The 72,089-nt window shown below is 38.7% G+C and overlaps 1 protein-coding gene across 1 annotated transcript; it reads right to left on the minus strand.

The window, feature by feature from the left end:
* Positions 1–7,681: 7,681 nt before the first annotated feature.
* LOC150107939 (tolloid-like protein 2) lies at positions 7,682–36,888 on the minus strand. The gene is made up of 2 exons (XM_090415468.1): positions 36,671–36,888; positions 7,682–11,498 (listed from the first exon to the last, which is right to left on the minus strand). The coding sequence occupies exons 1-2, from the start codon at positions 36,768–36,770 to the stop codon at positions 9,079–9,081; spliced, it is 2,520 nt and encodes an 839-aa protein (XP_090271594.1). The 5' UTR covers positions 36,771–36,888; the 3' UTR covers positions 7,682–9,078.
* Between the last annotated feature and the right edge of the window lie 35,201 nt (positions 36,889–72,089).

Genomic DNA, 72,089 nt, shown 5'->3' on the forward strand with positions numbered 1-72,089 from the left:
TCTGAGGAAACGTGTGTCGTATACATCGGCGAAAAAATGCTGAGTTTTGCTGTTCACTAAAAATGTAAACAAGTCCACACTGACGTTTACAGAAGTTCAACCATCTTTTTCTCCCATTCGCCTCTATTTCCCTTTGATGTTCTGTCTCCTTTCTAGTGATTTCAACTCAGTACAACATCTTTTCTCCGCTTTTAAATGAGAAAACCAAAAATGGGATCAAAATATCTACTTATAGCCTTTTTTAAATCTTCCAAAAGTGGTTTTATAATATTTCCAATTATACTACAGCAACAGTCAGATTTTATGCTTCTTTCAATTTAGCAGAAATGTGTGTAAGAATTGAGGAAATAATTCTACCGTAACGAGTCGTATATTCACGCCAATCTTTGTCTCCTGTATAGCAGCCAAATATAGGATGACCTTATATTATTAAATATTAAAAATGTGCGTGGCCATTTGTCTGAATTTTTGTCATGTGAGCTTATACTTTTGGAACCTTAGTGTATTTCACGGCACATTTCATTATCGCAATCTCATTCTATTTAGTTGCATTATCTGATGAAGATCAAAGTAAGCTGTCGAAACGTCTGTGAGAAAAAAAAAAATCAAAATGCCAACAATCTCGATTTTCTGTGCCCCCCCCCCCTTTGCATTTGGGTTTTCTTTTGTTTATTTCGTTACACTTTAAACACCTAAGTTCCATCTAGCGATTTTTTTATTTTATATTCGCAATCATTTCCGATAGCAAAAGGCATTTATCTCTATAAGTACATCTGCCTAATAGCCTTTTATTTTCTTAATCACATCACTCGAAGCCATTAGGAGAGGTTCTGCATTCCAACCACACTTAATGGATCTTCATTTCTTAATGTTTGTCTTTGCTTTGCCGTCATAGATTACATTAACAGTGTAATTCCAGATTTTCAGAAAAGAAAAAAAAATGCGTGTTCGGGTAATTTGTGTTTGGAAGCTCCTCTGCGTGTTTCTGTTGCGCGAGTGCAATGCAGAGATGTTTTGCAGTTTCCAATGAATATTTATTTAATTTTGCTGCAGGAAACTCATCGGATGATGTGCTGTAAGAACGAACTCACTAACAACGATGCAGATGAGCGCCTTCGTCGCCGAGGTTCAAACAGTTAACGAGGAGTTTTAGGACGTCGCGTACATTCGAAATATGCCAGAGGATCATTTCGCTCTCGTGTGCGAACCGATTTTAGTTCGTAAATAAACAGAGCAAAGTAAAAGTCTGCCACCCATGCATTTTAATTTTATATGCATAGAAACACACACACACACACACACACACACACACACACACATACACACACGTAATATTTATCAAGAGAATTCCATCCGTGTAGTTGCAACTGCCACCATGGATGGCGTTGCACTAGCCAATTTTCAAAAATCAGGCGAACTAACAAATTATTTTTTCTAAACAGTGCAGAGGGGTGTTAGGTTATTGATGAATGCCGTAACTTTTTCATCGAGGCAGTAATTTAGGACGAACGCGGTGCATGCAGAGATGATGTTGCAGATAGGTTCATTCGATACCTAGCACAAGCGAATAAATTGTCCATTATATCCTGATGGATGCTCCCTTAAAACTGTGAAAGCAATACGGTTAACGTTATAAATCACTAATTTTGATAAACTGTTGGGTTGGTTGGAATTATGGCTGAGGCAAGCGAGGCTGCCACGCTAGTGTACTATATCAGTTGATTACGTTGTTCAGAAACCAGTTGGTATGTTTTATGAAAGTTTCGAGTTTTCCACCTCCGCATGAGACGGAATAACTCGCCCCTCCTTATAAACTTCCTAATTCTCACACGGGTTCGCCTTCAGCTCTATCCTACAAAAGGACAAATGCCATGATTACGCCTCCTCAAAATCTGTGACGTTGATCGTGATGTACAATAGATGGCGCCACTGATTGTAATATTGATAACAATGATGACAGTGGTCTGGAACATGTTAACAAAACTAGAACAGCGCTGTAAGGTGGCAGACACTGCTTTGGAAGCATAATCAAAACAGTGAGCTACACTTTAAGCACAAGTAAACAAGGTAAAGTGATACGATCGCCTACGAATAGGAAATTATTATTCTTTCTTTTTTTTTCCCCGATATCATCTGTAACTTTAAAAAAATATAGGTTACGAGATAAAGCGTTCTCTAGGATTATGGTCGAAGCTATGAAGGCTAGCGTATTGTCTTGTTATAGTATATGTTATTTTTTCTGTATTTTCGGATGAAAAATCTGAGTTTCCAGGAGGAAAGCCGGGTTACCTCAATTTGACAATAGAAAATTAGCTTTTAGCTCTTAAGAAGGTTCTTTGTGTCTGTCCCGGAATTCGTTATTACGACACAATGGCGTATTCCAGTTTCATAAACGGTAATTTATAACCCTAGTTTAGCTAGCATGCGTGCTTAAACAGATTTTGTTTTTCTAAAATTCATAATATAGTGTGATGTACATTCATTAGCACTAAGTGTATTTACATCCTACCAATAACGTGATCATCAATGCTATGATTGCCCAATATTTCTGCTAGGTGTGGGCTCTTTAACTGGGGAAGTTAACCAGAGAAATTCTATCTTAAATTTGTGGTTCTGTTGAAAGCCATTTGTCAGTCCTATCTGCACTATGGATTCGACGTCTTGCCTGCTTTGTGAATTTTGTTTAATAGTTGTATCCCTATTCAGTAGAAATTCGTAATTTTTAATGATTTTGGAAGTGTTATGAAAACGCGGTCGTCTTGATGTTTGAATCACCTAAATACAAAACGTGCATCAGAGTGATTTGACTGTTGTTTTTCTAAGAGCGGATAAATATTACGTAAATGGGGAAAAATGCTACGATTTCTCTTATTTGAATTTCACACACGAGAGGTTGTAAAACTGATAGCACATGTGTGGTTAAGAAAGATGGAATCTATTGTTATGATTATTACTAACTAATCAATAGCGGTCTGTGGCTCCAAACAGTCGAAACCATCTTCTGCTAACACGAAATGACTAGTCTTATAAACAGATTATAACACGCATGCGCACTCAGTCACAACAACGAGTCATCTCACTGGGCCCCAGTACTGTAAGCAATTGATTCGAGGAATATACAGAGGACGTTACTCACCTTAAATCCTAGCGAATTCGTCGAATCTTAACCAAATCGAAAACCAGCGGAGTGTGGTGAAAAGTACTGTGAAACATATAGACACTGCAACTCCCCCCCTTTTCCGTTCATGGATCTTGAACCTGTACTAGCCATGGATAATGGATCCACGGCTAGTAGTTTTTTTTTATTTGCTCTTGTGTATGTTAACGAAACAATATCCACGATTTATCAGGTATACATATTTAAGAGAAGAATTTTAAATTAAAAGAAGGGCACATCACAGCCAATGATCTACACAATATAACAACGACCATTATGCCTTACAGAATATTATCCACCAATTATACGATAAACGGACATCTGCTTACAGGTAAGTATTCTCTGTCATTACATAACATGCCGAAAGGTTGTGAACCTTTACTCCGATTTTGTTAGAAATTTGGTTTCAGGATTCCATATTTCCAATTTTTTTTTTTTCACTCACCAAATTGCTTCTTCCAAAATATCATCATTCGCATTCCCATCGCTATCCAAACGCCTCATCGACACAATGCAAGCCACGTCCGACACCACACTAATCAATAGATCTTTACGGCTTTGATTTTCGCCAATCTCCGCTTAATAAACGTACAAGTTTCCAAACTAAATTAAGAGATAATAAGCGTGAGTAATGTTAAGAAGCACGAGGGGGGGTCGAGATTCTTTCAGAAAACTAAAACTCACTTATGTAAATGATTGTGAACCTTCGTCTAACCCCGAGTTAGGCCTCGCAGACGCACAATGCTTCAGCCAGCAGTCACTACATATTCATGATAATTTTGCTTCTTGAGGAGTTCATTTATCGGCGGTGTAATTATTTCTCCCTCCTGTTAGTGAGTTCGCTTAAAATCTCGCTTAAAGACCAGCGAGAGAGAGAGAGAATGAGAGAAGTTTCATTAAGTTGATTATTTACTCCAAACAAAGACTCATTGATATGGAGATGTATGGAAGGAATGATATCGGCTTGACCAAGATACGCCAGCTAACATCACCCCACCCTGACACGGCAGGGGTGTGGAAGTAATATGCAAAGATAGGAGAATCACAATTAGCTATGCAGTAAATTTAGCAAAGAGAAAAGTATGCTTACCGAATGTTGTCTGCTTCACTGCACCTAATTTAATATTTCGAGAATCCCCGTGCTCGATTCTTGCCGCCACCCGCTAGTTATGAAAAGGTAACTGTGGAAGACTGAATTATATCCCGTGGTGAGGTAATCCAGGTGGATTTAGCGTGAATAAGTCTGCCCTTTTTAATCCTTAATGTCACCTGGAAGTCTTTATTAATATATTCTGATATTAGAATCTGAAGTTTGGGCAAACTACATTATTAGAAACGGGTTTATAGCTCTACAGACTTGGAGATTCAAATACGCACGAAAGATAGTTTTTCTTGGGGGGAGGGGGGTAGATAAAAAAGGGGTGATAAGAAAGGGATATTAGACTGTCTAGACTGAAGAGGATTAAGGATGTTTTGCTATGATTTAAAATAAAAAATGTTTTAATAGAATTCACTCCTGTTAATGCAACACAAATATGAATGTGAACCTCTGGTTTTCCATGTAATCCCAATGATGCAACATCCACTGGAATTGCAAACAAGATAGAAGGGGTCCCTCTGATCGGAATACGTAAAGCTTTCAAAGCATTCTTTACTGTGTTTCAGAAATTACTTTCCTGTGGGATTTTATTAATTCCTTTATCAAGGTATAAAGGAATATACTAAACGATTCGTGTATCAATAGTCTCGTACCGAATTCACCTCTGTCCAAAAAGAAACCGAACTTTTGGAAAATAGGAGCTAGTGGCGCCACCTGTTGTGTGTTGTTGTTGTTTTTGTTGTCGAAAGCGGCAACTTTCATTAGTGTTGTGTGAACTGTTTATGACATTTGTTTCATTAGAAGCCGATTTATAGTGTCAAGAGTGACAGTGTGTTTTGACGAACGTTCGGTCGTCACGATATTCATGCCGTACGCGACGAATTTTCGCTATCAGTCGCTTCTAAACTTCGAGATAAAACTCGCCACTGACTGTTTGGCCAGGCGGAACGAATTCTTTGTGGATAATGCCCTTGGAATCGTAGAAACAAATCAGCATTGTCTTTACTTTTGACTTCTCCAAGAGACTTTTTTTTTCGGATGCCCCCCCTCTTCTGGTGGTCTCCGCTCAGCACTCTGTTTCGGGTCATACTCAAACCACCACGTTTCGTCACCAGTAACGATCGTTTCAAGGAAGTTTGAGTCCTTACGAGCGGTTTTAACGAGGTCCTTGCAGTGTTCAATTCTCGTCAAAACACACTGTCACTCTTGACACTATAACTCGACTTCTAATGAAACAAATGTTATAAACAGTTGACACAACACTAATGAAGGTTGCCGCTTTCGACAACAAAAACACACAACAGGTGGCGCCACTAGTTTCTTCTATTTTCGAAAAGTTCGGTTTCTTTTTAGACAGAGGGTGTATACTGTATGCGTTATAGTTTATAATAGAATTAAAAACAGAGTAGTGAAAAAGATGTTTGGTTATTCCTAATATTAAATTTAAAATATTAAACAATATTTTAACAATTATCCTTAGTAATATAACAATATTTCTAATATCGATATCATTATATATATATAATGTTATATCAACCGTGGAGAGATTCCATAATAAATCCTTACAGAATGATATAAAATCTGTTTTCAGATTACATAAAAAGCACACAGTAAACTGTGGAAGTATGTCTTAAAAAGAAAACGAAATCCGCTAACGCCTTTCATTCCCCAAAAGGAGGAGTAGGTGAAGCCATTTAGCCCTAACTAATTTATGAAGACTGGTAGGCAAACTCCACCCTTAGCCATCACAGATAACTGACCCGAGACTGTCAGTGATTTCATAGTTAACCGAGAAGGAGAGTACGGCAGACAACTGTCGCCACATCGTCGCCTCTAACGTTCATATAATTGCCTAAAACATGGTGAGTTCTACGATCGGTTTTCTTGAGTTGTGGGATAAAATTCGGAGTTTTCAGAAGACAAAAATCTACCTGCCCGTGCCAAAGCTCTACTAACTCTGAAACCGACTGAAAAAGGATTGACATTATAATAGTTTTTCTTCTCGTATTGAAGCAGTATATAAGTATAAAACCATTCTCACATGGTGACAGAGGCATGAAACTAAATGGCGTTCGCTTATACTTCAAACATACAATATATACTGTATATAAGTATATAAGTAAATATATAATAAGTAAATGGCAGATAGAAATCATCTCGGATACACACAAGTACGTATCAATTATCAATTATACTGAGTATCCATCCTCAGTATAATTATTACCTTTCATAGTACTCAGTGAGGCAACTGTATTTACACATAAATATTCTCACACTTCCCCGCACTGAAGGACAAGAAAGACATTTAAGGTTAATGAATGCAGAATTCACATATTTATCATATACAAATAGGAAAAAGGTGTATAATTTTATTATTAAAATATGCTGGATTAGAGAGATATATAGATATGTTTTTCAGTGGATTATAAAGCAAATTATACTTGACGAGAAATTATATTCATATTTAATATTTTCTCCAAGTGTAAGCAAACACAGTTTGCGCTTGAAATATCTCCACAAGGTTACTTTGTCTTGTGAAGATACTTAGTGTTTTAGTAGAAAAATTCAGAAAACGCAGATTATGTATTTTACATGTTAAGAATGATTGATTATTGCTGATAAAATATCAATTTAAAACGACAGTGAAATGTGATTTTATTGATTCGCAGTACACAAAGTATTCCATGATATAAATAAAATATCCACACTTAGATCAACGTCATACAGACACATAGATAAGAAACAAATAATAATAATAATAAAAAACATCATATGGTACAATAGTTATTAACAAATATCACTAGTTTAGTATATTAAAAAAAAAAACAGAGGACAGTTTGATTTCGTGTGGATTCAAAGCTAAAAGCGTTGGTTGCTGTGGCAAAGCGTCAATGAAGAATACAACACTTAACAATGGCTTGAAGAAGATTTCAAATACATTGTTGGTCATGTTGGTAATGAGGTATGAGAGTTTCAGCTTTACAATGTCCTTCTAAGCGTTTATTTCGTACAAATTTAATATCGTTGGTCCTTCAAATGCACCACGTCCGACAATAAAAAATCATCATAATAATAACTTTATTATCGGACTTCGTATTTTATTCAATTATACTAATAAAAAACTGAAAAGCGTTTATTAAAATGAAGGATATTATAGATCTAGCTATATTTTATAGACAAATATAAAATAATCATTTGAAAAAATGTAAAAAAAAAATTAATATTAATAAAAGGGGATTAATATTAATATTAATATTAATAAATATTAATAATATTTTATATTAATAAAAATATTAATAAAATATTAATACGGGTCCGTTTATGTCTTTTAGCTTATGTTTTAAAAATAGCGCAAATCCTCCATGCTATACACGTCTATACCGCCTGATAGAGGATTATAAGCTTCGATGCTAAGGTCCTCCTAAACTAAAATTTGAGAGATTTTTTATTTTTTTTCAATATTTTGCTATAAAATATAGCCGGATCCATAATATTCTCCATTATATCGTCTTAATTATTACAAAATGAAGCTCTCTGGCTTTATAATTTAGTAATTGAAAAGATTTTTTTTTTAAATCAATACTTCATTGATATAAATATTGACTTAAAATAATTTCGTTACTCTGACAAAAAATAAAAACTGTCCTCATCAAACCCTCCATTCTATACACGTCTATACCGCCTGATAGAGGATTATAAGGCAAACTCATAAACCTGGAAAAGCATTAATAATATTTCCCTCTTATGCACTAAGCCTCTAATTACATTTCCATTGGTTATTTGTATTTACAGATGCTGATTTATACAATAGTTTATACATTTATAATAGATTATTCGGTGGATCTGTTTTGTCTAATGAAATATCTACTCCATTCACCTCTTCGAGTGTATTTGTGATATATAGTTTACAAAACGAGAAAAAAAAACGTAAATAAATAAATATTTTTAATTTGAATAATTCCACTTTGTTTTGGCAAAATTCTAAAAGTAATCCTATATTAAAATATAACAGATTTTATATTTGATAAAAGCTAGGAGTACAATTTGGCAAACTAAAGTGGATTTTTAGATAACTTACTTAGAAAATAAACACCAGTTTTTATTCGGCATATTGCTAAAATTAAAGATTTTTATATTTGGAAAAATGCCAAAACAAAGTAGTTTTCATGTCATTTATCGGCAAAATAAAACTCTTTTTATTGGCATATTGCCAAAACAATTGATTTCCTTTAGCGTTTGCCAAATATTATGTTCATTTTGCAGTACAAACCTGTTTTGATTAAATATGAATTGTAGTCAGATCCTCTTCTTATCAAAAACTACCATTAAAATCTGTTCCATTCGTTAGGCTGGCCTAGTATCATAACAGTATTGCAGTCAATAATATTGTTTGTTACCAAGGTTCTTCGATTGCGTGTGTCTCATTAAATGCAGCGGACATCGAGGATCTCAAGCGAATAGAACTCGAAATAGAAACGTTTTGCAAGGGATTAAAATCACACCGGATACAGTTTCCCTTTATTACTGAGAGACTAGCTTTGTCTATAGTCTTCATAAAGAAAAGCGGTGATATCATTTGTCACCACTACTTTGTCGAGATGTATTCATTAGTCGCAAAAGGGTTTATGGACATTCGGAAAGAAGTCGTGAGTAATACGGAGCTATTGATCCGAATTTCTCTTCTCAGTTTGCATTTTCTCTGTGTGTTTTGTGTGATCCCATTCCTTGAATATAGATGGCGCTCGTGTCTTCCGACTCTTTATAAGTGGGTGCAATTGTACTGGGGCACAGCTGGTAGAACCAACTGATTATCCGTGTGTCGTCAGAAACGCTGGCGTCCCGCGTGACACCTACGGCATAGGGTGAAGGTCAGGCAGAGGGTAATGCAGGCACAGATTCCCAGGCCGAATCCGATGATCCACCAGTAGAGTTTGAAACTGTCCTGCTGAGTCAAGCACAGACTCGGATCTTCGTCGGCCAGTTTGGCCTCGCCGTACTTGTCGCTCTGATTCGGACAGTTTGTGACGCCGTTACACACGAGCTCCTTGGTCAGGCAGGCCATGGAGGTGGTGCACAGAAAATCGCAGTCCTTCCCCAGAGACACCAGCGTGTTGGGAGTGGAATGCGATGGTGGCAGCATCCTCAGTTGAGTCCACCACAGGCTGAAGTTGGTCATCGCGGCGTCCGATGAGCGGAAAGTGACCACGACATCCGAATCGAGGATGTCTTCCTTGTGAAGAATCATCTCGTGCTCCGTGGTGATGGGACACAGCGACACCTGGTTGATGGTGAGGTAGTCTGTTGAGCAGTTGGTCTGACCATGATAGCCATGGAGACGAAAAGCGATGTCCATCCGATGGAACACGGGGATCTTCCACGTGCAGTGCAGAGGGGTGGAGCAGCCGTTGGGACACACGGGACCGATGCCAGTGGGAGGAGGAAAGGCCACCACACCCTGGAGATCCAGTTCCATCCTCTCCTGCCCACAGCGGGATTCAGTGTAGAAGTTGAAGTTCACCTCCAGCAGCTGTTTGTCTTTCTGCACGAGAGGGCCGACCAGTTTCATTTCAGACGGTTGCTCGACGTGCAAGGTCATGTGAAAGGTTGGCCCTAGGGAGGACGAGAAATGAACTCGTTGGCGACCAACCTTACACAGACAGGTCGGAAAGCGAGAGAGAAGTCCCGCACGGAGTTCCATGAAGATGGGTTCGCTCTTGCACTCTTCGCAGTTCTCCGTCTGCTTTTGGAAGAGCGAAAACACGGTCAAATTGGCGCGTCCCTGAGGGAGGGCGCTGGCGTCAAAGGAGTAGTTGCAAGTCTGGGGCTGACTGTTGCTGCTAAAATTAAACTCCTGGAAAGACACTGCGAACGACCCGGCGAGACCTGCATCGGGGGTGAAGTGGCGGCCACAGCTGTGAAGGCTCAGGTGATTTCTGTGCGAGGCTATGTTGACAGGCTTAACCTCGAACCCATAGCTCAGAGAGGATCCATCCAGGAAGCCCATCTTTCCAAGGAACTCAATGAACATCACCGGCCCTGTGGTTTCGTACACAGAACGCGGCTGCTCCGTCCGAGGTTGGTTGATATCGCAGAGCTTTGAGATGATCTTGGCGGGATCGGCGTCGGCGGAATCGTACAGCTTCAGCGACTCCTCACACAAGGTAAAGCGTTCCATCCGGAACCAGACGAATTCCAGTCGGATGATTTCGTCTTCGCCGGCTGTGAAACGATAGAAGCACGTCGTGTTCACCGGATACCAGGAGCGGATGTTGGAGAACATGCTTGGCTGGTTTTCTCGTAGGTGGCGCTCTATGGAGCAGCTACCATTCCTCAGCTGCAACGGCTCGGATTCGGTCGCTCCATAGATGCTGTCGGCTTTGAAGTGAAAGCCATTGTTAAGCAGCGGACCGGCGGGAGAAGACACGAATTCCATCAACATTTCTGGCCCGGACGCGATTATGTTGGACTTGAGGCGACCCTTCCCGCACAGAGTCACGATGATGGGACTTTCCTGAGTGGGACCGTCGTAGACGCGGACATAATCAAAGGGACAGTCCTCGGTCTGCTTGGTGATTGGTCTCGGGAAACACATGAGCAAATTGTCGCAGCGTAAGCCGTCAAGGTCGAAGTTCGTCAGGTCCAAACCCACCAGACCTTGGCTGACCACTAGGTGATACTTACAGTGCAGGTTGCGTGGGTAGATGCCCGGATAGCCCGGAGACTGCACGAAACATCTTCCGGGCGAACAGTCCTGAAAAGTTCTCTCGCAGTAGCTGCCGAACACCGGTGTCCCTCGACGATGAGGGTACAGTTGCGCGTATTGTCCGTAGCGCGCGTGCACTTCCCTCTGTTGCTCCACATTGGCGTCGAACTGTAGGGACGAGTCGTAGTTGTAGCGATCCACGTGCAGGACGATTTTCACGTAAGGAGTTTCTGATATGAACGTCTTGGGAGAGTCGATCTCCCCGCAGTAGAAACCAGGATTGTCCTTGTTGCTATGGTTACTGTCTCTGTAGCCGTCGATGATCTGTACATAACCCCCTACGCACCGAGTCCGATCTTCGTTCGGTTCTCCGACTCGCATGCGGGTGAAACGGACAAACACCACCCAGTCGTCTCTGGCAGGACGAACCCGGATTCTGTAGGTACAGTGGAGAGGTCGGTCTCGGTTCTTGTCGGTGACGGGAGGGCTGGAGATGGCTTGGTAGATATCCACGGTTCTATTGCATCGGTCTCGTTCGCCTGCGGAAAAACAACAACAAAAAAAGGTTTAGTCATTACCACCCACTCGAAACCAATTCCCCTATTTAATAATAATTAAAAAAACTCTTTAATTAACCTCCGGATGTAACGCAGAAAGAAAGGCAGGCGAAATTTAATGCGAGGTTCAAGTGCGCCATTCACTTGGCATGGAGACGTATCTCAGGGCTATAAGAGCAAAAACACGCAGTCGTCTTTCGACTATCGCAGGCTTCCTCTAATAACCCTGTGACCGGGCGAATACTCGAACAATATTAAAAACGAGGGCCCCTAAGGGGCAATACAAAGAACGCTTAACAAATAAAAGTTGGATGAAGATTAGCAGCCCTCTCATTAGCGGTACAAAACTAATTACCAGCCACTCAGTTAATCAACTCAGAGGTCGCCTACACAAGGACACGCAGCTAATTGGTTTCTTATGAGTCTCAAGTGGGCCCTCTAACATTACACAATAGGAGGATTTTTATCACAAGTGTTAGTGGCTGACTTGGATGGATCTATCTTTTCGGCATGGGGACGAAAATTATTCCAAGGGAATTCTCTGCATTCATAGCAATAATATCATTGTTTGACGACAGATGGCGCCACCACCACACACCACCACTACTACTACTACTACGGTAATAAATCCCGAATGAAAAAAAAAAAAAAAAAATTAAATAACTAAAAAAAAAAAAAAAAAAGGAAAAAATACGACATGATGATTCTTACAGTCCAATGAAGAAAGTTAGACTTATTCTTAAATGCAGAGATGCGCTAGCAAAAGAGATATAGAAAGGAGAACCCCAAAAAAATTGAAAGTATGCGGGCAAAAAAAACCTATTTTAGATAAGAAGAGTTCGTCTATGGCAGCCGATGATTGATGGACTCTTTCAGCCCATTCTGTACAGATTAAAAACGGGGTTGGTCCCCCCCAGTACGTAACCATCAGCGATCCTCGTTGCAGCCCGATTTGGAGGAAAAGAAAATGTTGCGTTTCAGGACTTCCAAATGATCTCCGTCCGGTTTAACTCGTAAGAATAGATCGAGTTCGTGTTTGCGCGCGGAAGAAATCCTTGAAAAACCTCCTGTCGGAGAGTTCTAGATCCCCCTTAACCGACAGAGATATTCCCGACTGGATTTCGTACGTTTTATTAGGACGATTCTTGTTATTCTGCAGATGGACTGTACTGTTGGAGCCTACGAGAGATTTTGCTAACTCTTTCTACCAGATACGTTGTCCCAGGCGGCTACCGTATTTTATATTGTTCATATTACAGATTTCCTTGGGGACGTGGCTATTCTTATCCTTTATCTACGGTGCTGATAGTGTGCAAAATGTTTTCATAAGTTTTTTTAAACTCTTTCTTCCTTTTAAGTTTCGGCTAGAGAGTAGTGAATCCTTCGTTCCATTTTACCCCCCTTCCTATGATTACAAAGATTATCGGCAGACTGTGGTGTAGCTTACTTTTCTGAGCTTCAGAAAATGAACGCCTATCGTCAGATTTTGAAGGGTAAAAAAAGGATAGAAAGAGAACGTGTCGGGTAAATGGCCACATGAAGCAGCGTTAAAGAAGACTGCTGTCACAAGCGACGAGAGGATCAACCTAATAAGGGATTACGAAGGCGATGGAGATTAGAAAGATGATTGAATGATGGGTTCGTTTTATTTTTCACGGGGATGCGTCACTATTCAAAGAGGTGCCGAGCATCTTGTGCAACACACATGGCTATAGAAAGAAACAGAAGGAAGAAGAACCAGTGTCGATGGGTAAAGGAGAGAAAGAATAGAAAGAAAAAGATAAAGGGAGGAAAAGAGAGAAATGAAAAAAGAGAGACAAATAAAGAGAGAGAGAGAGAGAGAGAGAGAAGAAACAGAATGGAAAGAAAATACAGGAAAAGAGCGAAAGGGAGAGAGAAGAGAGGGAGAGAAAGATAGTAGAAAGAAAAAAATGATGAATTCTATCTCGTCCAAGAGTTCCCCGTTATAAGATCCGCTGCCATCAGATTTGTTGTTTGCTGCTTACCTGTGGAGACCCTCCGTAGCATAGACGAAGGCCTTTGGTCGGAAAAGGCCTGGGTTCAATTCCCATCCAAGACGTGAGGACCTTTATCTGGTCTCTTTCGACTAAAGGTGAGTTAGCCGGTCTCATACGGTTGTAGGGGGATTTTTTCACCCGAGAACTCGGGTTTTTTTGTTCCCCAGAACAGACAAACCGGCCCTGTGAACACACTGGATTACATGAATACCCCCCCCCCCCAGCCATATGCCGGTCCCCAGCCCGGATAAAACGGGGGGTTGGGGAAAGCAATGGTGAACCGCCCTGTAAAAATCTCACCAGGAACACTTTGTGTGGCAATGCCTACAAAGTCACCTACGGTCGGAAAAGGCTGAAAAGGAAATCCAGGTCCAGTGGCATTTCTGAGATTCGCTCATTTCGGGTCAGCGCAGGTTATACTCACGGAAAACTATCGTCGCACTCAGTTTTATCTCGGTATTCGTAAAGCAGCCAAGCCTGCGGTAATTATGTGCTTGCGTAAACGCTTTTAGTTCGAGTGCACGACGCCTATCAATGGCTTGGACGCCACCTGCCAGTAAAACTCCATTAGGTCCACAACAAACTGATGCACTTTGAAGTGATGCCGACACGCACACGAGCTTAGCTCTGGGGAGTTGCTTTTGCCGAAGCATACCTGGGGAGTGGAGTCATCTGCTAATGAGCCACACATTTAAATGATGCATTTACCTAATCTATCGGAAAATTTTCTCTCATATTCCTTTTGCACTCGCGACTCTCCGATAGCCTGTTGTTTCGTTGTCATGGTTACCAGCACTCGAATAGCGAGATTTCTTTGTTGGAATAAACACGTCAATAGAGAACCCACCTTTGATATGGTGATCTCGATTCTTCTGCACAAAATAAAGTGCTCTATTGTACGGCGAGACAGTTTCGAACACCCATTCCTCAATCGTATTATGTTTCTTTTTAATGAAATTTTAAATCGGCATTAATGTTCGTAACTGACACTAGATGTCGCTTCTTCTGTAGGATCGCTAATGTGTTATGATTAAAAACCGGGCACGAAGAGATTAAGACTTCGCCACGAAAAAAAAAGAAACTATTAATAATGACGCATTGTGGCGCTGATGTCGCAACACCTGCATTTGACGTATCCTATATTTTATAAACCGGCTACAGCTGGGGAAATTACTGAAGGGTTTTGATTTCGTGAGGTTAGGTAAGGGGAAAAAGAAGACAAAGATGGGCCGACAGAGAGAATAATTAATTTCTCTCTATGAAACGAGGTGGAAAGGAGAATTAATCTAATGCGATACACTGTTCATGATCGCTTCTCACATTTCTTTTGAGACGTTATACGTTACGGATATTTATATTTAAAATGAATTGATTCGAGAAAAAAAAACATTAGATAATAAGAATTTAGATGTGTGAAGGATGGAATTATTTTCAAACTGACGGGTTCCTATACAGTGCAAAATTCATTATTTCTAACAAACGATTTTTTTTCTTAAAAAAAATTAAAGTTTTTGTGAAATTAGAAATTTTTTTCTATATCAAATGCAGCCTAGAGAAAAGCGATGATTTTTTATAATTATACAAAATTTTGAAAATTTAAAAGATTCCTAAAATTTTAAAAGAAGGATTGATTTAAAAATACCATAAACATTAAAGCACCTTCTATTCTAAAAATTATAAAGTTTAATATAAATAAATACGCTACAGCCTTTTATTTTCCTAAGGAAGGCCATTAAGCCCTTACTTTTTAAAGACTGCCACCAGCCTACTACCCTTAGCATTAACTTATAGCTGGTCCAAGGCTATTTTCACAGGCATTGAGGATAGAGAGAGTAAGGTAGACAACTGCAGCAATCTCGTGTCCTTAACACTATATATTATTGTCAGAAACAGTGAGTCATACTGCCAATTTCTTGAGTTACGAGATTGCAATCCCAAGTTTTGGAAGTAAAACCTATTTGAGTAACTAAGAAACCAGTCGATAAAAGATCTAGATAAGTCTCTTCAATCGGTGACTAAATCGAACTTACAATCTTTCTTCTAGCGGTCTAGTGCTATGGTTTGCATTCAAATTTTATACAACCGGAAGAAAAATCGCGATAGATTCTATTCACTGAGTAGGGAAACTTATTGGGTGCTTTTCTTCATCGTGTTAGTTGATTTCCAGGATATTCGGATTTTTAATCCCACGACCCAAGAAAATCGACCACAGAACTCACGCTATTTCAAACATAACTTATGCACTTGTTAGGATTTAGGTTCACAAGATGACCGAGCTTGTCGGTCGTAATCTCTCTTTTCATGAAAGCTTTGATTAAACGATATCCTCTACCTGACTACCGGTGATGGATGAATTGGTGTAGATCGGCTTCAAAAATTTAGTCATGGCTGAAGGAGCTCCGTCTATTGCCTTTGGAAATAAGTCTAAAAAATTTTAAGATTTCTAAACATGGCAAACAATTTCGATTGTTAAAACTGTTGTTAAAAATACTCGTTAAAAATGTTATCAGTGATTTCCCCAGAAGAATTATCCAGAAATAGAAAAATTAGATGCGTTAGTTCGTGAGGATTTTTTATGCTATTTTTAAGCTTCCTGAAAGCGAGTTTATCTAATAGACACCTCGATATACTTCAAATTAATGTCACAGTTTAAGTTTTGTTTTTATTTCATCTGTTGACAACACGATAATTTACAATGATTACATATTTACTCGAGTCTGAAAATCATAATACAGTTGGAAAACATACAAGAAAAGGCTCATTAATTGATGAATTCAGCCGTGATTTTTTTGTAAAAATTACAGTTTAAAATTACCTTCAAAATTCGAGAAAAATAGTCGACTTTCTCAATAATTTCCAGGTGGTCGCACATCATCATAATAAACGGTAATATGGCCAGAAAATGATTCCATCAAATCTCAAATTTATTTGAGATAGAAAGAAATGAACAAATCGAGGACCACAAAACTCATTTTAGAATTCAGGACCATAAGATGACGCCACATATCTCCAAGAGTTTGCGTGTGTATGTTCTCGTTTGTTTTAAAAAAACCGATTGTATGAAAACGAATCTCACAATGTTGAAGCTAAAAAAAAAAGTAAATAAACAATCAGAAAAGTATTTGGCCTTTGACAGTTTGTATGTTTGTATCATACACCTGGAATGTGAGACTGTTCATACAAGCGATGTTTGCTAATATGCGTTTATTTGTAGCACCAACAACCCCTTTTATAACAACCCAAGCGATAATACACTTCACACAAACCCACTCTGCTTTCACATGTACTCTACCCAAGAAACATGATTGATCGCCAGAACTAGTTTCCTCCTTTCGTGTCTAATTCTATTTTCTACCTACCACTGAACGAAGAAAATAAAAAAAAATCTGAATAATAATCATACGACACAATAAAACATTCATTGCATTGTATGTCACCGAGGTCTGTTTTTTTTTATTATTTTTTTGTTCACGTTTAGTGGGACAACTCCACCATACACAAATTCCTTAGGGAGTCTTTTTTGTTATTGGTAGCAGAATTAATACACGCGCAGTTGGAGTTTGCGTGTGTGTGTGTGTGTGTCCTCAGACGTGTTCAGGGCATTAAGGCAGGTTGGCTGAAGAAATCGTAGATGACGTATGAGTGAACAGACTGAGAATTAGGTTAAAACAAAAGGTTGTCAAAAACCCTTGCTTTTGGTTGTTGTAACGTATGACCTGTGGAATACCGCATAGAAATAATTTTCCGACACAATTCCCTACAAATAGACTAAGATTTTCCACATTTTTGTTGTCGTAATTCACGTTCGTAGCATTATTACAAATTCTAAAGACTTTTTTCCAAGCATTCTCACGTCTTAAGAAGAACTCTAAAACATCTTATATTTATTCCTTATTTTCCCCCACAATCGCACGTCCATTGAATACAAGATTTCTATTGTTCGCCTCTTTCTCCCAACCACTCGCACATCGGCTTGATGGCTATGAAAAATCACCCTACCATGCATTTCTACACAAACTTCGTAATCATTTTTGCTTTATAAAACCGCCCAGAAAGGGGTGTAATTATTTTTCAGGCGTATTTTAGACTTTAATATTCATGGAAGTAATAAAAAAAATCTTGGAATGTGAAATTTTAATGAAAAAAAAAACTTAAGTAGCTCCGATCCTACTGAATTAGCTAGGGAAGTAGGAGAATGAGACGCGGAGGATGTGAGACCAAATCGGGGCGACGTGGAAGGGGGGGGGGGAGGACTTCATCCTATTAGGATCTGTAGGAATTCTGGACTCTTGTGCAACTTCTATTTAATCTTCTTATAGGGAATAAGACCCCCCCCTTCCCTCTTTCGGTGGCTTAATGAGCGCTTTGGCTGGCGATACCCTCATGTTCCGCGCTGTAGCTAAGAGGAGGGGGAGTTTAATTATGTGCTGCTCTTGGGGGCGGAGTTCTTTATCTGCTTGCTAGGGGTGCTTCGCTTTGTGGAAGTTCTGAGCACTTTGAAGCTATTTCTTAGGAAACTTTTGATATCGCGCGCGAAAGAGAATTAAAGGGAAAGTTGGGAGAATAGCCCCTTCCCACCCTACTAAGAAAGATAGATAGATAGATAGAGGTTTGTATGGCTTCTATACGCTAATATTCAAATATCGCAAGTTCTTTCACTGATATTTTTTCCCTTTAAGTAAATTCTAAGCTAATAACCAGGATTTTTTCTCCTCTCATGTTATTCAATCCCCAAGACTAAATCCGGTTATTATTAAATATACTTTTTATTTTATGTATTGTAATATGTAACGTACAATTTGAGGAAAATCAACGCTTATTTTTACAAAACGAAATATTATGAGAATAGTGACGTGCAGGCTTAACAGCGCCTTCAACAAAAGCTGTCTTCGGGAAGCGATATTATAATTAAAAGCCATTGATGTTAATTAAAGGGATGTCTCCTATTGTGTGTTATTATAAAAGGCCTCAAGTGCTTTGAAAATGCATCACGTTTGATCTCAACGGGGATTTCGGTGGGAACACCATAAAAATGCTAAAACTACTGTGGTTTGTTAGCTTGTGTTAAAATTTGCATCCAAATTTGATTAACATAGTTACAATGCGGATGTTGTAAATAACTACAATCACAAAACAGGTCACAAAATGATTATAACAGTCATATTAATTAAAGAAAAAAGTGTACTGATACTGCCTTTATAATCCTTATTTTCTTTTACTAAATACAGTCTATTTTAAAAATATATTATTCATTAGACAACTTTCGTTTGAATTCTATACAATAAATCTATTTCCCTTTTTTATATATCCATTTTGATAGATATACAGAATCTATCGAAACAATAATATCAACGAAGTTTATGCACATCTTTTATTACTCTTGGGCCTACTCGGTAATCTGGATCAGGAATATGGGAGGTAACTACGAAATAAATTTACATAACCTAATTACTAACGATAGAAAAAAAAATCTACAAACGCACGTTTAATGTTGCATGCGTTTCAACTTACTTCAGACTACGCTTACAATAGAAAACAGATCTACCCACCCAAAATGCTGATAGGATTTCATTTAAACACATACTAGACATTAAATGGAATATTAACATATGACATGAGACGAGGGGAAAACTCGTTTAGTGTACTACTAACAGAGGCAATAAGATCCAGATGGTAATAGATGGGAATGCTGTTGCCCAGTGGTTCTCAAACTATGGGGCGTGACCCCCATGGAGGGGCGAATAGCTTGAAAGGGGGGCGAGACATACTTTCCTACAGATAAAAATTAAAACTGCCCTAAATCAGTTTTAAAAATAACAACAAATAAAAATACAGACAGAAACACTTTTGATGACACCACGTTTCGATAAACTTTGTTCTCAAAAGCAGGCTCATCCATCACAGTAGACTTCGATATTTAAATGTTTTTTATTTTTACAGAGAAAAATTAAATACTTTTACTAATTATATGAAGAGCCAAAGGCTTCAATTCTGCGACATGAACTTATTTAAGTTAAGGGATATTACATCCCATATTGTTTCTTAGCCGAATAAGAAACTCAAAGAGTTTCATGCCAAATATAGAAACTATATAAAGTTCGGCGATTCCAAGCGTAAGCAAATACCTGGATAGTGCAGCACCTGATCCAACTTAAATAAGTTCATGTCGCCGAATTGAAGCCTTTGGCTCTTCATGTAATTAGTAATTTATTAGGACACCTTCTTGGCAATTCTCATAGAAGGGATGTAAGTTTTGTTCGCTACAAACTTGGTATTAACTAGGTCTACCTACTCACCGATGAGATCTCAAAAAAGGTCGAAACCGGTCTGGGTAGTGCTGTAGCCAATGAAGTTTAATTGAGGCTCGGCTATTGCCAATATGAGTTCGCTCTCTTAAGGTTTTTGCCTTGAGGGAGCAATTTGAGTCTCCGGGGAGAGTGTTCTCCGGCACGGCCCGGTGAGGGGCTTTGTCGGTGAATGCTTTTCTTCGGAATATGAGCGGTTCTGCTCGGTGGTGGTGTGTGGGTGGATGGCCATCACTGAGTGGAGCCAACGCTGAGATGGACGGTCTTTCGCCCACAATTGAGTGGCCTAGGGATCGTCCGAATTTTTAGAGACGGCTTTACTTATTCATAAGGTCTGGGTAGTGACCTTCTCTCATAATGTCGAACAATAATACAGCTCCTAGGAGCTAAGTTCGCATTATGGGTAAATATCAAGAATAGTGATCGGAGCTTGCTCCACCCTTTCTATGAGTTGCCTCAGCTTGCACTACCTTAAAGGATCAGGTGCTGCACTATCCAGGTATTTGCTTACGCTTGGAATCGCCGAACTTTATATAGTTTCTACTATATTCGGCATGAAACTCTTTGAGTTTCTTATTCGGCTAAGAAACAATATGGGATGTAATATCCCTTAACTTAATTAAATACGTTTAGTTAAATATTGTTTCATTTCAATACATATTTTGATTAACTGCAAGTGTTAAAACTAATTTTTATTGTAGGCCTAATATTGTGATACTTTAATTATTTTGTGTCAAAAACTGTTAAATAGTGTGTAGAAAACACAAAATAAATGGAATAAAACGTCAAACTTAGTATGACTTCTATTTTAATTAATGAAACCGGCGAGGAAGGCGCTGACAGTGTTTTCTCTTGTCAGGTGGAGCTCAGAGGTAAAAAGTTTGAGAACCACTGCTGTAGCCAATGGAGTTTTAACTGAGGCTCGGCTATTGCTGTTACCCCGTCAAGGCCAGAGCTTATAGCTCAATAACACCTTATCCTTACACTGTCCTCTTCAGACAACGGGGAATATGAAAGGCATTCTTGCTTCATCCATCTAGCCAAAAAAAAAAAGGAATTCAATCAGTCCACAGTTCATGGCATGGATGACGTTTGGTGGCTGCATCTATGAAAGATATTACGTGGGGATGCTGTTGCTAATTTCGAGAAGATATCTTGAAATCGCAACGGAATAGGGAACCAAAAGTCACATGATTCAACGCCATTCTTCTCTCGAAATCCCACCTGAAGGATCACCCATTTCATCCATCGTTTTCTAACGGTATTAGCCCAGCATGAAACCCCACCATCGGAGCAGGAATGAGACTGGGGGGGGGGATTACTCGTTTATGCCCCAATAATCAATTTTTCTCTCTCTGGTTGCCATAAAGATTAATGACAATCGAATGATTATCCAAATGGTTTCTTAATGTTATTTGTGCTCCTTTTGACCACTAATTATCAGACTTCCTACGTTTTTGTGAACACTCACTCAAGGCCCGAGCATCTGTTCTCATCTCTGATCCGCTGCTTAGTCCGCATTCACAACTTATTTTATATATTTAGAAAGAGAAAAAAACTCGGTTTTTTGGCAGAAGAAATTACCACTTCCTCTTTGAGAGCGGTGGGAAGGGTAAAGAGGGGGGGGGGAGCATACCAGGAGATCATATTTGGCCCAGAACAAGAGAGTGCAATATTTGGACGAGCGCCAATTATTGATCGCATAATTTTGTAGCTCGCGTTACTAACCACAAATGTTTTCCTTTTTTTTTTGTTATTTATTTACGGGCACTGCATTTTATAAAGAGCGTTTATATCTTAATCTTCCAAGCTACTTTAAGTTTATTTGCGAATAATTATATCAGTTTTGAATATCGGCATTTCGTGCAAATGATCTTTACTGGCTCTGTCCCGGGAATTTGTACAATAGTGGGAAGAAATTGAGCGACTATTCCTCTCCACCCCTTTCGCGTTAACCAAAGCACCGATACCTGTTTGCTACAAGATCTTTCTTTCTCTTTAAAGCTTCCTTTGAACAGCCGTGGATGGCAGGTCGTACGAATAATCTGTCTCCCTTGGTAATCACCGAGGGGAAGAGATTGCAGGAGGAAGATATGGAACAAACTAATGGAAATAGTTGCCTAAGTTGCTAAGTGGAATGTGAAAACAACACTTAGGTAACCAGGGGTGTCTGCAACAGCTTCCGTATTAGCGCAGAAAGCCAAGAAAATATCTGCGTTTCCATTACACACTTCGATGCAAGTCTGCTCTCTCTGGGGGGGAGTTTGTTAAAGAGATGCAATTGTGGTGCCTTTTAGGGAATAAACAGAAGAAATAAAAGGGACTTTAGATGGAAATGTACACACACGCAATGGGGGGAAAGCTAAAGTCTTGCAAAGGGAGTAAAGTCTTTGGATGAGTGTGGTATGTCTGTTCGTCAAATACGTGTTCTCAGGACGGTTTGTCCGTTTTGTATAAGAATAAATTCTAAGTTTAAGAAGGAAAAGATGCTTTCATGTTTGCTAAGTAGCAGTGGCATTGTATCGGGGGCTTCCTCGCAAGGAGTGCATCTGGATTCTTCACCTCCCACCCTTTACATAAAGACACGTGGCTGAGGAAGAAATTTTATGCTCTTAACTCAATAAAGAAATTTTATTCATATGTAATGACTTACTTGGGATTAAAAATGGATAGTCGTTTAAGCTGGAAACCGCACATTGTCGATGTCGTAAATAAAGTAAGGATTGGGTTAAACAGACTTTACTACCTAAAAAGATTCTTAACTTTAAATAAGCTAAAAATATTATATTCTGCCTGGATTCAAAGCGCACTGCAATATGGTATATTAAGTTGGGGAGGAATCTATCGAACTACGCTGAAACCTTTAGACACGAATCAGAATAAAGTAATTCAAATCTTTACTAGAAACAAATATAAGGATGCTGCAATGTATAATAAATACACCATACTAAACATACTTTCCCTGAGATATTTATACGCCTATAAGGCACTATTAGTCATACAAAACGACAACGAATACGTAAATATCAAACAAGATGCTTGCCTTAGTAGACATAAGGGCCTAAAATATAGTTTCTAAAGCAAATAAAGAAGCAATACACAAACATTATACTTGTTTAGCGTCAAAAATATTCAACACACTTCCTTTAACACTAAGAAATGAAACTAACCCAAACAAATACAAAACTCGAATGAAAGAATATTTATTTTAACACAGAAATGAGGACGCTCTGTTCAATATAATAATATAAATTATTAGTTTTAGAATATTGTATTAAAAAGATCCAGTTTCAGGTGTAAAATGTAAAAAAATTAAGTGCTATTTAGCTACTTTTTTACTACTAAGAGACAACTTACGTTACTCATATGAGTAACGTAAGTTGTTGCTCTTAAGTACTCATATGATTGTTCAACATTTTGTACTAGAATAGGAAGCTTACAATAAAAAATAACTATCTAAAAAAATAATGTAAAAATGTAGAAGTAATATCAATTTGTTATACATACGAGCACAAACATACTTTACTTATACATCACGGAATAAAAATTCTTTGTAGTTGCACAAATGGACAACACCGAAAAATTCAACACAAAATGTGATTTTTTTTTTAAATCCTAAGCCAAAATACGTATTTCAAAGTGAGTTTGTTTAATAATATCCTTAACATCGAATTCCGTAAGTTTACTTGAAGAAGAAACCTTGGAAACGTAGCTCCAATGGATGTTATTATGACAATGTGAGAAATCAGCGACGTCCGTGACTGTAAACATTAGACTCAGTATTTAAAAAATATATAGAATTATGAACCAAATCAATATGACCACTAAGCCTGTTTCCTGCAAACGCGACTGCATGGGTGGCCGGTAACAGGACGATGGCAGCGGCATCCAGGCTTGTCCCGGTTTCGATCCCATCGGACATTGGTGGGATCACGTGGATTGTTTGCATCCGTCGGTCGACGACAGTGCCTCACTCGGTCGCTGACCTCCGGGACGTTAATAGGTCAAGCTGGTCCAGAATACTTCAGGACACCTTCGGTGGTCTAGAGAAGCCCATTCCAAGATGGACGCAAGGAGGGGGGGGGGGGTTATCTCAGCCAAAGGAGGCCCAACACGCTACTGAGTAAGTGGTTATAATAGTTTGGCTGATGAGTGTATAAATGGAAAATAAACGGATTGCACGGCCAGTGTTTCAGGGATGGAGAAGCAGTGCATATTCGGATCGCAATTTTAAATCGATTCGTTGAATTAAATGTAAAAAATTTCAACTGTGAGATTCTGAGATACTAAGTTCCCAAACTTAGCATAAAATGGTGCACCATATGGCTAATGCACTCTCCTATACTTTTGGCAAGTAGTGTACTTTAATTCCGAACGTAATAATCCCAGATGTCCACTTATAAAGGAAAAACACATCTTCCAATCGCACATCTGATTTATATGTCGCTTATGTAGTAACCCTGGTGTAAATCCATTCTGTCTCCTGGCGCACAGCATTTTCTTTTTTCTCACAACATACTTTATGTTTTTCTAAGTTATAAATAAATGAATCCTCTCTGTCTTGCACAGCGTTCGGTAATTTATAAGTTTCGTGTGACAGGGACACGAGTCTCGTACCCACAGTATGTAACCATTTTATGATAGCCCCCCAATCTTATTTTTCCAGTGTGTTTTTGAGCTTGATCGATTGGTCCTTTTGCTTTCTACAAGCAACAGCAATCTACACACTCAGAGAAAAAAAAGAACGAACTAAACAAAAACAGGCTAAGTATGCGCCTTAAAAATAAGGCCAACAATACCTCTCGAGCAACGTGCATGAAATGTACAATTCGAGATTGTGACGTGTTTTGCGTTCCAGACAACTCCTGCAACATATTGTTGGGTCATTGTTGATGTTTGTATTCTTGTATTATTAGATGTTGTTGGTTCAATTTTTATGTTTTTGCTGTCGTTGCATTTTTCTTAGCCAATAGATTGCTTCTTGCACACAAAGTATTGTTGAAGAATGGGTTTTATTATTTTTTCGAGCTGACTAATGACACAAAATTCAATCATACAGTAAACATGCCAGCGCCATCTAGCGAAAATAAAATCAACTACAACAATTAAAGGGGAAAAAAAAAGGAATGTTTTTATGTTAATTGACCAACAATGAGGCCATCAATCTTAACCTAAGTGGAATTAAGCTGTTTGGAACACTAGCGCGTTTTTTTTTTTTAAGTGAGAGAAGATCGGAATTTTCTTCGTGCGTTCTTTGTCGAGGTAACTGTTGTGGCTTTGGGACCAATTCCGACCGCGAAACAACACTTATTACCCACAACTGGCTACGCGAGAATCATTAAAGCAGCAGTCTTATCTTTGACAGCCTCGAACAGGATAAAATATTGCGGGAATGGGACTTGGGGTCCTTCTCCAATTACGGGCGCGCACCTGTGGATTATGAAGCTGAGTGGAAGTGAGGTTGAGCATAATTGTCTTCGCTGCTGGATTTTTTGTAATTTTATTTCCGACTCATTTCAGAATCGATCATTGATGACGTAGTTTTCTACACGAAAGATGAGAAAAATATTAATATTTTGTAAGATTTATAAAAAGTGTTTTCGGAATAAATAAACATATTTATTTATTCAAATTTCTTTATGCGTCATAAGTTTTGGACCTTCGTGGATGTGATTGTCATCAAAACTGCCTTCTTAACAGTCGCAGCAACTGTCCGAAACTGTTAAGAAGTCCGAGGCTTACTGACGGTTTTAGACGGAATTAATGAAGACAGGATCAAGTAGCTTTGAATTCTTCAAGTCGAAGTGTCACGAGATCTGTTCCTGCATTAAACCGAAATTCAGAGATTTCAATTTTTTTTTTCAATTAAAATAGGGTCAAACCTTTCATTCATTCTAGTTCTTTTCATCGTGGTTGTTCTCTCTTTCTCTTTCTTTCTGTCCTTCAACTTCAGTTTTTACATTTCTGTCATTTTTTCGCATTCTCAAACGTATCCCCTTTCACTCTCTCTCTCTCTCTCTCTATGTTTTTCGCGATTTTCTTAAATGGCTTCATTTTCTTCTCATTCTCTTCATCTATTTCCTTTTCCATTCGTTCTTTCTTTTTTCTTTCTGTACTACTTCCACACTTAGTCATTCACTGTTCTTTTCGTTTCTTTATTCTTCTCTTCTGTCTTTCCTTCTCTTTCCCTATCTTATTTCCCTCTCATTTCTTCTTCTTTTCATTTAACTTTTTCGCTCTTTCACTCTATTCTTGGATTATAGAAATTTCCCGATTCATTCTGTTTTTGACTCTTCTCTTTCATTCTGTCTTTTCTCTTCTTCTTCTTCTCCAGTTCGCTTTTCTCTTTTAGCCTATTTCCCAGTCTTTTCTTCTGTCTTTTACATTCTTCTCTCGCTTCTCTATTGTTTTTGTTTTCTCTTCGTTTTTTCCTCTAGTTTATTCTATTGTTCTTTTCCTTTTCCTACAGTCTTTCTACTAATCTTTTTTTTCAGCTCTCTCTCTCCAACCCACTTTAATCCTATTTAATTCACCTTTTCCCCTATTTTCTTTCTATTATCTCTCTCTCTCTCTTTATATATATTTTAACACACACACACACACACACACACACACACACACACACACACACACACACACACACACACACACACACACACACACACACACATATATATATATATGAGAACGAGCGATGATCCATCCTCAGAAGGGTGCACTGCTTGGGTGTACGTTCCGATCCCGTCTCCATGGCAACGATGCCTGGAATTAGTTCCGTAATGTGGTCGCTCATCGCCATGGTCTCGGAGTGTTTTAATATCTGGTGGCTGCGGATGAAGACTTATTTAGGACGGAAAAAATAGTTTGCGAACCAAGTAAGCATTTCGCAATGGCTGATTGCAGGTGTGTGGGAGGAAGGAAAGCATTCGTAGCGGGGAAGTGCCGTTGATAACGGAGTTCTGTCGACACTTTAACCTTGTACGACGGCATAGTTAAGCGAATGCCACGGATTTATGTAGCACATAATAAAAGGCTTTCTGCTTCATCATCTTTTTCCTTTTTAGCCGTTCCCACACCGCGCAATTTCCTGTCAAACTTCCAAAGTTGCAACTTCCTTTTGCTGCGGTGATTTACCGAGCAAAAGCAAACGCTCAATATTAGACGCGATTTTTCGTCGGAACGCCGACTGGTTTGGCTTTAACACACACACACACACACACCACTCGTAAATGTACTCAAAGTTTTTTTTTTCTTTCTAAATACATAAATTCTTTCTCCATTTTTCATGCGAAAAGAAAGAATCCTTCTTCACTGCTTCCATCGACAAGCTGCTCACAAAGCGGGGCCCCTAATTCAAAAACAAGAAACTCCAATCTGTTACTGTCATTTGATTCGGCGACTCACTTTACCACCGTCGTTTTTTTCTGAAATCAGTTGCGTGATATATTTATTATTAAGTACAGAGAGAGAGAAAGAGAGAGAGAGAGAGAGAGAGAGAGAGAGAGAGGAAATTCTTACGCGAAATAAAAGATATTTTTCTTCCTTAGAAACGTCTTACATTTTTAACAACAACCATATTAAGGCTCTCGTTTAATACGGAATTCAACGTAAAACTACAAAAAAAAAAAAAGAAACGCTTGGTGCTGCCATCTGGTGGCCATAATAAAAAATGTAATTCTTAAGCGAATACTTCCGATGGCTTGAAATCATAGGGGAAGTAGTTCTGAATTAACTTATTCAAAGAAAGGCAGATGCTTTTAACGTGCATTTTTCCGAAAAAAGGTCGCATACATACATATTAGATGGCGCTGCAGTCTAATTTAGATCAGACTCAACGGAAATGTAAACATACATTTAAGATCTCAGATGCCTGGCATTCGTCAATTATTTGTTTCTTTCACAACCACTAGATGGCTCTGATGTTCATCTATCCCTCAGTCTTTGGAGCTGTTTATTAAAACATTTGGTGTACAATAATTGTGGAAGAGAAGTTATAATTTCTGAATGAGTTCATCGAATAATTGTTTGCGAATGGTTTTATCGCTCGACCGCCTAATTAATGTGTTACTTTCCGATTATCTTAAGTGTGGATTGCAGTGAATGCGATCGTTAAACAGATGATTGCTGAATTTAAACAGTTAAGAAGTATTGCCTTTATTTTCAAGCGATGAACTGTTAAAAACTCGTTTTGTTTCGAAAGTAGTTTGTTTTATAAGATTAGGCGATAAACAAGCTTGGAAAAGTATTTTATATATTTATATATTTCATATATTTTATATATTTTATATATTTGGCTATTTTGGGATAAAGGTAAACAAGAGAGAGAGAGAGAGAGAGAGAGAGAGAGAGAGAGAGAGAGAGAGAGAGAGGGAGGGAGGGAGAGAGAGATTAATAAGGGGTAATTTGTGAATGAAAAATTGAAAAGAGGAAAACCTCACAGAAGCGTGACAAGTTTCAGCTGTAGGTATGCTTCACTGCATAGCACAGAAGCTATGCAGAGTAACATCAACACAAATGCCATTGCAGTGAATTTTAGATTAGGAATAGCACTATTATCCCCACTTTTCTATTAAATTAAAAAAATTTAATTTCTTTCTTATATCACATTAAAACTTTTTTCTTTCAGAAAATATACAAACGTTATTTTTAAGCTCAGAATCAATATCTTAGATAATTTCTAAAATACTGACGCACCAACTAGTAATTTCCTTGCGTAAAATATCCCTCTAATTCCAAGTTCTATCGCTATATTGATCATAATTAGCGATATCCATAAGTTAAACCTCAAAGGAAACAAAGCTTCAACACAAATCACCCCCCAAATTCCGGTAGGAAATCTGCCCCCAACTTGCAGTTATTAAAAACCCATTAATATCGAAGGTAATAGTCCATTCTTAGGATAAACTGCCACATCGCATCTGCGTGTATCGGGGCAGTTAGTTCCACCTTATGATGAGCTGGCTTAAGACAGGAAAAGGCTTAATTACCTTTAATTGATAGGCCTACACAGGAGTGGTAAATCAGCTATACCTATTTCCTGAGGGGTTGCTGTGCATTGTTCGCGACCAAACCGGCATTAGCAATCTCTATTATGTATATCAGTAGGGAAAAAGTTATGGTAATGACCACAGTAGATTCTGTTCTCTATTCATTTGCTTTACGTAGTCGTGATGACTCACAGTTGTGTTGTCTGACAACAATGGATCGCATGTAACACGTCACAATATTCAACTGCTTTGTTACTCCAAACGTATCAATTTTTTTTATTCTTTATTGTGAGGCAACAATTGCAATGCTCGCTCGCGACGATATACTGTTGGTAACATATTGTCCATTATAGCGGTTCAGTTTTTAAGTGAACTTTCTTTTTCTTTATTACAGTTTCAGGTGGCCACAACTCTCCTTTCCAAAGAGAATAATTTTCCCGTTTGTTCCCTGGTGATCAATAGCAGGTGGCCAACACGCTATCTTTGTTCATTAGTGTGGCACAGCGCAACCCCCTCCTCGCCCTAACATTTCGTATCATTTCTGGAAATATCCGCAATAATGAATGGATGGCTGGGGGTGAAAAGGTGAGTGAGCCCGTTCGTATATCACCACCGAGCATTTTATTTATAAGAAGCTTCCGTGAATTTCATTAACGAAGTTGGCAATTTTGTTTGGATGCGCCTGGAAAGAACCACCTGGTCCTTTTCGGAAAGGAAGAATTATGTTCGTGGCCGAAATTCGTATCCCCAGAGATGGATTTATTAGTAATGTTCAAGACGCTGATGAATTTCGGGGATAGGTTTCTCTATCCGTGGGTTTCCTGGGCTTAGACGGATGTTAGGCCGACGGGGTTAAGTTCTATTAAGGTTGATGATGCCCTTTGATGGACTGCCATCGATCACCGAGATGATTTGTGGGAGTAGTGCAAAGTGGAGCCGAAATCGCTTGTTTCGGTTAATAAAGACGACCACAAATCGACATCCGGGACATTTTTAAGAATAATAGGTGGTCTTTAAGAGCGTTTTAGTGCTCTTTCGGATGTCGTATGCCATAAGTTAATCACCGACATGATTTATTATACGATGCGAGGCACAATAAGAATCTGATGCACTACGAACCAGCTGATGGATTATCGCATTTCGTGAAAAGTTTGTTTGATACGCGCAACCATCGTTGGTTGCATTATTGACCATCCACAAATTATAAAATGATAAACGAACTGTGTATACGATAAACAGCCGGTTTATTAGGCAAGCCCGCTTAATACGCAGGGTGACCTTGGGCTCGAGCTTAAGGAGCCAATTCAATGTTTAGGTGAGATGTAACCATTAAGAAGTTGTTGGGACAGAAGTGCTGCACGTGCTATTACTAGTAGGTGAGCAGTGTTGCCGTTTAGAACAAAGAGCCCGTTGTTTCATGATGCTAGTGACATATTCTGGTCTTGCCGTGAACGTTGTGCAACCAAAACGGGCGGGGACTCTTCCTTTCTATTCCTCGCTATAGCTGCTTGACAGGAATGGATCGATCTCTGGGTCTTCTGTGATAGAATTCTGTTACACCTGTTAATACAAGAGCAGCAGCTGCCAAGCATCCCTTTACTGTGCAACTGCAAACGCACCGAACCTGCTTCTATTTATCCTCTTTTATCCCGTCCGCCTCTGTTCTCTGGAACAGCCTTCCTGATGAGGTATTCCCAATAAGCTTCTATCCAAGTCCTCCCCTGCATCCTGAACACTAATATGCTCAGAGGTCCTTCGACTTCTCGTGGATGGATTCATATATATCAAAAAGGGTTTCGACTCAGTACGCATTGATGTACTCCTCTGCAGACCATATACGGATGTTCTTCTTCCATTTACGGACAATTCTGGTCCTGTGGGGTGCACGGTTTCTGTAACTCTCCTTCACCTGCTAAAGTAAGACGTCTCTAAATACACGGAATATACTTTCTTATTGCTGTACGACCTTCCCTGTATACTTCTGTGAACGCCACAGCAGTGTGCTAGTTCCCGTGATACTTGTACGACACTGACGATTTCTGTATCGTACCGCGCACAAAGTCACACTGTCTTTCCATTTATGATGATAAACTGTGCACCGCTACGCGCAGTCTCTCTCTCTCTCTCTCTCTCTCTCTCTCTCTCTCTCTTTCACTAACTATCTATCTGCTTTATACAGTCAGGAACGGAAAAACTGTCTCTGACTGCGATGTGAATTCGACAGAGGATGGATGCTGCACTGAAAAATATGCTTGGTTCGCAACTGCTTCAATCAGTATCAGCAGCTGTCTTTGCGCACCCGATTATCATCGATCTCTAAAGTGCCCCCCTCCCCCAAAAAACCTTTTTTCCCCTTTCATTGTCTTTCGTATTTTCCGAGTGTAATATTTTCACTAGCAACATTTTCGAGCGTGCAACTGAACGCTGACCCAGTGAGAAAAGCAATTCAAATGAGATGGATCACCACAAAGCAAGAACGGTTCACAATATTCTCCTTCCACCGACGCAACAGAATGAAAGCGGGATTTTTGCTAATTGTGACAAAACAGGAAGCCGAAAAGATGGAAATAAAGAAAGCAGAGGGTTGCGTTGATCCGCGAGGAATGAATTATTCATATCATTATCATAATCATATTCGTGTTATGAACCCTCAAGGGGATGTACAAGATCTTACGATCATTACGTTTACATGATTACTATCATCCTACCGAAGTTATCTTCAAAATTATTCAAGCCGATGGTTATTCAAATCGAGGTGGCGAAACTTTGATGTGGCCCGTCTCTCCACCCACATAAGTTCTCTTTCTTTATCCTGCGATGGTTCAATTTCCAGATATTAATTTATAACATTTATAATACATCATAATAGATGTATTATAGATCAAACATGGAACTCTTTCAAACTACTTCAAGCCTCCAGTAAGCAGCCCGATTTCGTATATCTACGAAGTTTGCACGTAAAGTGCATCCCCGACTACGCTACTTGTATGTAGAGGCTGTTGCCTTCACATCAATTACCGTAGTATCCCATATCGCAAAGACATTATGGGAAGAATCCGTACTCAGACCGGTTTCGATCACTATTGAGGTCTCATCAGTGGAATAGGAACCAAGAAGATACCAAGGTTAAATCAACGCAATATATTTTCTATAAACATAGTAAAATTATGATAGTTGTGATACTGTCCTGTTTTCCAAGCCGAGCGATGCAGGTATAATTTTTTTCAATATACAAATAAAATACTATTATTTGATTAAATATATTTAAGTTATACGTGGATAATCGGGAACTGAGAATATTTTTTCAGCTTGTCAGCGCTGTTTATTGAGTGTATAACTTCAATGAAGTGTCATGGCTGCCAGTGCTTTAATACAACGAACAACATCATTCCTTCTTCCTTTTTCTCGATCCAAGATATATTCGTCAAGCAGGTTTGTTCGTGAATGAGAAAGGTACGTGATCACACATTTGTAGTCGTTTTGCTTTTAAATATTAGTCGGTTAATATATACAATCGAAAAATAACTGAACGCTAGTAAAATATTTCGAGTTTTGATGCATCTAATTTGAAACGACCTATGACTAGAATGGAATCGGAAATCTGAACACTTTATCATCAAATAGAAATAAAAATTTCAAAATTAGAGGTCTGAGTGATAATCCACTAGCGAATCGTGGCCTTATACATGACTTCATGCATGACCATTGCTTTAAACATGACCTGTACTTGACCCCTGAAACCGTAAGCGCGGAGATAATGTGCTAATGTTGTTAGGAAACGAGCTATTCGCTTGTGTCTCCAGTGAGAGGGTTTTCTTGAGGATAACTACTATTTTTTTTTATTTTTAAACATGTTCGCCATTGAAAAGAGACAAACCACATCCTACCTCAAATGTAGCACTTCATAATAAAAATAAATAATAATAATAATAATAATAATAATAATATAAAATTACTATCATTATTATTATTACGTGAAACCTCCAAGAAGTTTAAAGAACTCATCGCGGGAGAGCACTCCACTCCACACAACCAACCATTACTGAATCCGCCATCTACACACAATTGTACTATCCACTACTTACATATAACGCCATCTATCGCCCACCAAAGAAAGTTATAAAAATATTTTAAAAGTCATTTTTATAGAGCGAACAATAGAAAACTGAGACAGTTAGTTGTATTCGGATGATTTGAGAGAATCTAAAGGGGTTTGCAATGGTCTTCAGTGTTAACTTAAGAAGATCCTTTTTTGATATCCACGTTCCAATCGAAATGGATAACTTAAAAATATATTTTATCATTTAATATTATTTTAATATTATCATGATAATATTATATTATAATTTAATATTTTATTTCCACAACGTTCCAAAATGTATTCAATGCCCAACATGGCGTTTATTGCGTGGTTTATGATCATTAGGTTTATTTAAATGGACGTGTAGATGAAGACAAACCACATTATCATAATAACTAAGGATTTCAATTAAAAAGTTATCTCATAATTGGATAATCCTACAGCAATTGTACATTTTGGCGCAGAAACACACGGCAACCTCGGTAGGCTTAGTGATGGCTGACTTTCTAAGTTCTGATGAGTCTCCACGGGGGCGAAACAGTCAAAAACGCCTATAATTTACCGTTACTATTTTTTTTACCATTTTTATCACCCTTTTCTTTATTACCATTTAATAAATTTGGAATATTTATTGGTGTTTATCATCAGAATGATGCACAGCGTCGGTAATTTCCAATTTACATGAGATACTGCAAGAGTTACCTTTGTGTGTGTTGTTTCTATAGGGAGCTGCGCATATATCAAGGCTAAATATTCGCCGCTGAGTCTTTATGCATTCTAATGAAGCTCAGTCTCTTCGTTTTCAAGGCGATTATGTGCAGCGTGGTGTATTTCATTTGCTCGCGCTCTTATTGATGTACATAAAGATATCTTCTGGTAATAAGCGACGATGTGTGTGTGTGTGTGTGTGTGTGTGTGTGTGTGTGTGTGTGTGTGTGTGTGTGTGTGTGTGTGTGTGTGTGTGTGTGTGTGATCCGCATTGTCCTTTATTGCTTCTGTTTTTCCGTCTCACTTGCAAGCGCCCATAAAAATTCTAAAAATGTTCGCGACGATAAAAAAAAAAATCCTTAGCATTATTCGCAGTCATTTCCATAGAAGGGTGGGGGGTGGGGTGGGTGGGAAGAACTGCTCGAACCCAATCTTACTGCGTCGAAATTCATTTTTCATTTGATTAATGCGATGTTTTATCTCCGTTTTCGTGATTTTGACAATGGGGATGGTGCTGAAAGAATGTTTATAACTAAGGCATTTGAAAGCGATGTGGTAGTTGAAGGGGGGGGGGGCGAGGTGGGGGGGAAGGGATAAGCAAAACAAATTACACGCTAAGATCACGATGGAAAAATTGCTTTGTGAGCGAATGGGTTGTAATAAATGAAGCCTTTCAGCGCTCGCAAAGCATTGCGGGACTTTGAAACAACGAATGTACAAAGGAATTCGAGCAAACTCTGGGAGGACGACGAAATATTTAATTGGGACAGAATGGAGTTGCCTGATTGAACAAAGAATTCTACCGAAACAGCAAAAACAATTCGAATTGTTGAGGCGGAAAGGAAGCCAACAATTAGAATTCCTCTGCCAGACGACAATGAAAGTCAATTCTGCATTTTCGTCTGCAAAATATGGGATTGCATCCCAGTGAAAAGGATCGGATATTTAAAATTGCAGACGCCATTTGCAATTTTTACTCATTTTATTTATTATTTATTTTTTTAATCTAATTATTGAACTGAAATACGAGTTTTATTGCACTTATTCATATAATCATTAGTTTATAATATAAAAATGACTCCGGATCCGGATGGTTAAACGTAAGTCCTATTGGTTAAATTATAGAGCACAGACTTTCGGGGAGTGAGGTTCGCATAAAAAATAACTCTACGGCACAGTCATTTGTTATTTATTTGGATGTTTTTAACAATATCTAATTACTTAATAATTCATTCAAGAGGGGGTTGAGTCCCTCTGGTGACGCAATTTCATGCAGCCGACTTCAGTACCCACTTATCGCTTTTAAAATTTTACTAACATCGGTGTACCCCCCCCCTTACAGTGGCAATTGCTCAGAAGTTATAACAATATTGAGTTCAAGGGAATAATTCTAAAGGTATTTTTTGTTTAACATTTACGTTTATGATAAATTACAAACGCGCGGAACATTTTTAATTATCCGAATCCTACATTGATGCAGTGGAAACAAAAATTATGAAATGTCAAGTTTCAATGAAAAAGTAGAATGAAATTTAGAACAAAGTGGTTCGAACTATTGGAGTTTAAAATGTTATTACAAACACAGTTCGAACCACAGAGCTGGAATGCGATTGTGCCGTGAACCAGACGCGGTCCTATCGGAGGTCAGTCGATCCGTGCCAAAAGACGTACGTTTTGCTTAAAAAGGTCCTTTAGATTTTTTAGTTACTGAAAAACAGACTTGCACTTATCTGAGACAATACAGCATCAAAAAAAAAGAAAAAAAAAGAAAAAATGTGCCTTGTACCCTCTAATTGACCTTTTACGTACACTTGTGTGCATGCATAGTTTACGTGGAAAGGTCGTTAGGAGTCACATTGGCTGCACTAAGGGTTACGTAAGTATTTTATGTCTGTAGATACGTGTATTCACAGGCCCTGTTTGCCTGATGAAAAAAAACGAAGTTTCCAGGAGGGAGATTGGGTTTCCCAACTCTGTATGGAATAGGCTAACTCACATTCAGATGAAAAGTCCTCATTTTCGCGTCCTAAACGGGATTTGTTTCTCATGGTTGTAATTAATAACAACGAAAATACTTAAAAAAAGGAAATATTATTATAACTTGTCCCAAAATACTTTTGCTTCGGAGTGAGCACGCCGATGTTACTTAAAAGGGGTACGCGAGTACTGAAAGTTTGGAAACACAAACTGAGCTACTCATAACACGTGTCAAGAGGGTTAAATATCTCAGGTATACGCAGCGATGAGATCACAGTCTGATGTTTTAAGACAAGTGGATCAACGCATGGACACAAAATCGTGGATGATCTCCCTGCTCAGTTGTCGCTAACCAAGGAGATGTCGCGAATAAGTAGAAGAAAAGCTAATTTAAAGACGTTGCATCATTCTTCCTGTTAATCATATCAGATCCCCCATTTAAGCCTTTCCATAAGTCCACCCACACGCACACATTTAACTGACGGAAATGAGTGCAGTTGGTTAAGGGATACTCGAGACCCGTAATGATGAGAACTGCATGCACGGAGATGCAAGAATGTGTGACGGAAACAAATCAAATATTTTCTTCATTCATTCCATTTGTTTTGATTATAGATTATTGCGTCTGCGTGAATACAGCTATCAAAAATTAGTTTATGGGTGGGCCTCATTGGAATTACGTTGACCGTGATTCCAACTCCCCCCCACCCCCCCTCATCTGGCCGGAGACTGAACAGGTTGCGCAGCTCTATAAGCAAATTTTACTGGCTGACGGAATAGAAATCTAGTCCAAAATGTTCTCTTAGTTCATTGTCATCAGCTAAATCTAAAACGAAACCTGAGAAAATGAGTGTCCGCTCAATATAATTATAAAATTATATAAAAATAAAACCTAAATCATGCTTAGTGTGTGTGAGAGAGAGAGAGATGCGCGCGCGCGCGCGCACACACACACAGACACCGGCTGGCATGCGGAAAAAGGCTTAACGCTTTCACTATGGCCGATCGATACAAGCTGGTTATGTCCGTATGTGGGGCTGCTTGTAAGGTTAAAGAAAGAGAATTTCTGCGGCCTTACCTCCCCTGTAGCTCACATCGGCAGCGAAGATGACAGCGAGCAAGAGCGTCGTCGTTATTATCACCATCCATGGCCTCGACGTCGCCCTCCGATCCTCCATGTTGACAGCCGCTGCCGTTAGCGATGATGGTACAGAGTCTCTCTGTTGGCCGGGTCAGGTTCTCGCCTTCTTTCCGACACATCGGTCATGGCGTTGTTCTCAGATCGGGGGACACACTCCTCTCCCTCCCAAGTGGGTTTCGGTAGCGAACCTTTCGTCGAACCTCGTAGAGCGAAACGGTCCTCCCACGTACGTTCAGCAACTTGTCAAAGTCCGGTCAGACATGGCCCAGCAGGTTGCGGAAACAGTAATGGCGTACTGCACATGCGCACTGCAAAGAGCGTTGACGTTCAAGACGATGTACATGAGGGTTACCACCAGGAGGCTTCTTGGAGACTGGGTGTGGTGAAGCGATGTGGTGCAAGTAAACGCTCTCCAAACAAAAGCCATTTTTTTCTTTTTGGAACAAGAGAATCTATCATCGTTCATTTAGTTTTTATTTATCGAAGAGAAATGATGTGCCTTAAGATCAACCAATGCGTTCGTATTCTCCCTCTTCCCATCTGTGCACATTTCGGCTCTTACAACATAAAAATAATGGACCCTTTTAAAAGTGGCTATTATTTGACGTTGACAACAATAGCGTATCAAAGCTCGTCTTTTGTTATTCAATTAACAGAAACCATTATGCGAGCCATTGTTGACATTACAACAATACAATAAGTTAATGATGTCACAATAAATGCTCTTCAGAGAGTTTACAATGGGAATTTTAGTTCAATAAACAGACGATATATTAAACAAACAGATTGGCACAGCTAAAATAGTTTTCAACCTCAATTAAGAAGGGTCTTTTATAAATCAAACATCACAAGCTACCAAAGTAGGATTTCTAAATGCATTTCCTGTAAACATATTAAATGTGGTCTACCATAAATTCACCCTTATCATATTATCAGTTTTTTTTTTATCCATTAAAAACTCGCTATATAAAAAAAGGACCGCCTAGTCGAGATTGGTGTTAAATTGATGACCGGGGTAGTCAATAGTGGAACAACTTTACACGTATCCGAATAAAAAAATGTAGGAAAAATCAATAATTTGAAATATCTCAAAAATTATTAAAAAATCAGTTTTTTTTTTAATAAAAAAAAAGAAATTAGCTGAGCTACACGGGTTAAGTACTAATAATGAACTTTGTTTAAAAACACATTTTCTTACGAAAAGAAGCGGGTAAAAAGTAAAGAAAGGAAACTTTCTTTGAAGGACCTAATGAACTACTGATATTGATAGAATTATAATAAATGAGGTAAGACTGGATAATTAGTATTTGCGAGACGAAGAACAAAAAAGACGGTGATGACAGTATTAAAGAGGGAGTAGAAGCAGCTGGATAAAAGGGAAAAAATGATAAATAACTACAAAAAAGGAAATGATTTATTGGAAGGAGGAAATACTCTAACAAACGTGTCAGCAGATCTGACTTAGACATTCTTTTCTTATAAATTAAATCATTAAAATTTTTCTATTCAGAAACATTGATTATAGGTTTAGGAAAAATACAGCAATTTAATAGGTTTGTTTAAAGTGCGTTGTTTGGGAAGAATACGGGATTCAGTACCATTGTTAAAAGAAGCTCAGATAAAGAGAAAAAAAATCCGTTGCTGTAGTCTGTTTCTATTCCTCCAGATGAAATGTCATACCTTGGTAACCATGGCAACGGATGCCCTTGAAAAGCGTACATGCGAGATTTAACATCATGGTTACCTAGCAACGAAATAATAACGAAAGCTCGCGAAAATGTAACCATTCGAAATTAATATTGTTATTTATCATATCAAGAAATATAAAAATGTGTCGTGATATTAACATCGATATAGAAAGAGGTTTAATATGATTATCCTTATTGTGACGTTGCATCCTAATGTAGGCATGGAATCAACATCGTTCTTATCACGGTAACAAGCGTGAATAAGGTTGGAATTGACATTGGGGTTCCCATAGCAACAAGAAGGAAATTGAACGAGTATGAAACTATTTATTGTGACAACAGCACAATTTAGCATTGTTGCTGTTACCATATCAACAAGCATAAAAACTGTTGTTTGCAATTATGGCTAAAGCAACTAAGGTATGATGCTGAGGGATTATGTCTGTTAAGTGCGTGTTTTATTTTCGTTTATTTATTTGCAAGGTTAGCATGTTTTATCGCATTGTTTTGCACTTTGGATGATTTCAATGCATTTTAATACCCAGGAAAAAGCCAACCTCGTTTTAATCCCTTCATTAACGACCTTGACAAATGTCCTTCCACCATTCCAAGCAAGAAGCATTTCATGCCCTCTTTAATATTTCATCTGAAGATCCTTATCGAAACGTAATACACGAGCGCCTTCTTGTTCTTCTCAAGGTTTGCACCCCATAGTTGACTCATGTTCTGTCACGTTTATATCCTCTGGTATTCCGGTAGTGTTATCCAACAGCATGCAAATTAGCCCACATTCCGTATATTCCTGCGAAGGTCAATAAATCTTTGCCACTGAATAACAACACTCCAATGTCATCCACTTCGGTCTTTGCACGAGGGAGGGCTGAAAAGTTCTGATAAACTCCTAGAACAAAAATGATATTAAACTAACTGATATAACCACAAGAAAGAACATCTCTTAAAACCCTTTAACCCCCTGTTTCATCAAATTGTAATCATTTTGTTCTTTTTCTTTTAGAATATCAAAGAAGACGTCATTCACCTCAATTCCTTCATGGTGATTATCGCAACTTTTCAACGTACCCTCGGAAAGCAATGAAACTCCAGTTTGAATCCCTCCACTATTAAAATAGTGATTCGAACGCATATGAATTCACCCCCTCAACAGCGGATTCACGTTAGCTATCTTTGGATAAATGGGGAACATTTTGGTGAATCCCAATGGTTGCTGTTGGCACCAACGTTTGTTAAGTAAATTCTCATCATCGGGGCTAAGTGATTCTGACTTCTGTAACTGGGTTGTCAGCTATCTTTCAAGAAGCGCACCCTCTCTCTCTCTCTCTCTCTCTCTCTCTATGATGTTGGACGAATCTTTTGCTTTAAACTTTGCGAGTAATTCTTGCATTTCACAAGACTATGTTCTTTCATCCACTCTTCCTTCTAACAACCCTCTCCAGTTGGCTGTGAATCCAGTACGACAGCGTGTCGTCATCTTACTTCACATTTAACAAGCAGAAAGCAACAAAATATCTAGAATATGAACTTCTACAATCCTGAACTCTCCTCTCCAAACTATATTCGGGGATAGTTTGATAATCGTGCTAGAAAAGCTCCAATCCACTGTTATTATTATTATTTTTTTTTTGCAACAAAAAGCGAAAACCTTTTCATCTCCAATGTTACGCTTGGCAATACTGACACGTGCAGACAAGACGAGGTCTTCCTTAGTTATCCTTCGCCTGCAATCATGCTTGTCTAAAGCACATCACAAATATCGCCTACGATCACCCAGTATCGTAGATCACCCAAGTACTGGAGAAGTTAGGTCCTCTGTACCGCTGAATAAGTATTACGCACTACAAATAAAAAATAAATCCTCTGCACGGAGTTCAACAGAGCGCTATTCTCTCACAGGTCTTAAATTTGAGGGCGATTTCTTTAAGAGCTTCGTCAAAACTGTTGACTCCTTACAGAAGAATGCCAGTAGGCAATGACGCACCTCCCTTGAATCCACTCCATTCTCTTCTACACACACACACACACACACACACACACACACACACACACACACACACACACACACACACACACACACACACACACAAAGTTCAGTTTCTGCAGATTTCATTTCTACAAATATTTCTTCACGACTTTTCAACTGAAGGTGAGAACCGGTCTCATACAGAAGTTGCTGTTTTTTTTTTTTTTACTCAGAACTAGGAATGAGGGTTCAGAATAACACTCGCCATTTGTTCACAATGTACATATTTAGGCAAAACCTAACCTCTTAACCTAAAAGGAAGGTCATGAATGCTGTAGGTGGTACTTACAGGACCTTAAGGGCCTTCTAAGTACCAGGATTATTCTCACTACCCCTTCTGCTATGCTAATGTTAACATTTGTTTATTCTTCCTCTGTCTTCAAATTTCTAACCAACCCTTTTACTAAGGATTGAACAGGCTTTGTTGAGTTCGATTACTATAACAACGTACACATTGGATTAATGTTGTCTTTACAATGCCCGATTCAATTGAAAATGCACATTTGATTTTAAAGTCGCTCTAATAATAGCAACAAGAGGGAAATCCGACTTGAAGTTGCGATGTCTAATAAACCGAATCAGTCGTACAACAAGTAAGGAGCAATCATTCATTTCGCGAATGATTGAACTTAATTGAGGTTGACAACCCTCAATACTGAAACTGCGTCCACACACGCTTTGATGTGTTGTGTAAGCAGATGTTATCCACCCCTTCTTTCCCCTTAACTCTTTTTCGAAATCTGTGGTGCTCTACTTTTGAGAGATGATCGTACATTCTAAAAATACACGTACGTTTGTTTCCGTAAAAGAAAACATCGTACACACGCCACACAATCGGCATCCTCCTTCGTCGGAATATTCTATTTGGACAGATACACTTGCACACGACCACCGGAGAGTGCAGGGAATGCCGATACCATCAGTCTTGAAATATGACCGAGTCCCGAGGGGTAGGATGGAAGTCGCCGACATATGGAAACTGCTATCCCCCCCGTTTTCCCCAGTACAGCAAACGCATCTTGCTCTACGCCTGACAAATGCAGTGGTGCTGACATCTTTCCCCGTCTCTTCCCCCTCCTAATACGCTGACTCGCGCTCGCTATTCGGCGCGTGCGTATTTTTATCGGTGCAAGCGAGCGAGCGAAATGCGTGTTGAGGTATTTGAGGGACACGCCAAAAATGCATCGCTGTCTCACTTTCGTTCATTTCGCCATCTTTTGACAGACAAATTCCTCTGCTTCCACCCCCCCCCTCCGCCCTCCCGCTAGTGGTGAAAGATGAACGCCGAGATATTGGATCTAAGATGTCATGAAGTTCGCCCTCTGCGAGTCGAATGACCCGACAGATAATAACGGACAACCTGTTCCCGCATCAGAATCACGGCATCTTAATGAATGGGATGAGCACTTCGCACACATCTTCGTAGTTTATTTTTAATCTGACGACCTCCGGAAAGAGAGAGAAGGGAAGTAGCGAGATCGAGATGTGCTGACCACGTGATCTCCTCTCTCCCTTTCTCTAGTACAGAGAAAGAGAGAAAGGAGAGAGAGAGAGAGAGAGAGAGAGTTAAAATTAGCCTTTTTTCCACGAACTAATATGATTGACGTATCTTCACACACACACACACATGGCTTTATTTTTATCTTGGATATCGGAATGCTTGTCGGGAAGTGGGTGGGGGGGGTAGTGTAGAGTCAATTAAGCTGAAACGTGATGCTTCCGCTTAAAATCCAGTTTCAAATTCGACCATCAGTTGCCAAATGACTTTTCAGAATCCGCGGAAGTTTCACAAATTTAAGCAATTTTTTTCTTTGGCTCCCCTCCCCCTTTTTTGCTCTCCCCTAACATTCGGCTTCACTCTAAGAGATTACTCGAATGTTTCTCCCACTAAGAAATCTTCCAATCCGTTTATTTGAGAGATTTTTGTTTTCCCAAAACTCCGTCCGTATTTGGACGGATTTCTTCGGAGATGGATGCGGCGGCAGATTTATTGAATTACGTCTCTTGTTGCGGCCGCATCTCCGATGGAGACATACCAGATGTTACGCCTCGAAGGGTGCTGCAATTTTGGCTCCACAGGTCGTCACGTGGTCGCACATTAATATTTTTGACGTGTTCTGGGCATGCCTTGCCTCGAATGTCCTGATCTTCCTTTCGGTCGATTTCTTAGATTTTTATTTTATTTTATTTTATTTTTTTGCTCACCTAAGAAAACAATCTCCGTCTAAACTATGGCGGTCTCGTTCCGTGATGAATGAGGAATTGGCCATCTGACGGAGTTCATCAGCAAGCCGTAAGTGCGCCAAGAAAATCAAACTGCACATCTTCGCACTGTTCGGCGGGTGTTTGCGAGTAAACAGTGTTCTCGGCAGTCACGTGACCGCATCCCAATCGATGGCTCGGTGTTGCCCACGTATATTCTCGCCGTTATTATTTCCAAACCTGGGTTCGTCTGATAACGACTTCCATCCCATTTCTATTGCTCCGTCGCAGAGATGGAAGTGGGATTCTGTTGCCATGAGAACGAAGCTAGAAACAGATCAAAGATGATGGTCTATTTAAAAACGAAAGATGAAACACTATATGTGTGTTCACTATAAAGCTCGGGTGTTGTTACAGAATCTTTCTACGTAAGAAAGGAAATGTGTAATCTCAAGTCTTGTTAAGTTAAGCCTAACTTGCATAGGAAAAGCATTGTACATGTGACAACCGACTTAATCCTAGCTTATCATTTTAAGTCAGTGAGATTTAAGTAATGTTAGTCGTTCTCTCAATTGAGCAGTCCATCCTGGAACTTGTTTTTTATTTCATTATACAGTTTCTATACTCAATTTTTTATCCGTTTCACATTTCTTCCATAAATTGCTCTAAAAGATTTCGCGTTTATTCCTACGTCATCAATAAACACCCTGTACTCAAATAAGCTGCCTTAAAGAGACAAGCGTGACAATATCCTTAGCATAATGCGAGTCCAATGACCATAACACAAAGAGCAATGAAACGATGTTCTCCAGATTTCAGAGAGAAAATTCAAATCTCTCAGCCTTCCAAGAGATAGCACACAATTTACTTTTGCTGCTATAAATTTGTTCAAGTACATCGACGCACGATGGGCCTTAAGTTTAGAATGATTTGTAGCGTTAAAAATGCCCGTGTATGGAATATTTAAGTCGCACTTCGAGAACGGGCCTCCCACTACAAGATGGGTTTTAAAATTACGTTACAAGAAGATAAGGAATTCTAAAGACTTTCCAGGTAAGAAGCATGGGCGCTAACGGGATTTTGTACTTTTTTAAAAGTTGCTTTCCGTAGAAAACGTCTTTTAAGTGTTTCTTTCTCCGTATTTAGAAATGCAGTGTAGCTATTGACCAACATCCAGAACGACACTCAATGTTATTATAAAGCTGCAGAGTGGCTTACTGTAAATATCTTTTATAATAATATTCTTATTTCTCCAGACTAGGAAATGCGCGCATTTCTTACCTAAGAATTTAATACACGCAGGCATACTAACATCTAATAAACGTAAGTGACATTTAATAGTACAAATAATGTATTTGTTGTAAAATTTTGTAAATTTACATCCTGAGATTCTTTAAGAACACGTAAATGTTTCTCAAAAATAGCATATCTTAAAATTATGAACTCGAAAAGCCGACAGATAGCGCTAAACTCGTTTTTTGTTAAAAATATGATTAAAAATCACTTTCTTTGACACTAAAAGTTGTTAATTTCATTACTTTAATTGTTACGTGTCGAATATTACTGAATGATCACTTTCAATAAAATTGACATTAAGAGTTGTTAATTTCATTACTTTAATTGTTGCGTGTTAATTTCATTACTTTAATTATTGCGTATCGAATATTACTGAATGATCACTTTCAATAAAATTCACACTAAGAGTTGTTAATTTCATTACTTTAATTGTTGCGTGTCGAATATTACTGAATGATCACTTTCAATAAAATTGACACTAAGAGTAGTTAGTTTCATTACTTTAATTGTTGCGTGTCGAATATTACTAAATGATCACTTTCAACAATTATATTTGTCTTTAATTGTTGTGATTAAAATGTATTTTAGAATTGCTCATTTCATAACTTCGATTGTTGCATGTCGAATATCATGAATTAATCACTTTCAACAGTTATTTTGACTTTAACTGTTTCAATATCGTATCTAATTAAATGCAGAACTATTTATAAGTTCAAATAGAAGAAGCCGAATGGTATTTGCTCTACATTTATCTATCCGATAAACATTATTCTGGTTAACAAATTTAATGCATTTGATTCTATTGGATTATTTAAAATAAAACCAGCAGCGATCTCCAAATATCTTTTCCAAAGCCTTCTCACGGCCAGAAACAGACTTAAAGGTTCTGACATGGAAGAAAGATCCCTTTCTGACCCCCACCACCCCTTCTCTTTCCACTGTAGCACTCGGGACTAAAGCTATAGCTTTTCCCAAATACAGACGTCGAGTTCAGCTAGGTTAACGCTCATTCAACGATCCACTAGCAATTGTAGCTCTGTGGGGCGTCTCCGGAAAACGTTTTAGATCTCGAGTACGCTAAGAACTGACGCTAGATCGATGGCAAAACAGAAGCAGTGGCTGTTTCGTGCCCACCCCACGCTCTCTTTCTTACGGTGTACATTTTTTAAAACCTTCCTTTTGGACAGCGCTGAGCTGCAGAGAAAGAGAGATCAATGGAGACTGGAATCTATTCCTGCTGGGTTCGGCACTTGAGGGGAGTCTCGTAGCGAACTTAAGCATTTTGGGACTCGGTGGAGACGCGTTGGCGGCAAAACGCCGTAGCCCTCGCGTACGAACGAAGCGATTGTTTAGAATATATGAGCGGAGAAAAGTGTCGTGCTTGCCGAGATTCTTTGTTTAAGGACGCCGTTTCTTCGCCCTCCCCTCATTCATTAAGAGTGACGCTTGGTTCGGAGCAGGGATCATATTTTTCACGGAATTTCTTCGGTGGATTCAATGAATGGAAAAATTTTTTCCGCTTACTTAAGCGATGCTCGGAGATGTCTTTCCGATTGCTAGCACAGAACGGATTTTAATGACCAAGTTTACGTTGGCTTTCAAAAGTTTGTACATTTGATTTCCCAATAGAACGGATGAGTGTTTACTGAGGAGCAAGTCTTCCGATTCTGATTCAAGATGCTATTGATTGTTAGTGTGTGTGTACGCGCGCACACATCTTTGTTTGTTGGCTTACGGCCAGCAGAAAGAGCATCGCAATGCGCGTTTGTTCCTTGCTAGCTGAGCAGATGCGATTAAATGAAGTACCCACAAATGACCGATTTCGCAATAAACAAGAAGGAAAAGAGTACTCCATAAATGGAGTATGTATACAGAAGAGTTCGTTAGGGTTTCCGTTTAATGGATTCGGTTTCCTGATTAATTGGAGATATTCCGAAAGAAAATAAAGGTCTTTAATTTTTAGAATATATTGAAAATAAAAAATAAAAAAATTGTGAAGATTCGGAAAGCGGAATGAAGGATAGCTGTGCGCATAGGCGTCCGCAGAGGGGGACAGCCATGGAGCTCCCCCCGATCTACTTGTGAAAAAACCCCAAAAATTAAATAATTAAATAAAAATTTATTGATGTAATTATTTGTCTCCAAGTTCTGCCCCACCTGGAAAATTTTGCTTTGACCCTTGGAAAATTTTCTGCGGGCGCTGATGGCTGTGCGTTAGAATCCCACTGTGAACATGCATTAGATGATTTTCATCGCTCGGCGGGATACCGCGGCCTTGCTTACTGGAGACCTGAAGTGGCTCCTGTTGATTTCTACAGCACAGATCTCGGTTTATAATTCCCTAAGTCTTCCCATGATACTAATGTGGTTGTTTACAACATTTCGTGTCATAAGAAAAGTAGCTTTTGAATATTTGTATGGATCGATCTTCTCTGATAGTTGCCTACAGGGTGACAATTTCCGGTAAAAGTGGATTTTATCGCAACGACAGTGTAGGTGGTACTCGAATGGCTGAGTACTGCCTGAAGTACGTGTCTCAGGATGTAGTTGGATTGGACAGCGTTACTGAAACAAAGTTGTTGATGTTTGACCCGATGAATCAACGACAGAAAAATTAATTGGTTGATTATTTTTGTGTTTTTTTTTTACATTTTATTTATTCTGCATGCATTTTGTATGGGAGCACTTCGATTGTTCAGTGTTGGTAGCTCCGAGTAGGAAAACGGCGTTTGAAAGCGCTAAACGACGGGGAGCAGGGTGGTTAATAATGGCGAACGAAGCCAGCAAGAGGGAGACCCAGTCTCACTACAAAAAAAAAAAAAAAAAGATGAAAACTCAGCACCGTCTATTGGTCAAATTATCGTGTATTTCTTTAATTAATATTATTTTGCGTTTAGCAAAATTCATAAAACATTCCTGTCTGTGGTGAGTGCTGACATGAGGGGTGGAGCGAGGAGAGCGAGCTCACTTCGAAATGTTACACAAATTTTGAATGCGTTCAAAAGTTGTGTGAAGTTTGGTCATAAATTTATTGGATTTCTTTTCATGCAAAATCTCTGGTTGGCTTAAAAAAGCGTCTATCGAAAAGAAAGAGAATGGATGAGTACGACAGTAAATCAAGCGGCGAAACTAACTTAATTAATTTCTTTATTGTAAATGAGACTAAAGTAATGATAACGCCATCTGTTGATGTATTGGCGAAATGTGAAGATAACGGGAAGAAAGACTCACTGGTTTTCTTTTAGCAGCAATTGTTATAAAATTCATAAATTTCTAAATGTTAGCAACCGCACACCTGGGAACGATATAAGGGAATCAAAACTTTCCGTTTTTTTCGCTTCTTTGATCGTACAACTTCCGTCAGAGATGATAAATGATTGAAACTTACTTGAATTTCAAGAACTTCCAGCAAAGGTTTGTAAGTTCTTGATTTGTAAGAGGGGAACGGGGGGGGGGGGAGAGAAGATGATTTACCGTTCTTGTCGCCTGGTTAACCCAACCAACGAACACCCACCTATTCCTGTTGGGTAATTGATTACGTAATTATGAAGTCCGCTATGTATTTTTGAAAATTAATGGCTCGTGCAAAACAGCTTTCCAGCTAATTAACTGGCTACCAGTACTGAATGTGGGCTGAGATCGATAACATCTTGATGATCTGATTCATCGCCAGGCGATCGTGATTAACCAAACCAAACAATGTCTGGAGAAGATGCCGTTAATCATCTGCCATCTAGTGGCAGGTGGAGAAAACACAACTCGCAAAATGAATTCGCCTCTTTGTACATCGGGATCAATAGAGACTGGACGTGGAAAAAGGAAGGTTATCGGTAATGAAGATTAAGCAGAGGGTCGGTAAATGTATGTGTGTGTGCGTGTGTGTATAATTAAGGTCGTAAGTAGATTTGGATAATATTTGCGTGAACTAGAAATATGTCAACGTTATTTAATGCCCTAGGAGTACTCGGGAAAATAAAGTGTTAGAAAGAGACGAAAATCCAATGCTTTATTTATTTTTTTCTTTTCTTCTATTGTGCGAACCGAATCCGATGAAAATCTTTCAGGATAATCCATCACCAGGCACACAATTAAAGTTTCCTAACTCCAAACAAAATGGCGGTCATTGTTTATTCTTGTGAAATGGACTGAGTGTTGCGCACATTCGTTGCCTTGGCAATGTATACGCCTACCATTATAAACGTTGAACTTAAAGTGACTTAATATTGACAGCTCTTGACAAATGTGTTTTGTTTGGAAATTCTTGTTAATATCGGCACTCCCCGCTTACGTGATATGGTTTATGTAATTCTTACAGTGAAAAGATACTGCTATCTGCAACCATAGGATTGATTTAAAAAAAATAGAGAAAAAATAAAAGATTGTAACGAACAGTGCATTTCAAGTCAATGTTTTTTTCCATTCTCTGGAAGTTTGTAAAGAAATGATAAATTAGCTCTGAAATCAAACACTCCTCTCCGAAATTTGAGTTGTGTATTGGGGTCAATGGCTTCAGACAAGGTAATACTACAGCGGGGATTATTGTTTTGGCTTTAAATTCCCATAAAGATCGATTGAGTCTAAGTTTTCTGCAACAAAATGTTTTTGATTGCGTGTTTCTTCGGATAAAAAAAAATAATAAAGTACTTCCTAAAAACCATCCAACCGGAAGCAACTGATAGATTTTTTTTTCTTTTGAAAGGACTCATAACTTCGATACATTTAAAATGAAATATGATCCTTGAAATTAAATAACCGTGGCCGCTTTATTGAGATCCAACTCAGTTCGCTATTGCAAATTGTCCATTCTAGTACGATAATCCTTGCGGGGAAAATGCACTTCAAGGGGGAAAATAGCATTCTCTGGAATATATGCAGCTATACGGCTTTGTGAGTAAGGGTCTGACCTTCTCGTGATTTATGATTTGAAAAATTAGTTTTTCTTTCATTTTTCTTTCCGGTCTCGACTTGTCTTCATTCAGAACGAATGACAGCGATGAGACTTTTCCTCTCTAGTTACATATTGGCGCGCATATGTGTTTATATTTAGTTTTCCACAATCTATTTAAAGCGACTGTTGGTAGTCTGCCGAAAATTCCGTGTCGGTATTTAAAAAAATAAACTAAAATAACGGCGTTCAAGGAATGTCTTAGGTGATATTTGAGAAGACGAATACGCGCGTTGAATGTGGCGATACTGCAAGTCTGGATGCCCCTCTTTCATAATCTCTACGGGATTGGTTAAATACACCTCTTTATTAATGCACCAAGCACCGGAAATGTTTGTCTATTTTACGGTACGTTAGGACTCTGAATTTCCCCTGGGGGAGATCATGCGAATGATCCCCACTTGCCACAAAACAAACTAGACATCTGATACTTTTTGCACCTTAGTATACACGCAGTCTAATCGATTTAATGAAGATATTAACCATCTCTGCAATTCTGCGTGAATCCGGCGTCCGTTATTCTGTTTCGGAGAAGTTTGTGTCTCTGGTAATCAAGGCGGCTGCCACTGTACGTCGAAGTTCATTAAACCATTGTGAAATGGCTCGCGCACTTACATCAGTCATACGAAATGGATAGCGGTCACTTTGTGCATCTGTTGCGGGCGTGACGGATCGGAAAATTCATCAGGAGGTATTGATGGTGGGCCGTTTGGACTTCCGCACGGCGTCTCTCCTTCTTTGGACATTTGTTGCGTCGATTGAGTTCGCCTTGCCAGCCATTCGATAATATTATTAATTTTCCACTAATCGATGAGAAATATTGAACTGTGGTTGGATGAAGGGCGTGACTTTTCTGCTCGGCTTTTAGCCTACTAATCCATGACACAGACAGAAAAAAAAAAGATGATAGAAAAGTCATCGCAGTACAGGTATTCCAATAAATAGTTTAATATATTTAATACATCGACTGCTTTGAAATTTAAATATGTCTGGAAATTTTTCTTAAAAATTTTCTTATATTCATATATTACGTGCCGTAAATCTAATTTCGTCAATTTTTCAATTCAGTGACTTTTTATATCGAAGTGTTGATGCGGTTGTGGCAAATAAAATAAAATGCAATTTCATTTCAGGAAAAAAAAAAAAAAAACATAAAAAAACTTCAGAGGGCGCAAAAAAAAAAAAACTTGTCAGATAGCAGACGCCTATTAAAACTGTTAACAGAAATCTACCAGGAGTAAGTCTCGTGAGCAAGTATGACGTCACGCAGTTACAAGTCAAACACTAATGAATAATGCAGCAGATAACAATAATCATCCCGGCGCGAGCGACTTTCACCAGGTACTTAACATGTAGATTACCTCGTTTCTCGTGATGGCGCGTGCGGCTAATTATGGAACTTGTAAAGACAACTTTAATGACCTCTCCGAAGAGACTGTAAGCAATTCGCATTCCCTTAAAGCATAACAGACAGCTCCGATAATTAATTGTGACTTTTCTATGTTTCTCGTTATTAAGTTAGAAGTGGAAACAACAGCACTGCACCCGCCGATTAAAGTAAACTCGATATTTTATCTCATTTAATGTGGCGATGCTCAACTTCAAAACAATGGCAGCCGGTTGCACTGCACACGTCACTCTTGATTATGATCCACAAAAGAAATCAAACGAACCATAACGTCCATTAACACTGCGGAATTCAATTATATTTATTCACGATCGCGGGATGCATTTCAGATCATATTTCTTTATTCGTTGCTATCCGATAGTTCAACACGCATATTTCGCACTGTTGGATTACTTCTATTTGATCTCAATGGTTTTCTTTCTTCCATAAGATTCAAACTTATTTTTTTAAATATTTATATATCCATATGGAATGTTTATAAATATTATGTTTGCTTCTTTTGGTTATTCATTAATATTTTTGTATTATTTTATTTAATTCTGTATTTTATGCAACATTTATTAAATTTTTAAATCGAATAAATTCGTTATTTAATTAATAAATTGATTATTTTTAACATTTCACATTCTGTTTTTATAGTTCGGATATATTTAAAATGTTAACCAGTTATACAATTGTATAAAGTGAGAAAAGGTATATACTAGTTAGGTTTAGGAGTATGAGATGGCGGTAGTTGTCTGCCGTACTCCCTCCCCGAAGTCTTCAAATCGTCAGTAGCATGGAACTCCACTGCCATCGACGACACCGATTTTCCAAAGTTAGGAATTTCCCTACTCACTTTGGGAATCAAAGACCTTTGTGCATCATTTCTATTTATTTATTATAAATCAAAAAATAATCAGATAGCAGGAGTTTGCTGCATTTAGCTGAATCAGACTCTGTGCTCTGCTCCTTTTTTGCTGCTGGTAACCCTATTCTAAACCAGCCTGTTTCATACGTTTTTCACGAAATTATTACCACCTTAAATGGAAAAATACCCCCACAAAATGTAACATAAAATTTCGATAGTATTATTAATTTCTGCATAGTGATTGCTTGTTTAAATTTTGTCATACTCAATATTTAAATCAGCATAAGTCGAATTGGAAAGCTAATGATATTGGTTTTTATATGCACATAAATTGATTAGTCCATATAATTAAATATTAAAATTTTATTTATTAGAATATCTGTATATGCTTCAGTGAGGATACTCATCAACAAATGCGAATCGATGGAATCCTTACTTAAATTTGTTTCAATTTGAAGGAGGATGCGTAACTTGGAGAGATTTTTTGATATTAGATGTACATTATATGCGTGTGTGTATCCAGGTCTATACATATACACAAGGTTTTTATTGTCCCGAAAGTCGGGTATTTCACTCTTCAAGAAAGACAAACCGACTAAAGAATACACGCAGTTGACGGAAAGCAGAGGATGCAAATATAGGATCCCCCCGTTTCAGATTTCTGTAAAGCCAAGTAACTTTACTTGGCAATGACAGGCCATTGAGCATGTTTCAAGGAAAAATATGATAAATTCTCAAGTCCTACAAGCAGAACAGAACAAAGCTGTCGTAAATTAATTGTAATATGATTATATGGAAATTTCAATGGTGTATGACAGCGTTGTTCCTTGAAACATTTCAAACTTAATGAGCCTGGAATGGTTTTAAATGCTGCAACAAGTTCAAACATGTCTGAATATCAGGTGCTCCTCACTCCGTGTGTGGATTGCGCTATTAAGGCCAGCGCGCGCTGGCCTTGACTCAGCCGCCCGCGGTTGTGGACACCTCCGAGCGCGAGTGAAGTACGGAGATTTTTATTCTAGGAAACATGCGGTAACAAACAAGGTCAATGCGATGCGATACGGCCAGGCATGCCTAGTGTGCGCTGTCGCATTTTTGCGATGCGATACAGCCTGCTGCGGCGATAGTGTGCGCTTAGCTTTGCATTGAATGCGAGACCGATGATACTCGACTCTAACCAAGGTGTTCCGTTAAAATTTCAGGATTTGTGAAGTGTTCCGTCGTAGGAAGAGTTTGAGAAATCCTAGTGTATGATATGTTTTAGAATATTAAAAAATTTTAATTTTTTTTAAACCATTGAATTACATAATCAAAAAAGATAAAGATTGCCATATTATTTCTAGGAAATAATACGTGAATAATACTATTCGTAAAGTTGGATGCATTTTAGACTATGAAAGAAAAGCGTATGCGATCAGAGTGTAGGATATTCTTTTTAATGAATTTCTGGAAGCCAAAATAGGAATACTTTACTGCAAACGTCGTCGACGTCATTTATTCGTCCGTAATTGCCTGGTGAGTTTTTAATATTCTCCTCGTAATCTCAAATGGCAGGAGAACAAAATGCTTTTCTTCTTATTATTCTCTTCGTTTCATTCTTTGATTATTCACAGCATTGGGATTACAACAAACGAGGGGTTTATTTAATTTAGTTTTGCTGGAAGCCAAAGATCTGGATCGCCTTAAAGAACGACTCTCTCTCTCTCTCTCTCTCTCTCTCTCAGTCTTTCTTTCTCTCTGATCACTTTCTGACTGCTAGAAATGGAAAACAAATAAACAGATTAAATTTCAGTTTCGCACTTTTCAAATGCCAGTGGATTAGCAGGTGTAGGTGGGGATTAATTCAAGCTAATTCTGGCGTCTCACAAGTCACTTGCTCTAATTCTATTTACTGCCGCTTGGATAATTTTTCTTCCTTATCGCACGCGCCATCCAGTCCCACTCTCTGTTTGAGTGGGAGATGCTTACATCTAACAGACGTGGAACTCCGAGAAACGAGAGTATTGAACAGCGAATAGACTGTGATCTGACCACTCGCTATTCGCCACTATAAAATACAATTAAAATTAAAAAAAATAAAACTAAGGCATAATAGTACGATGAATAAATGGTGTCTGTGAGAATGTGTTTCTACAACTCATTTTAAGTGCTTTTTTTTTGTTCTGAAGTTGTTAAAATAGTTTGATGTGAACATCCTGTATTTATCAACTTTCGTGTCCACTTAAAAGCGACATCTCGCGGAATAATTGACGTCCTCTGGTTGCGCGAAGCATAAATTACCTCGTATACTTGCTCTTTTAAGTCGTACATAATGCGTTTATAATTTGGGCCTTGTGTTTGTTTCTGGTGTTGGTTTAACGTTTCCAGCATAAGTAATACGACACAAAAACTTGAAAAGTATCAAATATTCATTGGCCAAGCTCCGTTTTTCCTTTGAATACAACTTTACTATTCCTCGGAGACTCCCGTAGCATCACATAAACCAGAGCTTAATTCTGATGGACTCTCTGCTCGGCATGTAAAAAAACGCCCCGTTCAAGAATTACCTTTACAACTTCAAATCGTCATAAAAAATGGATGGGATGAGATACAATTATGCGGTTTTAGTGGATCCAAAACACCATCTCGCCAAGTTTCATTGCCATTGTGTTTCTTTTTTGGTTGTCTACTTAGGTGTCCCATGCAATGTGTGACGTCACTGCAAATGACTTTTCACCGCTAAAAAGTTCATTAATATCCGCGGCTTAATCGGGACTGGGAAGTCAGATCCCACAAACAGTTCGCTGATTGTGTGAGAGGAAATTCTTTAATCTTACATAAAGACGAATATTTGTTGCTTTGTTTGTCTCTTTGCCCGGACAGGACAAAGTTTGAGAGCGAATACGCTATCTAGTAGACGTAAAGATTTCTTCGTAATTTCTTCGTAATTCAGGAGGTTTTTAAACCCTTTTTGAGTTATTACTGCGAGAGTCATAAACTACAAGCATGAGTAAATGGTAAATTCGGACATGTCTCCCAAACAGGCGACACTCAGTCTTCTGGCCACATGATGTTCGTGGACAGAATCCCTCATATATCACTGTTATTCTGGTCCTCCCTATGCTTAGTCTGGCAGAATAAATCCCATCAGATTATGCACAAGCCAGTTGAAAGGCCTCTTAATGGCTTTACCATCACAGGTTAATTCCCGTGTATTATCCAGCTGCCAGTTTGCGAAACGCTTTATCAATTGTACACTCGCAAATGATCTAGATGGGGTTGTCCGTATATCTGGAATGCCATTTAGGATAATCCATGAGGTGTCTGTGTGTGTGTGTGTGTGGGGTAATTCCGAAGCCCTGCTCTTTATGAAGTAAGGTGGGAGATTCTGTCTAATAATGCTTCTCTGACGTGACATCGATGAGTTAAGGTGAATCTTTGCTTTTAAATACATCCCATATACTCGTGTATATACCTATCAGAGGCGAATATTCAGGGTGTGCTAGGTGTGCGGCGCACAGCCACAGAATAGCAATATCACCGATATTATGTTTTTGTGTTTATTCCCGTTAAAGATTCCCCTAACTGTTTCGAGACCGCGTGATTCCTAAAAGCAAACACAATATGCTAATGTTTCATGAAGAAGATACTTTTGGACGAGTACACATTGCATCGCATTCGCTTTAAGAGCCCTGGTGTGCGGTCACAAATAGACACTTTTCAGCCCTTTGAATAGACATACAGATGGCGCAGTGGGTTACATTCTTAGCATCTCAGTAGTTTTAAACCACCCAGAAGGCGAAGCAGGGTGTGCGTTGAGACAACAGCACCCCAAAATCAGTGGCTGTGATTGGTTGTTGTGTTAACCAGTCCAATCGAACGTTGTTATTTGTCATAAGTTGCTGTTTTTGTTTTCTGAGTTTCATCTGTTTTGTGTGCGTGAAGTGTTGAACTGACGTGTTTATGACACCGATATATAGACACGTTTTTGATATATATTTATCATTTTCTATAAATAATTTATAACTTTTTTGTCTATATTTGCAATGGGAAACAGTGTTATCGATGTACTGAATGTTTCGTTTACTGCCAGAGCTTTCCCGGATTGTATGATTATAGTGGAAGGAGGTTGGAACTTGTGTATAAATAAGTAAAACGAGTTACTTCAGACTTTCCATCTTTCGGAAAAATTATAATTTCCCAAGCGATCACTTTTTCCGATTTCTGGGCGTATTATATTAATTGATAAATTAAAGTATTCAAAATTATCGTACAATTAATATATATATATATCAGTGTATCATTGTGATGGTGAATTGTGTGCGTTAGCCATGTTTGTACTCAAAATGTCAAATTTCTTCAAGAGGAACCTCATCTTCAAATCTATAGATTTTGTACAGGTTTTCAAATTATGTTAAAAAGTCGGTGAATATGACGGTAGTATTTTATTTTTCTTACTTTTTTAATTTGTAGATTTTTAAACCACAAACGACAGCACGCCAAAGACACCAGATGCTAGAAGACACCATATTCTCGTTTTCAAAATCTTGTTCTGAAATGTCAATCGCAGTTTTCATACTGAAAGATATCTGAGACCAGATAATAATAACAAATGCTTGGACTCCTATTATCCGACATATTGTAAGTAAAATACAATTTCTCCACCAAATTATTTGTCTACTACAGGAATAATTTTGTCACGAACGATACTTATTCGCAAGTAGCGTAAAGATGAAAGAAGAAAACAATTATTAAGTTTGCACTGGTAATACTGTTCGCGTTCTAATTTTGTATCGCAATGAGTGATTCAGCTAGCCGATGACAAATCTTGCAAAGATGGGATTCACATAAAGTATCTGCAACAAATGAGGATCGCCATTACATCTTGCAATCTGTAAAGATAATGAAGAAGTAAGGCAGTTTCATGACAGCATTCTGCATATTAGAGGCCAAGAAGCACGTTACAAGGTAAAAGAAACCTCATCGTAATATCTGTAGCAATCAATGTCATGTATGGTGCTTAAATCATAATTCTTGAAAGCAAACATGCGAGTTCGTGAGAAGAGTTCGCGTCTTTTAAGTAGTGAAATATCAAGGAAACTGTAATGTCTAAGATTGCATTTGCAGTTTCGAAATTTTCCAATTGCAAAATATATGACTAATTGAGAATGATGGTTTTCTTTATATATTTTCATTTAGCTTTCATTTAGTTTTTTTACCCTTTTTTATGCAGACCACCTTTATGTATTACAAGATCAGTGTCATTATTTGGGTACTAAAATGACAAAAGCGCAATCTTTGGTATAAATCCCCTCTGAGGATTATTTAAGTAACATAAGTAAGTTACATTCATAAGTAACAGGATACGGTTACTTATGAACGTAATACGTGTGTGTGTGTGTGTGTGTGTGTGTGTGTGCATGCGTATACGAACGTACTTTTTCTTACTTTTGAAGAGCGGCTAGAAGATAGTCCATGGATATTTATGCAAACAAACCTATCAATTTTGGCTGTTATTATTTCAATTGTGTTTATTACTTGTCTTCTACTCTCTCTTACTGTATCTCGGTACATCAATATGTCACTGAATTTTTCTTTGTCTTCTTCACACATTCAACAAAACATTCATTTTTAAGGTTGTTTATAATATCAAAATTTCACTTACTTTGGAAACTGAAAAGTAACACCCGCTGGCTTCACTATTTGCTTTATCAAAAACACATTGGTAGACTCAAGTCCATTAATATTTAATGACTAATTACTATCTTCAATGTCCATTAATATTGCCCTAGATGTCTTATTTCGAAGAGACAAAAAGTAACACCTGCTGAACTTCACTATTTTATCGCCAACTTACAATCGACTGAGTGGTGTCAAATTTTGCCATAAAGAATACTGGCAGACTCAAAGTCATGTCGCAAACTCAGACATCTGTTGTAAGTAGGTTTTACTAAAATGGGTCTTATGATCGTAGCTGCACCATGGTTGACAATATCATCATGCAATGTCATAATGAATTTGAATCACGTTTTTTTATTTATTTTATTTTATTTATTTATTTGAAAACACCCAACTGAATATCGCTAAATAACTGGCTTAAAAACCTATACTTTTAAAAAATGATTTGAACCCACGGGTAAAACTGCAACTAGAAATGAGGCATTTGCAAAGAACCTTCGGGTAACAGGAGCCCACACTCTTTGATAACGTAGTTGGGACAGTATTTTCGCCATTCACAAAAAAGAGCTGTTCTGCCTTTCTATTATAATAGAGTAGCGGGAATATCTCGTAGAGAAACAAAACACTGTTTCATACAATTCTGCTGTGATGCAATTTTAATAAACTGGGGAGGTGCCCAACTTCCTAAAGCTGAGAGGGACAAGTGTGTGTGTGTGTGTGTGTGTGTGTGTGTGTGTGTGTGTGTGTGTGTGTGTGTGTGTGTGTGTGTGTGTGTGTGTGTGTGTGTGTGTGTGTGTGACCGAATAATGTCTTCCAAACAAAAAGGATATCTAACCCAGAACCTCGATTCTTTGGACCAAAGTGGCTCATCCTGTCTTCATAGACGTTTCTCAAACTTTAATACTCCCATTTGTTTTCTTGTGCTGCTGTATAAGATCGCCACGGCTAACTTGCAAGCTATAAACCAACTCTCTCAATCCTGAGCATCGCTTCGCAGAATGCTGGGTCGAAATTGCAAACACATTTCGGTACCGGGAGGGGCGGGGGGGGGGAAGAGAACTTCTCCGCAGACGCTTTATTTGTATCGTCTACAGTCTCGACACAAAATCGATTGTAGGGTAATATCCGTGACCCTTCCCCCTTCTAAGAGCGCAAATGGATATGAAGAAACAAAACAAATGCTTTTAAAGGTAACACTTTCCATGGATGGTTTGTCTAAAACACTCTGTTGGGGGTAAAGTAGACTCCATCCCTACATGCAGCTGAAGGTGTTGTTTGTTAGGCTCATGAAAAGAAAAGAATATTTTCTTGCGAAGTATACCAGTGGGAATAAGCACGAAATCTCCTCCCCCTTCATCGCATCAATAACCTCTCATATCGACTGAATACGTCAAAGAAATGGCGTCGTCTTAACTCATAAAATTAAGAAGCTCTAATGTAAGAGTTTTAAAAATATGCCCACTCGTTGTAGAAAGGTCAGATGTGTAAGAAAGAGAATGAAGATTTGCCAGCAACACCATCAACGTGATGTTGGGTTCAGTAAATGGACATTTTGCGTGTTGTGGGCCTGTTAAACCTAGGGAGAGCTAAGAAATGCCTGCTGGAATTTAATGTGCCATCATCAGAGAGCGGATGCTGGTATTTCTTGGTCAATCAACGTGCCTCGCTCTTTTTTTGCCGAATTTTTTTATGAAATGAGTGGAATTTAGTAGCGCGCATGCGTGGAAATGTGGAGCGACTTGATTTGAAAACTGTCACAGATCCTAAGAAGTGAGAAATAAAATTAAAGAGATGGATGCAATGGCGTACACGTTCCACTATTGGAGAAGTCAGATGACAATTATTTTGAATGATGGCGCACTCAACTTGTTTTAAAAGTCGAATGGAAACAAGACAGTCGACGTCAATGAGTTCGCCTGAACTGACGCCAGGTAAATAGAGAGAAGAAAGTTAACTCGAGGTGGTCAGACAGGTGTCGATAAAACTGATGGTTTTTTCCCTCCCGTCTCTATAAGGGCAACGAACATGTTCTCTCTGTTAGTCGACCAAATAACAGACGCTGCGATGGGAACGCCACCGGTTCGGAAGGCAGTCCCGTCATTTATCGATTACAATATTCCATTCGTTATCTGCAATTTCCTGGTTGTGAGGTTAGGGGAAAATAAAGGCTCCTGTCCCCCCCCCCGTCTTCCAGACTTATAGTATGATAGTGTGCATCTGACAGCCACAGAATACAAATAGAACCTCCTTTGGACCTTATCGGAACTCCCACTTCCTGAGAACATATCTTTTGGTTCAACACCATTAATATAGTGTAATGGTACATCGTCACTAGCACCATCTATCGGGACTACCTCTCTCCAAATGTTGTAATTTTTTTTCTTGATGAGAGGGAGAGCAATGTTCGTTAGCTGAAAGTGTCTGGCTATCAGATGTGATATCCAAAAGAACGGTGAGTCAGCAAATGTAGTGTCTCCTAAGCGCTCAGAATAAGTTTGCATCTGTTTATAGGAGCGGCGTCACTTGAGCCGTTGCTTTTACAATATTCATTAGAGAGCTTTTCTTGTTGGTGAATGATGGAAGAGGTTTCATGTCTCATAAAACGCGTTCAAGAAGTAAGAAAGTGCGCTCTCTCTCTCTCCACCCACGAAAACACAATATCAACTCACGATTCAACTTTAAAGAACCCTCTCGTGCACATCTGCGGCCACTTCTCATACGTGTATACAACGGCAAGAGTGAGCTTTGCCGTTTCTCGTTAGAGCGCGTGATTAATTAGCTTCCAGCTGCTACCAGAGGGAGCTTCGAATGCCTTTTCCAAAATGAATATTTATGAGCGAATGAATAATAAATACGAACCGAACCACAGACCGAAGGGGGGAAAAAAAACCCCAAGAAAATGTGTTTCAGCACGAGTTTATTCCATCGCCATTGTGCATCACTTATTCAAGGGAAAGCGAAGCAGTTCGGGTGGACACTGCCCTCCGCTTAAACGCAGCCAAAGGTTCTTCCCAATGGACTGAACCGAGGGATCTTCGACTCGCGAGTAATTCAATTCTTTCTCTTGTCTTTGGTGTTCCTGAGAGGACCGTTGCCATAACACTGATTACATTAACACCACCGAGCTCGTAACACAACTCCGTGTGCGTGCGTAATTAAGACCGCATCCCCAACGCCCTCTGTACGTGATGTCGATCTTCAGCCACCTGTGTGTAACGTAAGCTCAACTTCTCTCAATACATACATAATGAGAACGGGCTGGTAGGTGTGCGAATATGACTTTAATGGAAAATAATGGTGCCGGTCGCTTCTATCGTTACTTGGCGAAGCGATGTCGATCCCGCTGAGAGAAAGAAAGATTTAATTTCAACACACACATACAGTTGGGTGTTTAGAGCCGTGATATATTGTCTGCCACTATTCTTTTCGTTATTGGTAAGAACTGTCGACGAAGTTTTAACTTTCCACGGAAAATTAAAGCGTGGTCACATTTTTATCTTTCTGGATCCCAAAACATTTATTTGAGACGGAAGTGACGACACGCGTGCTGTTTTATTTCCTTAGAAAATAATAATGCAGTATACATTTACGTAATTAAAACCTACAACTGAGCACTAACACTCTCCCTTTGTTAGTTCGTTCGTTCGTTCGTTCGTCTGTGAAGAACCATGAAAAATGAATGTGTCGGCCAGAATTGGAATCAGGTCGTGTTTCGTTTTTAAAATTGTAGCAAAACAAAATCTATATCAACGGGACATACAAAAAACGAAATGAGTGGGCGTGTCAAACACGCGCTATAAGCTTGGTCACACTGGCCGGAATTTTAATAAGGTGTCATGGTGCGATACGAGTTGTCTGAATAGCATACCTCTCTTGTAGCATCAGAGTTCTCTCGAAAAAAATGGGTGGGAATATTGCTTATCGAAATTTAACACGGAATTTTGAACAGTATTCCATGTATACAATGCAAAGTATTGACTACTCCGATGCGTATTTAGCCATGTTAATACACTAGAAGATGGCCACTGAAGATATTGGTCCAGTTTCGAATGATTTAGGCCATCAATAGGCTGCATTTTCAAGCAGTTATGAGCGACTGATGGAAATAGAAATTGAACATATAGGGGTGATAATAATAATTCTTTCCTGGCTTGACAGAATTTAAACAAATCCGGCTGTTCAGATATCACTACGAGTACAAGAATGCACTTAATACCATTGTCTGTAATCACATCCTTATTTAATACGTTCTATCGGAATTTTGTTATAAAAACAGGTCTCTAATGCTGAGTCATATTCATGTATGTATGTATGGAAGTATATACGAATGTCACTTAGTCGTATTCATGGAATAATAACAAGAATAATAAATAACTTAAACACGGAAGAAACAAAGTCTTTATCAGTTTATGATGCGTATATCCTGTCCCATCTTTATACACTAGATTCAGTGGAGCACAGATTCTGTATATTTAAAAACACAATCATCGAATTCCTGATACGTGTCATCAGATGTTGTATAGGATATTACTACATGAAAAAAGAGATCAGATTTAGAAGCACTTGAGTGCGAACCCTTTCTTTAGACATGAGATTCATACAGAAGACTGTATGTAATTGAGTGCCTTGTCAATGCCGTAAGAAGACACACTATTTGGCAAAAGAAAACGAAATGGGATGAGATGGGCCTCATTACATTAGATTATTGTAATGAAGACCATTTTAAACGAGATCTCTGAAACCTAATGCAAAAGTGATCTTTGTTAATGACCTCATACAAAATGACCTGAAGATGGAGCTTAGGAAATGTAATATACATTTATCTAATACGAGTGCGTGCGTGACTGAAGAGAACACATCCCGGAATTGAAAATCACATGCACTGCAAATTCAGCCAAGTTTATCGCATCTTTTCCAAGTAGGTCATGCAATATTTCTATCCGTCCGCAGCATGTCCCCATCCCCGAAGGGTGAGGGACACAACACCGTTTTAATGTCTCGTGCAGAAGCCACGGCAAGTGAGTAACCAGCTTCGCACGTGCCTCACAAAACGCTGATCCTCCGAATCTGTGTGTCGTGCTGTTCCCTAGCGACCAACGTCCCCTCCACCTCCGTGAAGAACCGTCCTTTGGTGGAGTGGTTGGCGGATAATCCGCTTTGCGCTCGTGAGTTCCGCATCCCATCTGGAGATGGTCGTGCTTATAACGGGGAGTGAGCAGCCGAAAGTCACTTATCAGATCTACTCCCCCCAGTGGGGGGAGGGGGGGTGACGCAGATAAAGTGCTGAAGGCATGCAGAGTGGCTCCTTCACGGGGATTGCTTACATGCGCGATCAGTTCACATTACCAACACGTTAATGGCGACAGGACAAGCGCGACGGGTGTGTGCATTGTCCATCGCAACTTTTGTTTTGGACCCAGAGAGGTGTACATTACCACAAAGGGACAAAGTGAGTGTATGGGGGGAACAGACAAATATGAATATCAAAGACTAGTCAAAATGGGAGTCACACAGCATATTCTGCAATCAGATCGCTCTTCAACAAGCACACACTTTCAGCGCCCTCTATTGGAAACTGTTTTGCATCCGTTACGAGTTGTCCTGTAAGTTAGAAAGCATAAGACGTTGGCAAAGATGTACTTCTGTATATCGACTAAACCAAAACAATTTTCTACATTGCGACTGCTCTATCAGAAGATGAAAAAAATTATCTGAAAACGCAATGGAACTACATTTCAAGTGTGTGAGAAACAATATAAATAAAAATATTTTGAAAAGAAGTGTTCTTTATGAGAGGGCAAAGAGTGTTGTCGTTCTGAACGACTACGTCTTCTGAAAGGAGTTTAATCAATCCATTCTAAGTACGGACCTACAGGGTTGCATGCACTAATACTAATGAATGTATTTTATCCATCGGAGCGGTTCTGAATGTAGTGGAGATGGATAAAACAACCAAGTATTCTGCAGCTCCACGAAGTTATTTCCACTAATCTGCCATTTTCAAATCCAATTTTTTTTTCTAGTTAAAGTGCAAAATAATTTTATGTGACTTTCAAATTCATTCGGAGATGTGTTCTGTTTTTCGTTTTGTTTTAAACACAATCGCTACTACTTTTTCCCTCTCGGGCGTTCTCCATTTCTTCAACACCCCCCTTTTTCTTCAACTAAAAACACGCATTTTTTTTCATTCAGTGGAGTGATGGATCTCAAGTTCCATGAATTCTCAAAAACTCTCGTCCATCGAGCAACGTAAACCACAGACGGGAGCTATTAGTCACCCGTACATGAGACCAAGCTCGCGTTCGTCTATTCCAATTCCGCCAGCACCATATTTGTTCTCAGTCAAGAGTGGAGTAATATGCTTTCCCCTCACCCCTTGATGAATGAGGAAAAGTTAATATCCCCTGCTACAGGAAGCTCTGCGGAGATGGACGTAATAAAGAGGCCTTCCAGGGCCCGCTAGAGACACCTGCTGGTCTAAATACTGTTTGCAGTTGGCATTTTCCCAACAGAAGGAGATTCTATTTCAGGGAGTGTTTTTGCTTCTTTTCGAAGCTCGAGGTGAGCTGGAGGCGTCCGCCGTACTCTATTTAAGTTTAGCCTTCCCGTTATTCAGTATTAGTACCCACTTAATCTGAAACAATCAATTTTTCTTTCCATCCAGATGTCTAATCTTCCTTCTCCTTTTTCCGAAGGCAATCTGCTTCATAATTAGATTAAGCGATGGATTTTCAAGAGCATTAAAACATTTATAATCAACTTTTAATTAAAAGATTTAAGAGAGAGAAGTAATCCGCCGGAATTAAAGAGAACGAATGCAATTTTTTTCACCATCTTTTTTTCTGGCTTTGAAAATGGAGGATTGAACTCATCCGACCGACTTCATTAGTTCTGTAAAAATAGTATCCAATCGGAGTCCTTTTACGATCAATTAATTACTGATATTTTCACCTTCTGCTTAATTGACTTGAAATCTTCGAAGAGATCTTTGATTAAGTTTTCTCTAGAGAGAGAGAGAACAAACATAATGTTCTCTTCGGTTAACTGTACTAAGCAGTGATGAAGCCAATTAATAAGCGATCTATTCAAGCAAAGATCGCGAACCAACAGAACATGACACGCAAGAGAAAGCAACTTAATTGAGTCCTCTTTCATACACTTATTAATCTGGAATTATACCATCTTCTGAGAAGTACACAAATAATCTGCTAAGATGGTTCCTGCACTGATGCACTTTTAGATACAAAACTGGAACGTTAAAATGTCAAAGTTGAAACGGGATCTTTAAAATTTTGATTTAGTTGCTGATTGCCTTCCTCCCATTTGCTTAGAATCTTGATCACGAGTATGAATAGCACAAATCACAACTGTTTCTCGCTTTTACGCAATTCTCTGATTCTATTTAAGTTATCCTTCATATATGGACGTCGAGTTTCTCAGAGCCACCTGGCGGAAAGTAATGAGAACATTTTATTCGAGTAACTTTATCATCTAAGAATTTTAGACGAAAAACATATTTTTTACTCAAGAATTGTGAAATTTATCCAATATACCCTCCCCTAGAGGGGGTAATCACATTCGGGGAAAGGTACTATACACTTAGGGTGGTAGCTGGTGAGAGGAGGAGAATGACTGACAGCTTACAAAGGGGATTACTGCTTTGGTGAAGGAGATTACCAAAACTTCGAGAAGGGATTATCTAACTTGTAATTCCTCAATTTGATTTCCGTGCACGTACTGCACGGAGCGTTGACAGACGAATCTCGGGGAAGTACGACACGAAGAACGGTCCGAACTTTCAACTTGTTCCATCTTCTGTTGAGGTTTGTCTGTCGATTCTGATTAGTTTTTATTTGGTAAAAATTCCACCACTGAGGTGGCGCTGTTGTCGTAAACTTACTAGACTGCTATAATTAGATATATAACATTTGAAAAAATTAACTCGCAGATCTCTTTTCTATAAGCAATAAAAAATATGACCATTGGAAGATTTCCTACTATCGAAGGCCCAAGCAAAAAATAACAACTTTTAACCGGATGGATTAATACTTTAACTGAGCTTGTGAATTTCCTCACGGTTAGAAATTTTTATCACAAGAGTTTAAAGATGCTCCCTTTGTGTCTCGTGAAAGACATAAGCATGAAAAGAGGAGCAATGTAAGACGGGGTTGGATGATTAAGCGATTCTTCTTATTTGTTCTCGTCAATTTTTTATGGTGTTTGTTTGCCAAGGATGCTCCGATCCTTCATCAAATTAAGTCTCTGAAACCTAAAAGATTTGTCGGCAGTGTGAAAAGTAAAACTATCCTCGAGAAAAGACAAACAAAAAAAAGCCGAAGATTCAAAGAACGCAAAGAATAGGCAGGAAGTGGCCTGGCCGACAAATAATAAAAGTGAAGAAGCCCGTGCGAATAAAAAAAAAAAAGATTATGAACAGACCTAGAATTAAGGGATTTAGAGCTCTGCAAATCTCTGGAGACCAACACTTTGCTGTAATGCAAATCCTGTAGATCAACAGATTTATCTGAGTCTATATTTATGAGTACAACATAATATTACAGCCAGAGCACTTTTAAGAATTCTTTGAGTTCTGGCGTATTTCTTATATTCTCTTCAATGAAATTCACTGCACAATTAATTTTGCATGATTGGAATTGCGAGACAAATTCAAATTGCAACTGCGAAGAAATAGAAAAGTCAATGTAATAACTTACTTGGGATTAAAAATTGATAGTAAGTTAAGCTGGAAACCGCATATTGTCGATGTCGTAAATAAAGTAAGGATTATGTTAAACAGACTTGACTACCTAAACAGATTCTTAAATTTAAATATGCTAAAAATATTATATTCTGCCTGGATTCAAAGCATAATACAATATGGTATTTTAAGTTGGAGAGGAGTTTATCGCACTACGCCGAAACCTTTAGACACGAATCAGAATAAAGTAATTTAAATCTTAACTAGAAACAAATACAAGGATACTGCACTGTGTAATAAATACACCATGCTAAACATACTACTCCTTAGATATTTATACGCCTATAAGGTACTATTAGTCATACAAAACGACAACGAATACGTAAATATCAAACAAGATGTTTTCCTTAATAGACATAAGGGCCTAAAATATAGTTTCTAAAGCAAATAAAGAAGCAATACACAAACATTATACTTGTTTAGTGTCAAAAATATTCAACACACTTCCTTTAACACTAAGAAATGAAACTAACTCAAACAAATACAAAACTCGAATGAAAGAATATTTATTTTAACACAGAAATGAGGAAGCTCTGTTCAAAATAATAATATAAATTATTGGTTTTAGAATATTGTATTAAAAAGATTTAGTTTCAGGTGTAAAATGTAAAAACGTTAAATGCCATATATATATATATATATATATATATATATATATATATATATATATATATATATATATATATATATATATATATATATATATATATATATATATATATATATATATATATATATATAGTAATGGAACGATAGATATGATTCAATGATATCATAATTATAGTATGATTATATAATATGATTATATAGTATGATTACATGAGTATAATTATATAATTATAGTATTATTATTATTATATAATAATAATAATATGATAGTTATAGGATTGTATTGGAATGCATGATGATCTTGATTTATAGGCGTTCGATAATATGATAGCGATGCTACTGATGTCTTCATTAAGCTCATCCGATACAGTGTAAGCTTTTCTTCACGTGATTTGGACTTTTTACATAAAATGACGCAATAAGCGCTGAAAAGACTGAAGGTGGTTGCAAGATAACCAGAACTAGTTTCTAGTTTAAAAAAAAAATCAGTCTACAAATTTCTGATGGAACGTCTTGGAAAAGCCGCGAAGAATAGGCAAAAGGAGTTATTGAGAATTGTAAGACGGGATAGGAGGTTACCGGTTTCAGCATCTTACAATAAGTCACGTGATGGTATCTTTATTTGATTCCTTGCAAGGCGTTTATGAATGAACAAGCTGTGACTTCTTCGTTCTCTATTGCAGCCTCTGCCAATCCTTCGGAGACGTTTTGTGTCGGATGTCAAATAAGTTTCTTCCTTTCCGCTCTTTCTCTTGTCGTCCCTCCTTTGAGTATGGGAAAAGTGATTTGTTTGTATAAACGTCACGGAACCCTGGGTTCAGGCAATCCCCAGGCTGTACGACTACACCACACGACGAGGGTAAAAGAGGACTCTCTTATCTCTTCCCCACACGCACGCACACACACAACCCTCCGTCCCTTCTTTCCCCAGGCAGGGATCACCGACAAGTCGCTTCTTTGAAAGATGAAGTCTTTTCCGGAAAGATGGGATGGAATGAGGAAGATGCGGAGAGGGGAGATTTTGGAGCTTGAGACCTCCCACAGGTAACCGAACTGTCTGCGTGGAAGATGTAGTGTTAGGTGGCTTGTTACATTTGACAGATGCCGGCGGTAAACTTTGGGGGGAACTAAGAAATATTGATGTTTTACCATGCTGCAGGGGCCGCTGTAGAAATAGTGTGTACCGGGCAATTACGCTTTTTTGTGCAAATACCCAAACATGACAGAAGAATAAGACAAACATTCTTCGTTTCAGCTCTCTTCAGATCCACCACGAGATAACAAAATGGATGTAAATGTTCCGTCCACCTTAGTTTTAGTTTTAACCTCATGCACGAGCGTCACGAATACTCTCTAAACTATTGCACGTTATCTTCGACTTTTGAGTGGAGGTACATTTTCATGTCATTTTTACAGACTGAATTACAGTCCGTTTGATTCTATCGATCCGCTGTGACTGAGGATCGTAGACAAATTATCAAAGGCATAACTTGGTGTAGTTCTGTACAATTTTTTCCTTTTTAACAGTTCGCCACGTTTAGAGTTAATTTTTTCCTTACGAATGTTAGTTTCTATTCAACAGGATATGCTCGTTTATAGGAATTAGGTAAGGTTCTTTCATATAAAAATCGAAGAGTCTGAATTTTTTTATTTATCTTCTAGTAATGTTGAGAGCATCGGAATGGAAAACTTTGGAAGCAGTGATGCTGTTTCATTCTTCATCGGCACCAAAGTTTCTCTTTTTAATTCTGCTCTTATGCTAAAGCGACAACCTATCACTAGCGATGCAGAGGAATTTGCAAGCTTCTTAAAAGGAAATTTCGTTGCTTTTTTTCTAATGTAAAATTACCTTTTATTATGGGAAAACAGTATTTCCATGTTGGCATTTATATGAATGTGTTTCGTTTGTGCCAGGCAAATCATGAAGTATAAGACAGCAGAATATTAATCTGATCTTGAGTGGAAACCGGTCTCGGCATCACTGAGAGTGAAAAATGTGAAACGACATTTCTCTTCAGGGACTGATGAGAAGTTCGCAAGCTTTCTTCCAGTCCTTATTCAGTTTGGAAGGACAACTTCTCGTAGTATAAAATAATTTAAATCATTGGTTATTGAGAATCGTGAAACTTTGAATGATTGTGCACTGTCAGGTTCGTCAAACGAAGAAGAGAAAACGTCCATCTGCAAAACTGCTGATGGACTTGTGGTAAGTGAGAGAAGATCGTTTACGCATTAGTAGGTGAAATGGAAGAAATCTTCCATGGATGATAAGTTGATAATACACCCGAAATGCCATGAAAATGGGAAGTAATCGCAGGAGGTTCTCCTAATCTTTTTATGGTTTGTGTCCAGGAGCATTCTTTTGTTCTTTGGAGTTAGCTTCTTACATATTTTTGGTTGGTCAACACTTTCTCACATTTCCATCACCTGAAGTTGCTTACAGTTGATTTTAGCTGATGCAATGCGTCAGTCTTTTACCAATGATGAAGGTAGAGGCCATTGACATAGCTTCTCGTGATAACGCTGTTGTATCCGTATTTTCTTCTCCACGTGTCATTGATCTACAGATGATTTCAGGAGTAGCTGTTTCCATCAGATACACGATCACTCAGAGATCCAAATACTACAGCCATTTCAAATACGAAATGGAATACACCGGAAACATACAACTGACAACATGGTCTTGGAAACAGGGATGTCAGCAGTAAGAATACATCGAAAGCGGTGAGAGTCGCATACTAGCGCGTCTTCAGATATACCGAAAAAACCCGATAAAAAGAGAAAATATCAAATTCTAGAGTATGGCTGAAAAGAGCTGCTCGATACGAGAGGCAAACTCAAGATCGATGGGATCATAAATTTTAATGGACGTATTACACTCCGTCAAAAGAATGCACGGAACGAGTAAGGGATGGCAGAGAATATATGCGTATCTCTAATGCACCATGGATGCGGTGCCAAAGGGAATAAAGCAGGAAACAGAAGCGATGCCCTTAATAGATATCAGGTCTGTCCAAGAAAAACAAACTCCTTTAGGTTTAGTGGGAGGATGATAATCCAAGGATGTCAGCTGACTGTAGAAATGTGGCGTGCAATGGTCACTCCAGGTTCTTATTTTAATTTTTTGCGAATGGAAGGAAAAGGGTAGGGAGATTGTGACACAAAGTCACGGATGTAACATATTCGGCCACAGCAATGCAACGTATCGTACCTAGTGAGATGAACCAGGACATGTTTCCTTAGACCCTAGTGATACTAATAGAGCCAGGACTGAAATGATCACCTTTTCCAAGTCTATCAATTCATTTTGACTGTTTATCCTGCATATATTGGATCCTTCTAACACAATAAAGTCTCATCTCCTAGGACACGTATAATTCAGGGCTTAACAGCACAACCCTTTCAGTTACTTGATCCCGATACCAATGAACATCTTTCGAATGTGATTAAACGTAGAGTAAGCCCACAGTTCATAGAACCCTAGCTGGCACAGTGCCAAAAAGAGTCAGTTCATGTTGAAAGAGAGAAAGAAATAAGGCAATGCACGAATTCGTCACCAACACGCGAAATCATGTGCTTTATACGTAAACTTTTCCAACTGTTATACAAGCAAAATTGTTACCACTTTAAAAACTAGAATTGGAATGAAAGAAAAGCTAATTTTCCGACGTACAATAATAAACACTCATCCCACGAAACGCATTGATTATCCGAATATCGGAATGGATTCTCCTTCTTCTGACATGGGCAGAAGTGTCAAAGGGTCTCGCATCTGTGGGCGTACAGTATCGTGTAATAGGAATTCATCATATAGGATTCCTGTGGAGGGTTTCCAAACTCTCGCAGAGTGAATGCTTTGAAGGACCATAAAATAGCTCAATGGCTGTAGCAGACCATTGAGTTTAACCTGCTAGGAAATATAATGATTGTGTATGTCTGCGACTCACCTTTAGTTGAAAAGTCCTTACATATGTTCTCTTGCTATTACGAGCAAAATCGAACCTGAGAGAGAGAGAGCGAGAGAGAGAGAGAGAGAGTAATAAAGGTAAGATAATATAGGAAGTGAGAGAAATAAGATAAAGAGAGAAATGGAATAAAGATAAATAGAGAAAAAAAACAGAAATGAGAGGAAAGACGTATTACGAAAATAGAAACATAACTGAGAATAGACAGATGAAGCACATGGCGGGAGGGTGAGGAGGCTGGAATTCAATTTTTTATTGTGGACAAAGTTCAGAAGAGATTTTTGTGCATCCCTTCCTTTAGATTCTCTCAAGTCATTCATAAATTCTCGACAGTGTCTAAATCTTCAACACTTAATGAAGATTTATGTTGATTGTAATCAAGATTGGAGGAGCAGAGAGAGAGAGAGAGAGAGAGAGAGAGAGGGGGATCTTAAGGAAGCCAACATAGTTGGGATGCTCATAACAAAAGCTCTACGAGCGATGAATGAGCGCAGAGGCCACTACAAGCTTCGCTCTCTCGTGGGGCCAGCATATTGTGGCTTGGTGAAAAATGAAGAGGGTGCTTTGCAAGAGATCAAAGACGGCTTCTCTGTCTCTCTCACGGGTTAATGTCCTCAAGAATCGGCGTCAGGACCGCTATTATCATGCAAACGAAGCCGAGGGACAGCTTTCCGTGTACGGCATTATATCACTTAGCGTGTCGCATGTCTACAATTGAGGAATTGCTTCGTACATCTAAATTACAAACATTATCTACTGCACGCGGATATTATCTACCCTCGGTGCATATCGAGATAAATATTAGAACACACAGAATTGCCTTCTACTCTTGGAACTCTCGGCTAAAGTGCTTCTAAATGCCTATTGATTTGGAGAACGAGCGGTTTCGGTGTCCCCGACAAAGCAGGAACTGCATATCATGAGGAATTCATTTGGGCTCGTGTATGTCTTGATGGATGTGGCCGATGTGGCCGTTTCGGCGGCACGCGATTCGCCACGATATTTGATATTCTCGATTCGCATCTTCCACCACGAGGATTTTTGGTTTTGAACAAACTGCAGAAGGCACAAAGGCGGATTGGGAAATATCGGATGAAGGGGGGGGGGCTCGGAGGAATGCGCAACGGGGAAAAGAGAAGCAAGATCTCTCTAAGAGACTCCCCGGACGTGATTAATGAATTTGTCGACCGTACCCTCGGTTAAGTATAGGGGGAACTTGGGATATCGCGAGAATTGCCTCGCGAGATTACGGTAGGATGCTGGCGAGGGGGAGGAGACCACTAAGAAGGGAGTCGTCACGCCACGGCCATTAAGAGGAACAGCTGGTTTCCATTTCGGTGATTGCAGTTGTAGAAAGTGATTTAAGTTAAGAAAATTGACTCAGAAGGCGATCATATTACTTCGTCAGCATTCTTTCCCCCCTCTCTTTATGTGCCCCCCCCGTTGCAATTCCCGAAACACCACCAAGAGTACTTCATCTGTAACTTTCCGTACTTAATTAGAACTCGCTATGCTGTGAAAGATGAAAGCGATTCGCTGAGGGTTCAATTTCGTGAAATAATCATCGCACTGCTGTAACAGCGATGGTTTTCTATTGGGATGGAAAATGCACGTTAGGATAACACAGCTTTGCGATGCCAATACAAAGCGAGATATTAACGACATTGTGTTGGGAGAAGTCATTTTCTAGGCACCGGTGAATATGAGGCCAGATCAAAGGATTTTACTCATCAGAAACGCCAATGTCTATATATATCTATCTATCTATATATATATATATATATATATATATATATATATATATATATATATATATATAGATAGATAGATAGATATAGTTTTACCCTTGTTTTACCCTTGTCAAGATTATTAATAAACAAAATGCCTTTAGCATCCCAAAACTGATGGAACCAACTTTGTCTTCTTTGTTGCTGAACGA

The sequence above is a fragment of the Typopeltis vanoorti genome, chromosome 3 (genome assembly GCF_054136105.1).
Source record: "Typopeltis vanoorti isolate ZY-2024b chromosome 3, IOZ_Tvanoo_1.0, whole genome shotgun sequence".
Taxonomy (NCBI): domain Eukaryota; kingdom Metazoa; phylum Arthropoda; class Arachnida; order Uropygi; family Thelyphonidae; genus Typopeltis; species Typopeltis vanoorti.

Coding starts and splice junctions, on each gene's coding strand:
- LOC150107939 (XM_090415468.1), bottom strand. CDS start 36,770: ATGGAGGATCGGAGGGCGACGTCGAGGCCATGGATGGTGATAATAACG. Junction 11,499..36,670: donor CGATGTGAGCTACAGGGGAG/GTAAGGCCGCAG, acceptor GTTTTTCCGCAG/GCGAACGAGACCGATGCAAT.